Consider the following 72,089-nt stretch of genomic DNA (forward strand, 5'->3'; position numbering starts at 1 on the left):
GCACTTAGAACTTGTTCGTGAAAGCGCAGAGAGCAGTAGTAATGGAGGAGGTTTGCAGTAATGATAAAGTGCTCAAAAATAAACGCAAACCAGAGATTTAGAGTGGTTCGGTCAGCCTTGACCTACTCCACTTTTGGCTTCCTCCACCGATGAGGTTGCCGACGTCAACTAGCTGCCTTCCTTCAATGGGCGAAGGCTAACTGCCCTTTTACAGTTTCTCTCCTTTTGACAGGCTCAGGAGACAACCTTTACAGATCCTTTCTCTCCTCTCTTTACAACTCAAGACTTGAAGAACAGAAGGAGGAGAACTTTAGGACTTTACACAAATTTGAGCTCTTAGAATCACTGAAAAGATCAAGAATTCGGAGTAGATCTGTATCTTTTCAGTGCTGAATGGGTGGGGTATTTATAGGCCCCAACCCAGTTCAAATTTGGAGCTCAAAACGATCAAATCGATCAAATCCCAGAATTCTGGGATCAGGCGGTTGCACCTCTTGACTGGAGAGGTGGCACCGCCTGGCAGAGCTCGAAGACTGAGCTCAGGCGATTGCTTCTCTCTGCCAGAGCTCGAAGACTGAGCTCGGTGATTGCATCACCTGGCAGAGCTCGAAGACTGAGCTTGGTGATTGCATCACCTGGCAGAGCTCGAAACTGAGCTCGGTGGTTGCATCACCTGGCAGAGCTCCAAACTGAGCTCAGGCTGATGCACCTCTCTGCCAGAGCTCGAAGACTGAGCTCGGTGATTGCATCACCTGGCAGGGCTCGAGACTGAGCTCAGGCTGATGCACCTCTCTGCCAGAGCTCGAAGACTGAGCTCGGTGGTTGCATCGCCTGGCAGAGCTCGAAACTTGAGCTCTGGCGGTGCTACCTCTTGGCAGAGGAGGTTGCACCGCCCAGTCTAGCTCGAAGACTGAGCTCTGGGCGGTTGCACCTCTCGGCTGGGGCGGTTGCACCTCCCAGCCTCGCAGCCCTAGCGGTTGCACCTCCTGGCTGGGGCGGTTGCACCTCCCAACCCCCACAGCCCAGGCGGTTGCACCTCCTGGCTGGGGCGGTTGCACCTCCTGGTGCAATCAGGGTCCGAATGGTTCACTTCATTCGGCCCACTTTGAATCTTTTCAGGGGCCCAATTGCCCCAAGATTAAGCTAATGGGATCACCTCCCATTTTCATGCTTAATCAACATGCTAACTACGATTAACTCTAAGACAACTTCTGCAGCTTTGCTCCGATGCGTCAATCGCTTCTTCCGGCGAGTTTCCGGCCAACTTTCCGTCGATCAACCGATAACCCTCGGTGATCCTTCTGCGGACATCCGGCATACTCCTGGACTTTGCGACGATCCACTTGGCGAGTTCCGACGAGCTTCGCTTGGCAAGCTTCTGGACTTCTCGGATCTGTCCTCGCTGAACCTCCGACGACCGTCCGAACTTCCGTCGAACTCTTGAACTCCCAACGTGATCATGATCTTGACTCCGGCGCAACACCTGCTGCTTGTCTTACTCTTATCGTAGTTAATCCTGCACACTTATCTCAACACTTAGATTAGATAACAAATGACAATTGACTTCATCATCAAAATCTGAGATTCAACAAGTCTCTCCTATGCCTCATGATGCTTGAATTGGGTGGATGCTTGTTGGAGCTTTAATGAGCATTGCCTCATAAACTTCAAAAGTTTATGGTCCTTCCTCCATAAAATTTGTCCATCGACTCTTCTTTCACTTAGTTGTCACTTCCAAGTAGGTTATGTTGAATCTCGCATTTTGATAATGAAACTACTTGATATGTGTTTATGATTTAATCTGCGTTTTGAGTGACGCAGGATGCTTCGTTCAGGATGAGACAATTAAAGCAGGAAAATCATGTTGTGCCGGAGGAACATGTCAGAAAATTGGACGTCGGGCTAATGGATCGGTCGACGTATCGATAGAAGGCTTCGAGCCATGGATTCAGGCATCAGGCCAAGAAGAGTAGGTATTGCACCAACGATATCGGAGTTACAGAGTCAACTAGCCAATTGGGTAATAGGCCGCAAGAGAGGACTATCCACCGAAGAATCGGACGAAGTGTCGAGGGACCAATGACATGTCGGACAACTTGATTTATTGCTTAGGAGTAATTGTCTAGATCGAACTTTTGTTTTACATGTGCAGGATTAACTACGATAGCTTGAAGACATAAAGCAAGTCTACCGGAGTCAAGTTCGATGGGTGTTCGAGAGTCCGAAGATTCATCGGAGATGCTACTGGAACCAACCGAGAAGAAATCGAGGACTTGTCGGAGTTTTCGGAAGTCCACTGAAGAGATCGTCGGAGGTTCACGGAGATCACCGAGAAGGCTCGGCTACTCGCTGAACTCGCCACAAGATCGGGAGCCTACTGGGAGTCCGCCGGAAGAAATCTGAGGGTGTATCAGAAGTCCGCCGGAAGATCGCCGGAAAGCTCGTCAGAAGGAGACTCGACGTTTATCGGTTGAAAACTTGCTTAGGACTATGTTTTCAGTTACGTAGTTTGCATGTAATTAGGGTTAGGATTAAGGGATAATCCTATATCCTGGTTAAGGGCCAACTGGGCCCTATATTACCTAGTTTGGGCCAGATTTGAAGCCTATCTAGTGACCCGTAAGACCGGGTGGTAGAACCGTCAAACTGGGCGGTGGCACCGCCCAAAACCCGAGGATCGGGCGGCGGTACCGCCGGACTAGGCAGTGGCATCGCTCAGCACTCGAGAAGTCTGGCTGTGGCACCGTTGGATTGGGCGGTGGCACCGCTAGTACATTGTCAATGTCAGACACTGACAGGCGATGGCACCGCCATTGACAGGCGGTGGCACCGCCAGCATCGGGAACCTAAGAGAATTCAAAATTTGGAGCCCAAATTTGAATCCTCTTAGGGTCTATAAATACTCCTCAATTCTTAGTAGAGAATACAACCTTTGAAAAGCAATAGATTGAGATAAAAGTCTTAGCAAAGTCTTTAGCAAGTCTTGTTTTCAATTGTTTGAGTGTTCACCTCCTTCTTTCTTGTTGAAAATTTATAAGAGTGTGAACCACTGTAAAAGGTTGTAAGAGGGGTATTTGTCCTTCCCCTTCAAAGTAATTTGCAAGTGGAAGTTGGGAGCCTCTTCAAAGAAGGCTTTGCAAGTGGATGTAGGTCATTTTGACCAAACCACTTTAAATTGGTGTATTCCTTGAATGTGTGAGTTCTTACTTTCCTGAAATTATTATTTACACTACTACTAGCTTTCGGTTTTCATCTACTCAAGTTACTATCGAAACGAAATCTTCTCGTATTTACGAATTCGTTTTTAAACTTACAAGTTTTAATCCGCTGCATTAATTCAACCCCGCGCACCCCCCCGCCCCCCTCCTCCCTCTTAGTGCCACTCCGATCCTAACAATTGGTATCAGAGCCACGGTTTTCTATTTTGGTTTAACACCCAAATAGAAATGGCTCTTTTCGGCCTTCAAGAGGTTTGCTCTCTCATTCATCCTCCCTTTTTGAATGGGACGGACTACACTTATTGGAAAACTCGAATAAGAGTTTTCTTACTTTCTTTGGATTTGAATTTATGGCACATAGTCAAAAATGGATTTAAAATATCTTCTCTTCCAATGAACCATTGGAATGATTTGGAGAAGAAGATGTTTTCTCTAAATGCAAAGGCTATGAATGCCTTATATTATGCACTTGACAAAAATGAATTTAATCGCGTTTTGAATTGTGATTCGGCTTTTGATATTTGGAGAACTCTTGAGGTCACTCATGAAGGCACTAGCCGAGTGAAAGAGTCCAAAATCAACATTCTTGTGCATTTTTATGAACTTTTCCAAATGAAACCAAGTGAGTCCATCAGAGACATGTACACTCATTTCACGGATGTCATTAATGGACTTAAAGCTCTTGGTAAAGATTTTTTTAACTTTGAACTAGTAACTAAAATTTTAAGATCCCTTCCAAAAGTTGGGATCCAAAAGTTACGACCATTCATGAGGCCAAGGACCTTAAAACATTTTCTCTCGAAGAACTTATTGAGTCTCTAATGACCTATGAAATAACGTGCAATACACATGAAGAACTTGAAAACCACCTTCCAAAGGACAGGAAGGATTTGAGACATAGAACATTTGAAGACCACTCGAGCATAAGCTCAAGTGATGGTGAACTTAAACTATAAATGAAACAAAAATTAAAGAACAAAAAGAACGAAACTATTTGCTTTGAATGCAAGAAGAAGAACAAAAATTGGAATGAATCAAGCTCCTCCGAAGACGAGAAGAAAATCAAGAAAGACGAGGTGGCAAACTATGCCTCAACGACATTCAATGATGAGGTAATTGAAACCCCCTTAATTTATTTTAAAATTACTTGATATTTTCCATGATGTATTTTATTTTATTTTATTTTTTGAATAATTATTTTTCTTGAAAATTGCATGTTTTATGTTAATGGAATAAAATGTTAAATTTAAATCTAATGATCATATGTATGTTTTTCTTAAGAAAAAAAAATTTGTATCTTGATGATTTTCGATTTTGATTGAAACCATGCTTGATGTCTTAATGAAAATATTAAGAAATTTAACATCATGCTTAATGATGATGCATGATTTTTGTATGGAAAACTAAGCATAAAAAGATAGATTCACCTAAAAAGATAAATGCATAACTACAACAAATAACAAAATGATTTTGGTTGAAAATACCTTATGCTCAATGAAACCATGATCAATGAATATCCTTTATGTTTAATGATTTCTTTGCCTTGTATGTCCTATCATGATGAATATTTTGAAAATAAATGAAATCATGCTTATCATTCTAGTATTTTTGAAAATAATCATGAAAATTATATGTTTATGATAAACAAAATGATTTTGATTAAAAATGCCTTATGAAATATGATATCATGCCTAATAAATTTTTTTTTTTTTTTTAAACTATGCATGATGATGTTGAGTTTTGGGTAATTTATAGTTTATTGATTTTGATGATTTCCATAATGATCTTTTACGATTTATGGATTATCGATTTATACTATGATAAAAGTGGCTTTAAAAATAATACATGTTTTGATTTGATATAAATGAAATAGGCATGCTTGACGATTGATGATTATATACTTTAAAAATGACGATTGACGATTGACAATTGACGATTCACGATTCACGATAATAAGAGTGGCTATTACACATAAATGAAATAGTGTCATGCTTGACGATTGTATATGATGCATAAAGTTATAATGAAAATATTAAAATTTTGATACCATTATTTGATGATTTTATGCATGAGATTTTAAAGTTATACATGATGATCTTTATGGTTTATTGATCTTGATGGTTTTTATGAAGAAATTTATTTTCGATCCTAAACGTTGATGCATATTTTTATTTGACAAAAAGGACAAAGGCATGCTTATATGAAACAACTAAATAGATAAAAATATTTTTCTTGAAAACTCTTGGTTTGATGAATCTATTTTAACTTCTTTTTATGAATCTCTTGAAAATGATTTTGATTTGATGATTTGAATTTGAATGAGCTTTATCTTGATTTTTTGAGATTTATAACTTGAGATTTACTCTATAAAAATCAAGATCTTCTATCTTCTATGTTCCTTTTTAGCATCTACTATCCAAATGAATTATGATTGGTATCATTGCTATATTTCTTCTTGTCGTGCATTAAAGAGAAAATTTTCCTAAATGAATCATGATTTTTCGGAACCATAATTCTTTTTATGATTCATAATGAATTGAGAAATTTTATATGCTTGAATTAATATCTTGTTCTCCGACAAGATTAAATGAATTTTATCTATATCATGATCTCCTAAGATCTCTCTTTGAATATTTAAAGAGGACCATTTTCTAGATGAATCATGATTTTGATGATTGAATATTTGATATGCATGAATTGAGATCTTGCTCTCCTACTATATTTTCTATTCATAAAAAATAAGACTAGTTCTAATAAACCATGATATGCTATATGAATTTTATTGCATTCATGAAGTAATGTCTCATCACCAATTTTTGTTTATATTCCTTCATGTGATGATATGAATGTATGAAACACTTATGATATGATTTTTTATACAATTCCATGTATTCATGAAATATTTATCTCATCACCCAATTAATTCCTCTTGATACTCCTAATGTGATGAAATGAAATTATGCATGAAATACAAATAGGGAGAAGTTTTGATCATGCATGGTAGGATGTAATTTGATAAATTAATACCATCATGATTTGAAACATTTATGATTTGAAATTATGCATGTAATTGCTTTTTATTGTGATGATATATGCATATAATATGTATCATGAATGCTCTAAATGATGAATGCTTGGTATCATGATCAAAATATTGATAAATGCTATGATTTATTACCAAAATGATGTATCATGTATGATATGCCCATAGTGATTAATTTATTTGTATAATGCATAAAGTAAGGATATAAATGTAAAGTTTTGAAGTTGTGCACATTTTAATTTGAAAACATAATGATGCATAAATAAGATTGATACTTACCTTTGTCATGATTTAGAAATTGATATAAAGGGTCTTCCCTTCTTTTTGACAATGACAAAGGGGGAGATAGCTAACTTGCTAGCTAGCTTGCACAAGACAAGAGAAGCAAAAATTACAAATGTACATATCACAAAAAGGGGCAAAACTTATTAGTTTGCTCAACTCAAAAGCAAGAAATGCTATCTTGTAATCTCAAGCAAAAGTGCTATCTTGCAAATCTCAAAGAAGCAATATGTGCCAAGTTACATATTTTGAAAAGAGGCAAAATAGTCCATCTTGCATATCTTTTTGCTAACTTTTTATGTGTAAAAGTTGATAACTTGCATACTATAAATTTGTATACCAAATGTACAATCTTGCCTATCTCAAGAAGCAAAACATGCTAACTTGCACATATAGCAAACTTGCATATTTCAAGAAGCAAAGGATACTATCTTGAACATCTCAAAACTGCTAGCTTGCATGTTTTAAAAGTGTTATAAAATTTGCTAGCTTGTATGTTGTAGTAATTGCTATCATACTACCTTGCATATCGATGATAATAGCAAAATTGCATGATGATAAAACTAGGAGATTATATTAATTATGCAATGTGTTGAACTTGGATATTTCAAAAACTTGCAACTTGTACATTGCAATAGGAATCAAGAATCATAAGCTTACATAAGAAAGCTATCTTGTATTTGCTTTCAAAATTTTTTGCTAGCCTGCATGATGTAGCATTTGCTAAATTTTCAAGCTTATAAATTGCATGATGATAAAACTTGATATTATGTTTTTCATGCAATAAGTTGAATTCATCTCTCAAACACATAGAAAGTGACACTTCTCCTTTTTGTTGATGACAAAGGGGGACAAGTATGATCATGCTATGCATGATGACGTATTGTAAATATTCATGATGAATATTTGCAATGACTTGAATTAAGCTTGAATTCAAGGTTCTATCAATATGGTATATTAATAAAGGGAGTTTATTAAAACTCCGGGAGTTAAGGTTAACTCCATCATCAAGTGGTTGTCATCATCAAAAAGAGGGAGATTGTTGAATCTCGTATTTTGATGATGAAACTACTTGATATGTGTTTATGATTTAATCTGCGTTTTGAGTGACGCGGGATGCTTCATTCAGGATGAGATAATTAAAGCAGGAAAATCATGTTGTGCCAGAGGAACATGTTAGAAGAATGGACGTCGGGCCGGTGGATCGGTCGACGTATCAACAAAAGGCTTCGAGCCATGGATTCGGGCATCGAGCTAAGAAGAGCGGGTATTGCGCCAAGGATATCGGAGTTGCGGAGTCAACTGGCCGATTGGGCAATTGGCCGCAAGAGAGGACGATCCGCTGAAGAATCGGATGAAGCGTCGAGGGACCAATGACATGCCGGACAACTTGATTTATTGCTTAGGAGTAATTGTCTAGATCGAACTTTTATTTTACATGTGCAGGATTAACTACGATAGCTTGAAGACATAAAGCAAGTCTACTGGATCAAGTTCGATGGGTGTTCGAGAGTCCAAAGATTTGTCGGAGATGCTACCGGAACTAACCGAGAAGAAATCGAGGACTTGTCGGAGTTTTCGAAAGTCCGCCGAAGAGATCATCAAAGGTTCGCGAAGATCACCGAGAAGGCTCGGCTACTCGGTGAACTCGCCACAAGATCGGGAGCCTGCTGGGAGTCTGCCGGAAGAAATCCAAGGGTGTATAGGAAGTTTGCCGAAAGATCGTCGGAAAGCTCACCGGAAGAAGACTCGACATTTACCGGTTGAAAACTTGCTTAGGACTATATTTTCAGTTACATAGTTTGCATGTAATTAGGGTTAGGATTAAGAGATAATCCTATATCCTGGTTATGGGCCAACTGGGCCCTATATTACCTAGTTTGGGCTAGATTTGAAGCCTATCTAGTGACCCGTAGGACCGGGCGGTAGAACCGCCGGACTAGACGGTGGCACCGCCCAGAACCCGAGGATCGGACGGTGGTACCGTCGGACTGGGCGGTGGCACCGCCCAGTACCCGAGAGGTCCAGCAGTGGCACCGCCAGTACACTATCAGTGTTAGACACTAACAGGCGGTGGCATCGCCAGCATCGGGAACCCAAGAGAATTCAAAATTTGGAGCCCAAATTTGAATCCTCTTATGGTCTATAAATACCCCTCAATTCTTAGTAGAGAATACAACCTTTGAGAAGCAATAGATTGAGATAAAAGCCTTAGCAAAGTCTTTAGCAAGTCTTGTTTTCAATTGCTTGAGTGTTCACCTCCTTCTTTCTCGTTGAAAATTTGTAAGAGTGTAAACCACTATAAAAGGTTGTAAGAGGGGTATTTGTCCTTTCCCTTCAAAGTGATTTGCTAGTAGAAGTTGGGAGCCACTTTGAAGAAGGCTTCGCAAGTGGATGTAGGTCATTTTGACCGAACCACTTTAAATTTGTGTGTTCCTTGAATGTGTGAATTCTTACTTTCCTGAAATTGTTATTTACACTACTGTTAGCTTTCGGTTTTCATCTACTCAAGTTACTATCGAAACGAAATCTCCTCATATTTACGAATTCGTTTTTAAACTTACAAGTTTTAATCCGCTGCACTAATTCACACCCCCCCCCTCCTTAGTGCCACTCCGATCCTAACAGGTTCGCATCACTTCTGCTTTCGATTGACATTCTGTTGGGAAATAAAGCGGATAATCTACTCTTAGTAGCATTGATCACTATTAGTGAGGATTTGACAACTATTATCTGCCATTATCTTTGAAAGGTCTTTGAACCTATGTAGAGCTCCTCTATTGGATAGATAAGAGAATTGGGGCACTCAGTTTCGCCCATTCTCTTAAGAGTTGAGAAGGCAAAGGTTACTTGACTTCGCTCGCCTTCTCGAGGGTTGTACTCCATATATCAAGCTGGTTATTGGCCTTCGCTTACTCTTTGCTCATACTTCTGAAGCTCTTAGAGTGTTTGCACTACTTGCATTGAGTTAGTTACTATGATTCACCTTCTCAATACCATCGAACTTCTGGAATGCAGGAAGTTTTCATCCCAACTTGGAGTAAGTCTCTAATAGTTTTGGTCACCTTTGGGATTGTACAGTCTTCTCCATCAACCCTACCGCCAACTCCACTGAGTAGCAAAGGTATAGCACCATGTACTGCCTACTTCGTTCCTTGGTCATGCACTCTTGCATCGACCTGAAGTCCTTCACTTTCAGCTATCTCGATGAGAAGCTCATTGATACCAGTCTTACGAAGTTTCTTGGCCTCTACCCTTCAGCCTTGTCTCAGTACTTGGAGTTTGCCTCTGCATTATCCACCTCCTCGGCCCTTTTCATGACCAAGTGCTCTCCCTCCCATGAGAGTAAAGGATCGATGACTTCATGGAAGTCCCACCTTTGTGGTACCATGGCGCTGCCATGCCCATGGCCCTACAATCTATTTCCTCGTATATGCATCCCTTTCTTCATAATCAGTAGATCTGCCTCTGTGGCACTGTGACACTCCTCTGAGTCCACATCTATTCTAACCGATGCTTGGTTTTTGGGTAGCTAAGTCCCTCTAGACTCGTCGTTGCTTCCTTACCCCTTTCGACCCTTTACTTCAACACCTATGTATTGTCCAAGCAGTTCCCTTTGGTCGATGGAAAGCTAGATTGTAATTCTCATGCATGGTCTTTGCCATCATGTTGTAGGGTTCACACCGATTCTATTCTCCTTAGCTTCCTTGGTAGCAACGTTCACTTACTCGGCCTTATCCTCTGACTTGTCGGGCTCCCTTAAGCGAATATGAGCTCTGGAGTAGTCCAACTCTCTAGCCACTCCGATCATGCCTCTACATGATCAAGTCCCTCCCATGGGACTCACTGGAACTTACATTCGAACTTTTCGCTCGGTAGTACACAACACCCCATATGTTGATGACCAAGGTTTTGATCCGATGCAAAATTTGATGCATGCACGAAAGACCCGTCTCTACAGTACCATAGCCTTCACTCCTTGAATCTATAGTCCTTCTTGTCGTCGTGTTGTTCACCGAAGTTGAGCTCCCAGTAGCTCCCGATCATACCTTCGTATGATATAGTCCCTCACGGGACTATATTCATGTGTATCGCATTACCATGAACTATTCCACTATGATCCGCTACACCATGTCGCCTCCTGATGATATCGCTATTGTATTCTGATCCTTATGGGATGAACTCGGATTGTGATCCCTCCATGTGTGGCCTTTACCAACATATCGTAGAACCATTTCCACCTTCGATTGTGTTCGCTCATTTGGCAATCGACCTTCGTCCATCAACACTTGGGTCACACCTAGATGAAACACTGCTCTAGGGCAGTCCATCGCCTAGTAGCTCCCGAAGTCTACCAACTTCGTTGAAATTGGTGCACCATTATTTGGATCTTGGGCCTCTGCCCCTACTAGCACAATATCTGCTATGCACCGCTCCCTTCATAGCAACTTGAATGGTAGCACTGTGACATATTCTTCAAGATGACCCACCTCTGCGTCCTCTTACCCCATGCCAAGGTCTTTTGAACAACTTCACCTCCGCAAGTTGAGTCGCCTTAGTTCCTCCATCATATGCTTCTCTGAGGTAAAGTGCATGTGCCTCGAAGCTCCCTTCGTATTTGGCACCATACAGGATGACCCCGCTCCATCATAATGAGGGACCCATGGAATGACATGATCTTGCTCTTACCTCTACAAGAGTTCATGTTCTTGACCTCTGTCCAAGGAAAGCTCTGTGCCTCCGCTCCATATTCCATCTTCTATGTCAGCTCCCTTCATATGGCTTGGGTACTTTGTCAAGTTACACCCAAGTTGTTTTGCTCCTCGATTTACATTGAGTTGATGATAGTCCTCACGCCCATCATTCCACGGGTCAGCCCTCCATTGAGTCCGATCTCCATATCAACTCTAAGTGTGCCTTCATTTGCATTGCCTTGGATCGCTCTCCCACTTGATCTCACAATGCATCCCCCAAATGCATTATCTCAAGCAAGATCATACGACGACTCCTTATCGTTCGCTCGGTTCGTTGAGCTTTGTGAAGTTGTTTTTCTTTGAGATACTCCTCCTCAACATGTGCAGTCTGTTACACATGTTTCTCCCTTTGGAGAGCTGAGACTTATCCCTCTTGGATATCTATCCCGTTGGAGTAACTTCTCTCTTTACTTCCTTCTCTTTGAAAGTTTCGGAGACCACCATCCTCTTGGACTACTCTGCCTTACTGAACAAACTGTGCATTGTTCTGCTTCCCACAAACACACTTGCCATATTATGACAATACGTCAATATAGCCCCCGCTACACCCCTCAAGGCCTAGCAACATGCTAAACTCGCTGCACACTTCAGCCTTCTATAGACATATCCTTCTCATGCTAAAGAGAAAGTTTCAATGCTCCATGGCGTCGAGTTTCGGTCACCTTGGGATGGCCATGAACACTCCATCATTTACATACAAGCCTTTGCATAAGTACCGAATTCTTTGGGTTAGCAATTCTCCTCACCTCTGTGAGCTTTGCATAACTCTTTCGGTCGCTAAACAACTCATTCCACCTTACATGGTCTTATCCTTTACCAAGCGCCTCGCCTGCCTTGAGCACCATCAAGTATGGTTGCCACGTTGAGTGACGTAGGATGCTTCGATTAGGGAGAGACTTTTAAAGTAGGAAAAATCATGTTGGGCCGGAGAAACATGTCAAAAGATTGGACATCGCGCCGAAGGCTCGGTCGACGTATCAACAGAAGGCTTCGGCCAAGATTTCGAGCATCGGGTCAAAAAGAGCGGATATTGTGCCAAGGATATCAGATTGCGGAGGTCAACTGGCCAATTGGGCAATAGGCCGCAAGAAAGGACGATGCGCCGAAGAATCGGACGAAGCATCGATGGACCAATGACATGCTAGACAACATGATTCATGCTTAGTAATAATTATCTAGATCAAAGTGTGTTTTACGTATGCAGGATTAACTATGATAGCAAGGCATAAAGCAAAATAAAGTCCTGGAGTCGAGAACACGATTTTGTTGGGAGTTCGAGAGTTCGTCAGAAGTCCGAACGTTCGTTGGAAGTTCTGCCAGAATTGACCGAGAAGTCTAGGAGCTTGCCAAAGAAGCCTGTTGGAACTCGCCAAGAAGATCATCGTGAAGTCTAGGAGCTTGCCAGGAGTCCGTTGGAACATTGCCGAGAGATTGTTGGAAGTTCATCGGAAGAATCGTCGGAAGCTCGCTGGAAGAAATTAGACTTACGGACTTGTTTAGCTTAGTAAATATCTTAGAATTCGTAGTTAGCACATAATTGAGATTGGAATTTGGCCAACCCAATTAGGAGCCAATTTGGCCCATGTATGAACTTTGTTGGGCCCAATGAAAAGGCTCAAATAGTGACCCAAGAGGTGACACCGTCATGGCACAATCTCCGAGATTGTGTCAGGCGGTGGTACCACCCAGACAGGCTCTGAGAGGCTCTATGCGATGGTACCACCCAGTGTCAAACTAACACTAGCGGTGGTACCCCCCGTACCCAAGAAACCCGGGATGGGATATTTTTAGGCTACAAGTTTGAATCAACTTGAGGCCTATAAATACCCCTCTCATCCCTGGTTAAGATATACAAGTATTGAGAGTAAAAAATGAAAGAAACGCTACTACAATCTTGTGTGAACTCATCTCCTTCTTTTAAGTGTTAGAATAGTTTGAGAGAGGAGTAAGTGGGGGGTGTAAGGGTTATCTCCTAAACCCGGTAAAAGGAGAATCAAGTTATAAAAGGTAGTTGGTCTTCGCCTATCGAAGGAAGACCGATAGTGGATGCTGGTGGCCTCGACGGAAGAGGAATCGGTGGAGTGGATGTAGGTCACGATGACCAAACCACTATAAAATCTGGTTTGCATTTTGTCTTGAGAAATTTACTTTAACTGCAAACCACTTTACTTACTGCTTTCAATACATTTTTGAACGTATTTCAAGTTAAGATCTTTACTAAATGATTTTCGTCGGAATCAATTTTAATCAAAATGATATGATTTGAATCCATGATTTTACTGTTGCACTGATTCAACACCACCCCCACCCCCACCTCCACCCCTCTTAGTGCCGACTCATTCCTAATATCATCATCAAAATCCGAGATTCAAAAAAGGGGGGGAAGGTATGATGATGATTTGAATCATGCATGATATGATGTACTTTGATGTTTTGATATTATGATTATGTATGCAATACTCATGATTTTATTATGATAATGTATATGATGTATTGTATATGATGTGAATCATGATTAAAATTGTTTTGACCGGAATTCAATTTGAATTCAAGGTTCATTTCAATATGGCATATTGATAGGGGGAGTTTAGTTTAAACTCCATTATCAATTGGTTGTCATCATTAAAAAGGAGATTGTTGAATCTTAGATTTTGATGATAAAATCAATTGATGAAGTTATGATCTAATCAGTATTTTGAGTGATGAAGGACTAACCTCGATCAAGGAAAGACAAATTGATTAGCGCAAGAAGAATCAAATGTTGAGCTAGAGTGAACATGTCAAAAGATTTGACATCGGGCCAAAGGACTGGTCGACATGTTAGAAGGACTTTATGCCATGAGTTCGACTATTGGGTCGAATGATCGGACATTACGCCAAGGAGATCGAAAATTGCAGGAGTCAACATGTCGATTGGGCAATACGTCGAAGGAGAAGACATGCGTTGAAGGATCAGACAAAGCGCCGGATGAACAAATGACATGCTAGACAATATAGGATTCATATTTACAATCAATTATGTCTAGATCGAGTTAGTTTAAGTCTAATTGAGTTAGTATTGGGATAAAATAATGCCAACTCAATTAGGGGCCCACTGGGCCTGAGGTGGGGCTATTTTGAGCCAAGTGGAGGTCCATGTAGTAACCCTCAGTAGGCTTAGGCGGTGGCACCACTTGGGACTCGACCTCCTAGGTTGTTTGGGCAGTGGTACCACCCAAACCGATGATGGTACCACTCAATGTCAGTGTCAGACTAAGCGGTGGTACCGCCTAGTGTCATACTGACAAGTAGTGGTATCACTAATTGTCAGTTTGTCATACGGTGGTAACACACAATACTAGCAGTGATACCACTATTAGGATTGGGGTTGGCACTAAGAGGGGGTTTGAATTAGTGCAGCAGATAAAAACGTCGGTTTCGAAAAATCTTTCGTACGATAAAACCCAAACTTGAAAATGCTTAACTTGAAACATGTGTTCATAAATGTATTGAAGGTAGTAAGCTATTAAAGAGGTTTGTAGTAAAGATAAATTGCTCAAAGTAAAATATGAACTAGATTTTAGAGTGGTTCAATCATCGTGACCTATATCCACTTCGTCGATTCCTCTTCCGTTGAAGCCACTGGCATCCACTATCAGTTTTCCTTCAATAGGCAAAGACCAACCACCTTTTACACCCCTCTTCTCCTTTCCTTGGGTTTAGGAGACAATCCTTACAAGCACTCAATCCTCTCTTATAGAATTCTAAACTTAGAGTGGAGGAGGAAATTTCTAAAGAGATTGCAGCAGCATTTCTTCACTTTTAAACTCTCTATGCTTGTGTGTGTTAACTAAGGATGAGAGGGGTATTTATAGGCTTCAAGTTGATTCAATCTTGGAGCCTAAAAAGGTCTCATCCCAGGTTTCCTGGGTACTAGTGGTACCACTGTTGTTCTTGGGCGATACTATTGCTTCAGGATCTGATACTGGGCAATACCACCGCCGAACATGAGCGGTGCCACCGCTGGCAGCATTGCTACTGGTGGTACCACCACTCAGCATTCCTGGGGTGTTGTTGCCTAAGCAGTGCCACCGTCGGCCAAGGTTTCAGCACCCTAGTTGGGCCTTGAATCCGGCCCAAACCAGTCTAGCTTTTGGCCCAGTTGGCCCCTAACATAGTTGATGGGATTATCTCCCAATTCCAACTCTAATTATGTACTAACTATGATTCCTAAGACATATTCTAAGTAAGATAAGTCTGATTTCTTCCGACGAGCTTTAGGCAATCTTTCCGGCGAACTTCCGACGATCTCTCGGTAATGTTCCGGCGGACTTCCAATAAGCTCCTAGACTTCACGATGATCTTCTTGGCAGGTTTCGATGAGCTTTTTTGGCAAGCTCCTAGACTTCTCGGTTGGTTCCGATAGAACTTTCGATGAACGTCCGGACTTCCATTGAACGTCCGGACTTCCGATGAACGTCCGGACTTCCAATGAACTCTCGAACTCCCAACGAAATCGCATTCTTGACTCTAGGACTTCATTTTGCTTTATGCCTTGCTATTGTAGTTAATCCTACACATACAAAAATACACTTTGATCTAGACAATTGTTACTAAGCATGAATCACGTTGCCCGGCATGTCATTGGTCCATCGACGCTTCGTCCGATTCTTCGACGCATTGTCCTCTCTTGCAGCCTATTGCCCAATCGGCCAGTTGACCTCCATAACTCTGATATCCTTGGCGCAATATCTGCTCTTCTTGGCCTGATGCCCAAATCCATGGCCCAAAGCCTTCTGTCGATACGTCGACCGATCCTCCGGCCCGACGTCCAATCTTCTGACATGTTTTCCTCTGGCCCAACATGATTGTTCCTACTTTAATTGTCCCTCCCTGATCGAAGCATCTCGCGTCACTCAAAACGCAGATTAAATCAGAAACACTTATCAATTGGTTTCATTATTAAAATCCAAGATTCAACAATCTCTCCCTTTTTTATGATGACAACCAATTGACGATGGAGTTAACCTTAACACCCGGAGTTTAAACAAACTCCCCCTATCAATATGCCATATTGATAGAACATTGAATTCAAGCTGAATTCAAGTCATTGCAAATTTCATCATGAATATTTGCAATACATCATCATGCATAACATGATCATACTTCTCCCCCTTTATCATCAACAAAAAGGAGAAGTTCCAACTATCAAGTGTTTGAGATATAAATTCAAATCATTGCATGAAAAACATAATATCAAGTTTTATCATCATGTAATTTGAAGCTAAAAAATTTAGCAAGTGTTACATCATGCAAGCTATCAAGTTTTAGATATGCAAGGTAATAAGATAGCAAGTTTATAACATACAAGCTAGCAAATTTAAAGATGTGCAAGTTGGCATATTTGCTTTTCTTTATGATGTTCAAACTAGCAAGTTTTTGAAATATACAAGATAGCATCATTTTTGTATTTTCTTAAAATGTGTAACTTAACGCAATTCACAAGATAGCATCATTCTTTCTTCTCTTTTGAGAAGTGTAAGCTAGCAATTTTCTCTTTAGAGATATGCATACTAGCAATTCTTTCTCCATGCAATTTGCAAGCTAGCAAACTTAGTAAGTTTTACATAATTTTGGAATATGCAAGCTAGCAAATTTTATACATATGAAAATTAGTAAAATTTTTGCATCTTTTGTGATGAGTAAGCCTTTTGCTTCCTTCTTGTATTGTGCAAGCTAGCATCTTTTATCTCCCCCTTTGTCATTATCAAAAAGAAGGGAAGACCCTTTACATCAATTTTCAAATTATGACAAGGGTAAAGTATCAACCTTATTTCAATATGTTTGTGCAACATTATAGTTTCAACTTGAAATATGCACAATTTCAAAACCTTATATTTGTATCCTTACTTCATGCATGACACAAATAAATCAATCATTACTATGGGCATATCATATATGATATTCAAGCATTCATGATACATCATTTTGGCAATATGATCATAGCTTTTCAAATGATGGTATCTAAATGTCAAAATTTATTATATCCTATCATGCATGATCATTAACTTCTCATTTGTATTTCATGCATAATTTCATTTCATCACATTCAAAATATCAAGAGAATTTTGGTGATGAGATAAACATTTCATGAATACAATGAACTTTACATAATAAAATTCAAGTCATAAATTATCAAGATGTAAAGTAGCATATCATGGTTAATTTGAACATATCATTTTTAGTGAATACCAAGAAGAATCATAGCATGAAAAAATTTTGATTCATAGAAAAATTTCATGTATCGAATACCGAGAAATCAAGATGATGATTCATAAAAAATATCACAAGTTATAATCAAGAGAAAATCATCATTCGTTTTCAATTCATTCAATTTGTCAAATCAACATTTCTTGGGTATGCATGATATCAAAACATGGTTTCAAATCTCCAACATATAACATGCATAATTTCAAAAATTGAAAGCAGAGGGAAGAATTCAAAGGTACAAAGATTTCAACCATCTCATAAACAAATGAAAGATCTGTTAGGATCGGAGCGGCACTAAGAGGGGGGGGGTGAATTAGTGCAGCGGATTAAAACGTCGGTTTTGACAAAATCTTTCGTACGATAAAAAACTAAACTTGAAAAGCTTAATAACTTAGAAGCGTATGGAAGTGTAGTGACTAAGTAAAGTAGTAAGTAGTTTGCAGTATGTAAATGGCAAGAACAAAATGCAAACCAGAGAAGACGGTAGTTTATAGTGGTTCGGTCAATCGTGACCTACATCCACTCCTCCGATTCCTCTTCCGTCGAGGCCACCAGCATCCACTAATGATCTTCCTTTACTAGGCGAAGATCAAACTCCTTCTTACACCCCTCTTACAACCTCTTACAAGTGGTTCACCCTTTTACAAAGATTTCAATAAAAAGAAAGGAGGTGAACACTCAAGCTATTGAAAACAAGACTTTTCCTAAAACTTTTCTCAACTTCTAGCTTCTCAAAAGGTTGTATTCTCTGCTGAGAAATGAGGGGTATTTATAGACCTCAAGAGGATTCAAATTTGTGCTCCAAAATTTGAATTCTCTTTGGTTTCCGAGGCCGACGGTGCCACCGCCTGTTAGTGGCGGTACCACCGCTTGTCAGTGTCTGACACTGATAGTGGACTGGCGTTGCCACCGCCCAGCCAAGCGGTGCTGGGCGGTGCCACCGCCTAGGCCAATTCAGCTCACTGGTTAGGCTCCAAACTTGACCCAAACCAGTCCGAACTCGGGCCCAATTGGCCCCTACTTGGGTTATAGGATTAACACCTAATCCTAACCCTAATTAATGTGCTAACTACGAATTTAAAGACATTTTCTAAGCTATTACAAAGTCCGTAAGTCAAGACTTCTTCCGGCGAGCTTCCGGCGAACTTCCGACGGTCTTCCGATAAACTCTCGGAAACCATTCTGCGAACTCCCGGCAAGCTCCTAGACTTCACGATTTGATCTTAGCGAGTTCCGATGAACTTCTTCGGCAAGCTCCGATCTTTCTCGGCGAGCTCCGCGAACTTCCAACGAACCTTCCGGCGAGCTTCCGAAAAAACCCTTCGGCAAGCTCCCTACTCATTCTCGGCTAGTTCCAGTAGCATTCCCGACGAACCTTCGGACTTCCGTCGAACTCTCGAACTCGCAACAAATCCTTTGCGCTTGACTCCGACACTTTGTTTCGCTTTATGTCTTCATCGTTATCGTAGTTAATCCTGCACACACAAGTAAAAATTCTACTTCGATCTAGACAATTATTACAACGCGAATTGACATTCTGTTGCCCGACACGTCATTGGTTGGCGCTTCGTCCGATTCTTCAGCGCATCGTCCTCTCTTGCGGCTTGTTGCCCAATCGACGGTTGACCTCCACAACCCAGATATCCTTGGCGTAATTCCGCTCTCCTTGGCCCGATGCCCGACGTCCGAAGCCTTCTGCCGTCCAATATCCTGACGTGATCTCCTCCGGTGCAACGTCAATTCCTCCTGCGTTAACTGTCTAATCCTGATCGAGTAGACCTGCATCACTCAAAATGCAGTTTAAATTATAAACACATATCAAGTGGTTTCATCATCAAAATACGAGATTCAACAAGATCAAGTCATGAATCCAAAATTTCATGAATCAAAATAATCAAAATGATCATCATAGTTAATCTCATATTATTCCAAAAAATCAAGATCATGATTTCGATAAAACCTATTAAATTCAAATCATTTTCATAATCCATGAGATTCATAAAAGCATAATATACATGTTTTCATTAATCTCCTCTTTTTTTGGAAAAATTGATAAAGTAGGAAAAATAAATTTTTCAAGGAGAAACCTTTCATCTTTTTATTTGTTTCAATTCATGTGATTTATTTCATTCAAGCATGTCCTTTTTCATTTATGTCACATAACAACATGCATCAATTGTTTAAAAACCGAAAAAGAACTTTCATTGCAACAAAGATCAATAAGCCAAAATTCATCATGCATAATTTCGAAATAGAAACTCATTAAGCATGATTTCAAATTTTCAATCAAAATCATTTTGTTTATCTTAAACATGCAATTTTCATGATTATTTTCAAAATTACTAGAATGATAAGCACGATCCTAATTTTTTTAGCATTTTCATTATATTATAAAACATGATATTTTTTAAAAAAATAATTATACTAAATTAAAAATAACTTATTAAAAGTATCATGTATTAATAAATTAAGGGAGTTTCATTTACCTTGTCGTCAAAAGCCGTTAAGGCGTAGTTTGCTACCTTGCCTTTGTTGATTTTCTCCTCGTCTTCGGAGGAGCTTAATTCATCTTTTGGCAACTTTTCTTGCGTTCATAGTAGGTAGTTCCGTTCTTTCTGTTCTTTAATTTTTGTTTAATGAACTTTATAAATTTCTTAGTGAGTTCAAGTTCACCATCACTTGAGCTTATGCTCGAGTGGTCTTCAATTGTTCTAAGTACCAAATCTTTCCTATTCTTTGAAAGATGGTTTTGTTCATCATATTCATCATGTGCATCGTGCACCATTTCACATGTCATCAATGAACCAATAAATTCTTCAAGTGAAAAAATATTTAAATCTTTTGTTTCTTGTATTGCTGTTACTTTCGATTCCTAAGTTTTAGACAGTGATCTTAAGATCTTATTAACGAATTCAAAATCCAAAAAACTTTTACCAAGTGCTTTTAAACCATTGACGACATCCGTAAAACAAGTGTACATGTCAATAACAGTTTCGCTTGGTTTCATATGAAAAAGTTTAAAATCATACATTAAAAGGTTAATCTTAGAATCTTTAACTCTATTCGTGCCTTCATGTGTGATTCTGAGAATATACCAAATATCGAAGGTTGTTTCGCACATAGAAACCTGATTAAACTCGTTTTTGTCTAAGGCACAAAATAAGGCATTTATAACCTTTATATTTAGAGAAAAAGCCTTCTTCTTCAAATCATTCAAATGGTTTATTAGAAGAGAAGACCTTTTAAAACCGGATTCGACAATGTTCCATAAGTTCAAATCCAAAGAAAGTAAGAAAACTCTCATTCGAGTTTTCCAATAAGTATAGTTTGTCCCATTGAAAAAGGGAGGACGAATGAGAGAGTGACCCTCTTGAAAGCCATAAAGAGTCATTTCTCTTAGGTGTTAAACCAACTAAGAAATCACATGTCAGAAGATTTGACGCCAGGTTAGAGGATTGGTCGACATGTTAGAAGGACTTCGTGCCATGAGTTCGATTATTGGGTCGAAGGATCGGACATTGCGCTAAGGAGATCGAAAATTACGGGAGTCAACATGTCGATTGGGCAATACACCGAAGGAGAAGATAATGTGTCGAAGGATCAAACAAAGCACCGGATGAACCAATGACATGCTAGACAATATAGGATTCACATTTATAATTAATTATGTCTAGATCGAGTTAGTTTAGGTCTAATTGAGTTAGTATTGGGATAAAACAATGTCAACTCAATTAGGGGCCCATTGGGCCTGAGGTGGGGCTATTTTGAGCTAAGTGAAGCCCATGTAGTAACCCTCAACAGGCTTAGGCGGTGGCACCACTTGGGACTCGACCTCCTAGGTTGTTTGGGCGGTGGTACCGCCCAAACCGATGATGGTACTGCCCAGTGTCAGTGTCAGACTGAGCGGTGGTACCGCCCAGTGTCAAACTGATAAGCGGTGGTATCACTAATTGTCAGTTTGTCATCCGGTGGTAACACCCAATACTAGCAGTGATACCGTTAGTACCCCGAAAACCCGGGATGAGACAATTTTGGTTCTAAATTTGAATCCATTTAGGGCTTATAAAAACCCTACTCATCCTTGCTCGGTTAGCACATCAATTGAGAACAAAAATTGGGGAAAACGTTGTTGTAATCTTGTGATAATTCGCCTCCTATAGCTTTAAGTGTTGATTTCAGTTTAAGAGAGAGGTGAGTGGATTGTAAAGGTTGTCTCCAAAACCTATGAAAAGGAGAAAGAGTTATAAGAGGGTAGTTGGTCTTCGTCTATTGAAGAAAGACTATTAGTGGATGCCAGTGGCCTTAATAAAGGAGGAATCGGGAGTGGATGTAGGTCACGACAAACGAACCACTATAAAACTTGGTTTGTATTTCTATTTTGTTTTTCATTGTCATTGATATTGCTTTAATTACTTATTGCACTTATTCTAAGTTAGGCACACCTTTCACATTTCCAACATGATTTTTCATCGAACGAAAGTTTTCGAATCGTCGAGGTTTTTATCGAAGTACTAATTCACCCCCCAACACCCCCCCCCCCCCCCCCCCCTCCCTCTTAGTGCCGATTTCGATCCTAACAAGTCTTTCTATCATTCATTCTCCTATGTTCAATGGGACGGACTATATATATTGAAAAACTCGAATGAGAGCTTTCTTGCTTTCTATAAATTTCGATTTATAGAATATTATTGAAAGTGGTTTTCAAATGTCTTCCAAATCAATGAATGAATGAAATGATTTGGAGAAGAATACTTTTTCTTTGAATGCTGGAGCTATGAATACTCTATTTTGTGCTTTGAATAAAAATGAGTTTAATTGCATTTCTTTATGCGAAGCTACACATAAGATTTGGCATACACTAGAAGTAACTCATGAAGGCACGAATAGAGTTAAAGAGTCTAAAATAAATCTTTTGATGTATGATTTTGAACTATTTCGAATAAAGCCAAGTGAAACCATTGTTGACATGTATACATGTTTTACATATGTCATCAATGGCTTAAAAGCTTTTGGTAAATATTTTTTGAATCTTGAACTTGTTAATAAAGTTTTACGATCTCTTTCTAAAAATTGGGATTCGAAAGTAATTGCAATATAAAAGGCAAATGACTTAAACAATTTTTCACTGGAAGAACTTATCAGTTCATTAATGACATATGAAATGACTTGTATGACATATGATGAACTTAAGAACAACCTTCTAAAGAACAGGAAGGATTTGACACTTAGAACAAAAGAAGACCACTCGAGCGACAGCTCAAATAATGATGACTTTGAACTTCTCATAAGTAAATTTAAAAGGTTCATAAAATAATAATCAAAAAATAAAAATGAACTTAAAAAGGGCAAAATAACTTGCTATGAATGCAATCAGCTAGGGCACTTCAAAAGTGAATGTCCGCATGTGAAGAAGAAGCTACAAAAAAAAGAAGAAAACACTCAAGGTGATTTGGGACGATTCAAGTGCATCCGAAGAGATGAGCAAACCGACAAAGAAGAGGTGGCGAACTATGTCTTGGTGGCTTTCGATAACGAGATAAGTGACTTAACCAAAACTTCTTTACTTTACTATGAAATTACTTGATGCATTTCATGAATTATTTTTAAATTAGTATGTAAAATACAAAAAAAAAGAAGGGGGGGAGGGGGGGGGGGGGGTGGGATCATGCTTCTTTTTCTAGTGATTTTAAAAAATTAAAAAAAAATTAAGTATGACAATTAAAAAAAATTAAATGTTAACTCCTAGCACTAAGTATAAAGAGTTAGATTCACTTAAGAAAAAAAAAAGTATTCCTACAACTAACAAAATGATTTTAATTGAAAATACTTTATGTTTAATAAAATCATGCTTATGATTTAATTATGCATGATGATTTGAAGTAATTATGATTTTTGTGATTTATAGTTTATTGATCTTGATGATTTTTATGATAAAATTTGCCCTTTTGGTTTTAAACGATGATGCATATTTTTATTTGGCATAAAAGACAAAGGCATACTTGTATGAAATAAATTACATAATTGAAACATATAAAAAGAGAATGCATTTTTCTTAAAAATTTCTCTATCTTATCGATTTTTCAATAAGAGATTGATAAATCTATTTATGTCATTTTGAATCTCTTGAAAGTGATTTTGATAATTTGACAATTTGAATTTAAATAAGTTTTTATCCTAATCATGATCTTGATTTCTCGATATTTGATACTTGAGATTTTTTTGTGAATCAAAATCTCTTATTTGATATCTTATGTTTCTCTTTGTCATTTATTAAAGAGGAAAATTATCCATATAAATCATGATTTCTCTTGATTTTTAAGAATTATAACTTCAAATTTTTAATATATAAATCATGATATTGACTTAATTTTTCCTATTTACTAAAGAGAATATCTTTTTTAGAATTCGTGACTTAAGATTTTCCTTACTTTCATCTCCTAAGATTTCTTTTCATTTTTTTTTAAGGTGATCAAAATGAATCATGTTTTTTGGTATTCATATGATCTTTAATATTATATATTTTTTTATATGATTTTTATTATATATAATTCTTTTATATTTATGGTTGTATACCTTATGTAATGCTTAGAGAATTGATGTATAGAAAAAAGAAGTACAACATTGTAATATTCCCTTCTTTTTGACAATGACAAAGGGGGAGATAAAATTGCTACCTTATATATCTCAAAAAAGAAGGAAAGATTACTAACTTGCACATTACAAATAAAAGTAAAATTGCTAGCTTGTATATTCTAAAATGATGTAAAATTTACTAGCTTGCATATTCTAAAATGATATAAAACTTGCTAAATTTGCTAGCTTGCAAATTGCAAAAGGAAGAAAAAATTACTATGTTGCCTATCTCAAGAAGCAAAACTTGCAAACTTATCTCAAAAGAGAAGCAAGAATTGCTAGCTTGCAATATGAAGAGAAGCAAAAGTACTATCTTACTCATCTCAAGAAGCAAAGAATTGTTAAACTTGCATATCTCTAAAGCTTGCTAGTTTACATATTCAAAACTTGCTATCTTACTAGCTTGCATGCTTCAAAAATTTTCTAGTTGCACTTTTTCTCCTTTGTTATTGATGCCAAAGGGGGAGAAGCTATGATGATGATATGAAATTATGTATGAAATACTCATGATATTATGATGATGCATACAATAAAAATCATACATGGTAGAATGTAATATACTTTGATATTTTTTATACTATGATGATTTAAAATATTTATGATTTAGAATGATTCATGCAATAATATGATTAATTGGTTCTTTCAATATTCATTATGCATGCAATGATGAAATAATCATACTTTTCTGAATTCAAAGTTTCTATCAATATGGTATATTGATAGGGGGAGTTTAGTTTAAACTTTGTCATCAATTGGTTGTCATCATAAAAAAAAAAAAGGAGATTGTTGAATCTCGGATTTTGATGATGAAATCAATTGATGAGTTTACGATCTAATCTGTATTTTGAGTGACATGGGACTAACTTCGATCAAAAAAGGTAAATTGATTAAAGTAGAAAAAAATCAGACGTTAGGTCGGAGTGAACAGGTCAGAAGATTGGACGTTGGCCGGAGGATCGATCAACGTGCCGGCATAAGGACTTCGTGTAGTGAGTTTCGAGCATCGGGTTGAAGGATCAGACATTGCGCCAAGAAGATCGGAAGTTGCGAAAGGTCAACATACCAATTGAATAATATGCTGAAGGAGAAGACGATGTACTGAATGATCAGATGAAGCGTCGGAGGATCAAACGAAGTATCGGAGGATCAAACGAAGTACCGGATAAACCAATAACATGTCGGACAACATAGAATTCTAGTCTTGTAATCGGTTGTCTTAATTAGTCATAGTTAAGTCATAATTGAGTTGATTTCGGGTGTAACCATGTTAACTCAATTATGAGCCCATTGGGCTTGAGTTGGGACTGTTTTGGGGCTAAGTGGATGGCTTATTCAGTCACCCAAGGTTAGGTGGAACTACCTTTGAGTTGAAAAAGTCGAGCACACTTTTCTATGTTGTTAGGCAATGGTACCACCTAGACACAGTCTCCTAGATTATGTTAGGTAGTGGTACCGCCTAGTATCAACGCTGTAGGTGATGGTATTACCCAACATAGGCGGTGGTACTGTCAGGACCCGAGAAACCCGAGATGAGATATTTTTTTACTCTATTTTTAAAGTCATTTGTGGTCTATAAATATCTCAGTTATTTTTACTTGAAAAAGCATAAACTTGAGTAGAAAAGGAGGAAAGAATACTTGAGAAAAAAAAATAGAAACTCTCTTAGGATTTAGTGTCTCTTCCTCTTAGAGATAGAAGTTTTCTAAGAGAGGAATGATATCTAAAAGAAGGGTATAAAAGGATATCTCCTAGGCCTGTGAAAAAGGAGAAAGAGTTGTTCTCTCTATCTTCATAGAAATTGGGATCTTATGTCAAATACTACTTCCAATACAAACAAACTCTACCTGCTTCTACTTCTTCCAATTTTCATACAAGTTTCTCGAAAAACATTAATCTCATCAGATTTTTGTGAATTTCAAAGTTGTAACATATAATTCAATTTCTAGCCTGCTGCATAGTTTTATGAATATTCCAGAATCTGATGTAGATGCTCAAATTAAGAATAGTAGAGAAAAAAAAAACCATTTAACTATTAATCAAATCCATGAACTGAAAACATTCTATAAATTAAAGATATGATAGGAGACCTTCGAGCATTAGGGCTAGAAAGGCCATTATCTAGATAGATACTACTGCTGGAGGGAGAGGTCCGAAGCAAAGAAAAGCACCACTACCTAAAAAAAAAATCCCCTAGTTGCCTCAAGAATAGAGGTGCTGTAACACTTTTTAAGGAGTGCCAAACGATGATATGGATAAACTAGATTAGTCTACCTCCTCCATCTTGCTCTCTTCCGCGTCAGCTTCTTCAAGTGGCGGCATATCAGTGTCTTCAGCCTTCTCGTCCTCATCGATGCTGAGACCAAGCTTCAGCATCCGGTGAATCCTGTTCCCAAAGGTGTTGGGGTCATCGAGGCTGAATCCGGAGGTGAGGAGAGCAGTCTCGAACAGCAATAGTGTCAGGTCCTTGACTGACTTGTCATTCTTGTCAGCATCAGCTCGCTTCCTCAGCTCCTCCATGATAGGGTTCTCTGGATTGATCTCCATGGTCTTCTTGCTTGACATATAGCCCGCCATGCTGGAGTCCCTCAGAGCTTGCGCCTTCATGATCCTCTCCATGTTCGCAGTCCATCCATACTCACCGGTAACCAAGCAACAGGGTGAGTCGACAACCCGATCGGACACAACAACTTTCTCCACCTTGTCACCCAGCACCTCTTTTATGACCTTGCAGAGTCCTTCAAACTTCTCCTTCAGGACTTCCGTCCTCTTCTTCTCATCCTCGCTCTCATCAAGTTTCAGTCCCTCCTTTGTAGCAGAAAGCAGCTTCTTCCCCTCGAACTCCTTAAGTTGACCCACAGCATACTCATCGATCGCATCAACCATGAAAAGCACCTCATAGCCCTTTTTCTTCAGCTTCTCAAGGAATGGGGAATTTTCAACAGCCTTTTTGCTCTCACCAGTAATGTAGTAAATGTCACTCTGGCCCTCCTTCATTCTTGTCACATAGTCCTTGAGGCTAGTCATCTCATCTCCGCTCCTGGTAGAGTGGAACCTTAGCAACTCTGCAAGCTTCGACCTGTTCTGAGAATCTTCATGGATTCCAAGCTTGAGATTCTTTGAGAATGCCTCGTAGAACTTGTTGTAATCATCCTTGTTTTCCGCAATCTCAAAGAAGAGTTCCATACATTTCTTGACCAGATTCTTGCGGATGACCTTGAGGATCTTGTTCTGCTGGAGCGTCTCTCTGGAGATGTTGAGGGGAAGGTCCTCAGAGTCCACTATCCCTTTGACAAAGCTCAAGTACTCGGGAATGATTTCTTCACAATTGTCCATAATGAAGACACGACGAACGTAGAGCTTGATGTTGTTTAGCTTTTTCCTTGTGTCAAAGAGATCAAAAGGAGCCCTCTTTGGCACAAAAAGAACAGCCTTAAACTCAAGCTGGCCTTCCACAGAGAAGTGTTTCACAGCCAAATGCTCCTCCCAGTCATTAGTGAGACTCTTGTAAAAAGCTGCATACTCTTCCTTTGTAATCTCCTCGGGCTTCCTCATCCAAATGGGCTTCTGCTTGTTAACTAAAGCCCATTCATGAGAAACCTCCTTGATCTTCTTCTTTTTCTTCTCTTTCTCTTCCTTCTCATCAACATCTTCCACCTTGCCTTCCTCAGTATCTTTCTTATCCTCCTCATCCTCATCATCTGAAATTTCTTTCTCTGTTGTCTTCTCGGTCCACAGGGAGATGGGGTAGCTGATAAATTCAGAATGCTTCTTGATCAAATCTTTGAGGCGGCGTTCCTCCAGATATTCCAACTGCAATTAACATGGCCATGTTCACATATACTTGAATTAATCAACAAGATCAATCATTTCAGACTGAAATCTTCGATGGCTACAGATAAAGCAGCTATTAAGGAGGAGGGTGCTGATCAAGATCAACATCAACATCAACATCCCCAAGCAACAAGCCATCTATACATAGGAATGAAGCAATAAAACTGTAGTGTAGCTCATCAGAATAGGTTACATTAATGATGCCATATTGGTAAGAGTGTGATGTTGATCATTAGTGAATAACAACATAATGCAGAAACATAACAATGCTTCGTTAAAACTGGCAGAGTAGCTCATCAAAATAGGTTTCAATTATGCAGAACCTAACTTCAGGCATCACTAAAGATGACATATTGGTAAGAGTGCAATGTTGATTATTAGTGAAAAATGAAGAAATACTGTAAGCTAACAATGCATCACTAGAAGCAGAAAAACAAATTAAACAGCAAGTCTTTGAATACAGTCAATTTCGTGGTTACAATCACATAAACCTGAAACTAAAGGCAGAGTATATTATGACATTATAAGACATACATGATCATAGCACATTTACTATATGCCAATGAACAATTAACAACAATATCAACTGAACTTTTCTAGGAATCAACACACCACTTAAAGAGTTCACAGATATCCTCCTCTGCCGCACAAGAAAAGCAGTTATTTGTCATATAAATAAAATCTACTCATGCTGAATAATAAAATCTTGGTAGCAGGGATACTCTAAACAATTTATTTTCACCGATTTCTACCTTTGATGACGACTAACTCCATTAACTAAAGTTTGTGTACATTTACAAAATAGAATAGAGAGCGGTATGACAAAGTAGCAAACTTATAACTATTATCTTGTCCAACAAATACGTCACAATTCTTCTTAGACATTGATTAACAGCATTTACAGTATTTACCTGGTCCTCCTTGAGGAAAAGAGTAATCTTTGTTCCCCTCCCAAGGCTCTCGCCAGAGGTATCCCTGGTAACCGTGAATGAACCGCCGGCCTGCGACTCCCAGACGTACTGCTCGTCATCATTGTGCTTGGTGGTCACCACAACCCGCTCGGCCACAAGATAAGCGGAGTAGAACCCCACTCCGAACTGGCCGATCATACTGACATCGGCGCCAGCCGCAAGCGCCTCCATAAACTCCTTGGTCCCGGAGCGAGCGATGGTGCCAAGGTTGTTGACGAGATCGGATTTGGTCATGCCGATACCGCTGTCGATGATAGACAAGGTGTTGGTGGCCTTGTCAGGAACGATGTGGATGAAAAGCTCCGGCTGGGCGTCGAGCTTGCTTTTGTCCGTGAGACTCTCGAACCGGATTTTGTCCAGCGCCTGTTGAGGGCTCCAGATCAGTAGAGAAAACAGAGCAAAGCACGAAGTAAACAAGAAAAAAAAAGAAGTATATTTCCTCTAGATCGACATCTCAGGGAAACACTCACATCGGAAGAATTACTGATGAGCTCGCGTAGGAAGATCTCCTTGTTGGAGTAGAAAGTGTTGATGATCAGGCTGAGAAGCTGGTTGATCTCCGCCTGGAAAGCGAAGGTCTCCGTCTCGGTCGCCATAGCCGGCCTGTGGAGAGATCTCGAAGTCGAGAATCAAGGAGAGAACAGGGCTGCGGCGCTAGGGTTACAAGGTCGGGTAGTGATCGTTGGAAATGGGGACTAGTGGGAATATATAGAGGGAGCGCGTTTCTAGATCCTTCTGTATAGGTCGAGAAGACCAGCTCCCTTAACGAACACGAGTCAGGTTTCTAGATCCTTCTGTGGATCCAGAACGGCTCATTCATTGATACGGATTCAACTATCTCAGCACTGGGCCGGGCTTATACTGGCCGGACCGGTCCTCTGCTTTCTTTATTTCAGGGTCAATTCGTGATGAGTAACAAATTATTTTTTTTATTTTAAAAACAAATTATTTTTATTTCTGAATGAAAAAAATAAATTATTCTTCTCTTTCTTTTTTTGTCTCCTCCTCGTCATCATCATCTTACCATCTCCTTATCTTTTATTTTCCCTCGTTTCCTCCACCCTCGAAAACATGAATTTCATGTAAAGTGACATATTTCATATGGAAATAACAAATAATATATTGTTTGATGTTTATTATATCATAATTTAATGAGAATTACCTATGATAATGTGATAAGTTTTACTTATCGGATGTGTTGTAATACATTATTTGACATTTTGATATTGTAATTGATATTATATGAATATTTTGTTTCACTTATATATGGTGTGTATTTTGTGTTTACTACGATGTCGATGCATTTTTTATCCTAGTTGTGAACTATCTTGTTATGAATACTATGATGTTTATCGATGTAATAGCTATGATGTGTATAGATTTACTGTTGTGAACTATGGTATATTATTATTGTGAAAACTGTTGTATGTATATGTTTACTATTGTAAACTATTGTGTATCGTTGTTGTAAATGCTGTGATATTTACTATTGTTAGTGTCGTGAATTCTGTTTGTGTGTCATTGTTGTGAAAATTGAATGATAGGTTTTTAGTGTGTTCCTATGATGTATACTAATATGTATGCATATTTGTATCATTAATGTATGTTATTGTTATGATTTTAATACCGATATGTCTTGTGGTCATGATGTTTACTATATTGTGTGTTGTTATGAAAGTTGAATAATGTATCTTTGTTGTGCTGCTACTATGATGTGTCTTTCTTGTGAGTTTACATTGTTGATGTCTTTGTTGTGTCACAAAGATGACTAGTATGATTTTTTTTTGAAGATTTTAGGGTCGATAATTATCAAAATTAAAGAGTTTTCGGATCGATACTATATGAGTGTAACTTAATTGAAAAACGAGTGTATCTCAGCCAACTGACACAAAACTTATCTAAACTTTCACATAAGTACAAAGACATGATCGATACTTGTTGTTGTTGTTGTTTTTTTTTTTTTTAGGATTTTATGATAATAAAATATCAAAATTAGAGAAATTTTTATGATATATTATGATCGAGTATAATTTAGTTTAAAAATAAGTGTAACTTAATCAACTTCTCTAAGACATGATTGTAAAATGATTATGACTAATTTTTTTCTATTTTTGAGAATTTTAGGTTTAAAAAATCAAAATTAAGAAATTTTTAAAAACATGTTGATCGAGTATAACTTAATTTAAAAGTGAGTATAACTCAATCAAATTCTATGAAATATATTGAAACCTTCACAGAACTATTAAGACATAATTGTAAGATATTAGTACTACTTTTTTTTTAGGATTATAGAATGATAAAATATTAAATTTAAATTTTTTTGATAAGATGTTGCGATCGAGTGTAACTTAGTTAAAAAACACAAGTATAATTCAATAAAATTTTATGAAATATATCTAAAATTTCATCGGGAACTATTAGAACATGATTATAAGATTACTAATACACTATTTTTTTTATTTTTTTTTATCTTAGGATGATAAAAAATCAAAATTAAAAAAAAAATGGAAACATAATTTAATCAAGTGTAACTTAGTCGAAAAATGAGTGTAACCTAATCAAATTTTACGAAACATATCCAAAGTTCAACATAACTACTGCAACATGATTATAAGATGATTAATACTATATTTTTTGAGGATTTTGGGATGACAAAATATGAAAATTTAAAAGTTTTGGAAAGATCGAGTGTACTTAGTTAAAAAATAAGCATAACTTGATCAACTTCTACGGAATATGTCTAAACTTCCATAGAACTACTATGACATAATTTTAAGATGTCTATTATCATTGTTATATTTTTTTTAGAATTTTAGAATGATAAAGTATCAAAATTAGAAAATTTTTACAAGATGTTATGATCGAATATAACTTAGTTCAAGAACTTTCATACCAAGTCCTAGGACTTAATCGTGAGATGGTTAGCATCATTTTTATTTTTGATAATTTTATAATAATATAAATATTAAAATTAGAAAATTTTAAAAACATGCCTTAATCGAGTGTAATTTAGTTCAAAAATAAGTCTAACTTAGGTCAACTTTCATGGAATTTATTATAGAAGTATCAAAAGACTCAATTGTGAGATGATTAGATTTTTTTTTTTCACTTTTATGATAATTTTAGAATAATAAATAAAAAATAATTTTTTTTTGGAAAATATTGTGATCTAGTGTAATTTAGTTCAAAAACGAGTATAACTCGATAATTTTTATGAAACTTTTATAAAACCTTTCATGTTGAACTTTTATAAAACTCGATAATATTTAAGTTAAAAAATGAGTGATGAACTTTTATAAAACCTTTTCAAACTTCTCTGTTACTATTAAAACACATTGGTAAGATTATTAATACCACTTTTTTTAAATATTTTAAAATAATTAATAAAATTGGACATATTGTTAGGATTGTAAAATCCTATCATAATGGTACCTCAATTAAAACATGATTTTAACTCAACTAAAATTCACTATCACTACTTAACTAAAATATAATTATAGCAAGGATTACAATATCATAATGATAACTTTATATTCAAAATTAATAACAGTTCATGATGCTTCATAATGTTGTGATGCATTTGCCAAAAACTAGTATAAGTATATCATATACAAAAAAAATCACCTCGTATAATAATGCAGACAATAAAAAATTATGATCAAAATTAGATTATATAAAAAGACTAAAGATACTGCTACTTTACAATTAATAATATCGACTTATATAATTCGTGAAAATTTATATGAATGTTGATACCTCATACACACTTTCTACCTTGCCACTATATCTTGATGGACATCAAGAATTTTCAAATGTTCTTCTCTATAAAATCATTTAATTTTCAGTTAAGAAGGTAAGAAAAGGGACAGGCAAAAGGGGAGGAGATTGAGGCAACAAAGGCGAAGAATAAGGAGGATGGGGGAGAAGGAGAAGGCCAGTAAGAGGAGGAGGAATGAGATGAGATAGAGGAGAAGGAATGAGATGAGGCAAGGGAGAAGGGAGAGGAGAAAAGGGCGGAAGAGATGGATGACGAGGAGGAGGGGAAGGAGGTGGAGGAGATGGTGGAAGAGGAGAAAAGTTGGGTCAACGAGTGATAAACATTACTCTAAATCAAAACGAATCGATTAAAAAAAAAAAATCAGACTATGAATACGTCCTTATTTTTTATATCATTTATAATAAATGATGAGGTCATTTCCATCCAAATAGGAAAAAAAAAAGGGCATTCCCACTAATAATAAGTGTAATGAGATTACACTATTCCTGTATTAATTCTATATATACAGTGACAACAAGATACTAATATAATTCTGTATAAATACTATATATAATTCTGTATAATCATGTTCATGTATAATGTGACAACAAGATACTATATACAATTGTAACCACATTAATAATAAGTGTAATGAGATGAGGAGGAGGTGGAATGATGTATAATAAGTATATATCATGTTCATGTATAATGTGACAACAAGATACTATATATAATTGTAACCACATTATAATAATAAGGGAAAATAATCTATAATTTATTGTATTTGTTTGTGACAATGAACCAAATTAGGATTTAAAAAAAATAAAAAAAAAACAAGTTAGCCAGAACTATCAAAAGAAGGTAAAAAAGATTTAAGAGTTCTACAGAATTAGGATTATTATGCATTCCTCGAAGAGTTCTTTTTTTTTCTAATCATTTGTCACTATATATTCTGGATATATAAAAATAGCGCTGAATACAACAAAGTCATTATATATAAGACGCTTACCTTCAACCTGAAGAAAACCAACCAAAAGGAACCTGTCAAAATTTTGAGATCAAGAATGGCACTTCAGGATGATATCCAGGGAGAATATCATCTTTAATCCCTGTAGCAAAGTTGCCTCTGATACTTATTGACGCTTATAACGAAGCTCAAGATCATGAACTCAACACTCCCGGTGGATATTTATTTAGTGGAAACCACTCCTAGCGGTGACATATCAGAAGCTGAAGGGCTCCGGAACTGGATGACAAGAGAACTGCCTTAGACGTGTGACCGAAGGGGTGCTAATTAAAAACAGTAAGATTCAACAAATGACATCACAAACATTCCTCTATGTCCTATATAAGTGATATTAGTTGACACATAAATGAAAGGAACTGTTATCTATTGCTTGGACAATAATCAGCCAGCTGATATATACATGGTATGATAAAGTAGAGATGATAACCCTCTGAGAAATCACCAAAAAGAATCTCCTCTTAAACTTTGGCATGCTGAAAAAAGAAAAAAATTGCAGTGTTTATTGATGCACTTGGAATTCTTTTGTTCTCGAATTTTCAGGAGCCTCATCTGTTAGGCACAAAAAATTGACTTTCAGCTCAAAAGGGTGAAGCAAGAAAATGAAAATATGCAATAAAGTAAATATATAAATAATGAGGACCTAAACATGAGCTAATTTCAGAGAATGTGAGGCAAAGGATGCTCTGATGAACGACTACCATAGTTACAAGAAATTTGGGCAGGATTAGCACGATTGAGAAGCCCTTTTTGTTGTCTTTAATTTGCTCAACATAATGAATTTTCATGAACAATGTGCCAATAAAGAGCTACTTCATGTGTAGAAAGAGAAGGGAATAATATGTACTGACATCAGGCTTCTTAGAAATTGTAGAATTTATATTTGCAATATTTTCAATTTTTTTATGCTTGATGTTAGCAAATTGTATTATCAGATTGTGAGAAAAAAAGAGAGTCCAAATGTTGTGGACTATCTTAATGAAAAGCAGTGCTAAATTGGGGAAAATCAGAAACAGAAACATTTGTTTTGGTATCAAGATACTATAGAGTTTCAAATGCTCTTGGAAGGATGGACTGGAAGGTACACCATATTCCCCAGAAATGAGAAATACATTGGTTCATAGGGTGTGTGAGTTGTCTTCATATGGTCAATGTGTCTTATCTATCAAATTCAGTTACAAATATTATTGCTTTTGCATCTTGCAGAAAGAATTAACAAAAATGTCCTTACCGGGAACATCATTTTTAGATGTGAAGATAGGAGTGAGATAGTTCCTGTCCAGTGCAGTGAATGAGGCGGTGCTGCAGAGATACATAGCCAAGGCAACATTAATCTAGTAAAAAGATGAAGCAACTTAAGAATCAATAAGTATAAAAGAAAACTCATCAACACCTTTGGATTTTTTTAAGTTTCATCCTTATCTTGTTCCCAGAAGAAGTTCCCTCATCAAAAGATGGTCCGACATAGTCATGGTTGTCCCCTAGGTTCTCCTAAATGCCAGAAATTGATAAACTTGGATTCCATACAAGCCAATTGTCAAAAAACACAAAACTCAACCAAGGTAACTGTATTATGCATGAAGTTTGATATAAGCTCAAATTGCCTTTTACTCCTCCAGTAAGAAGTCAGATAGAGTTGTTCATAACAAAAAAAAAAACTCTAACCCCATAAATAATAATAATAGCTATACATATATGAAATTAGGGTAAAAGGATCATTGTTTTAGTTTCGAAGATCTCCAACTGAAGAAATAGTTATGCTACATCGATATGTCTCATACTGCCAACAGACACATAAGCAAACATATTATTTCAAAGGCCTAAGGCAGAGTTATTCTACATATGAAACTGCACAACACACAACAAATTAGCACCTTAGCTCCGAGCACTAACATAAACTTAGACATTGACTGTTAAAATAAGACAACCATACATAATATATATTATACTTCCTTAAACTTACTTCTCCATACGGACCACTGTAAGCATCACCGATAACTTCTAAAGCTTCAAGCATCTTTCCCGTTGAGCCTCCAATCAACAGCACCTGAATTATTGCTATTAAAATATTCAAGAAGTTTGCGGGGGAGGACCCCAAAAAGGAAAAAGACCCCTCTTGGCAATAATATATTCTAATGGTAAATCTTCTAGTTTCACCATACAATCATCTCATCATTTTTGGTAATCCACATCTCTAAAATGCATAAAAACTACAAAAGCTCAATACAAACTTATATGATGATGGATCCTGATCTTCAAATGTGTTCAAAGCATTGGCATTTTGAGGCAATGTAAAACACAAGTGAGAAAAACTTACTGTTATAACAACAATGGCAGTGGTAGCAGTTAAAATTATTTTGCCATGTCCATCAGGAAGATCATGCACCGACTTCAGGGCAAGAGCAAAAGCCATAGCCCCTCTAAGCCCTACTCACGTGCATAAGCACTAATCACAAAATATATATGAATAATTAAGTTCGTAATAACAGCCTGCCAACTTACCACTATACCAAAGTGCCTTCTGATGTCTCATGGGTATCTGGGAAGATGCTGGACGTACCATGTTGATCAACCAAGCACAGGAGAAGACATGTGCCGCCCTTCAACATTAACACAACTCAACATAAATAACTAAGTGAATCATCATAAGAAACAGGCCAAACCAGAACTAGGGGAATATGTAAAAAGAAGAAAGCCTTCGGTCAGTTTAAAATCTAAAGCACACTACTATAAATGAATAAATAGAACATGGATTTCTCTCTCAGGAAAAGAAATATTAAAATTAACAGACAACAAGATGCATCTGGTTATGCTAGTTATTCTTCACATTTAGAATTCAGCAGAGATCATTAAGATTAGTTACATTGGGAATAAATAGATAAAACTTTAGAGGATAAAACATGGATGATTGAGCAAAGCAAAAACACTCTACTGGCATACAAGACAATAGGTCTGGAAACTATTCAGGCAAAGCTCTATCTGGACAATCACTATGACTGCAAATTAACTTTCAGCAATAGTTATAAACTAGGAATAAGAAGGAAATTTCTGATTTTGGAAACACTTAATGAATAGAACCAATTACGTCCCCATTTATCAAAAGATCCAATACTAAGAATCCAAAGAAACTATTGGGGATTTGGCAAGGGTTCAGATGTGAGTACTTCAGAATAAATTGCCTATAAAGAATCAAGAAAAACATAAGTCCATCATGTCTCGTGTTCATCTACATTTCAGTAAAATATTTTTTAGTTATTGGGATTTTCTTTCTTGAATTTGTACAAAATGATAGCTCATGCTGCTAACCCCAAATAATTAGCACTTGCAGCTGCTTCTATGTGCTGTCTGCAAAATTTATGAAATGACGAGGCAAACAGATTTTTAACATCTTCTTGTAGAACAATACAGATAAACATATACTTTTGCTACGAAATGTTGCAGCATCTTGACAACAACCAAGATGCAACCATTCAGGTGCAGAACAATGAACATGGCTAGAAATAATGCTTGAAAATATAACAAAAACTGAAGACAATTGCTTGCTTGGTATCCCAAAACCATGAACATGTCAAACCAACATGATCTTCTAAAATCTTCACATATAAAATAATTTAAAGACAACAAAGCCTGATCCCATCGGGGATTTCCAACTGTAAGAGAAGCTATATTGAACTTTTGTTGGGAGGATGGAGGACAAGGAGTTGAATCCAAAAAGAAATTCATTTCTATCTTCTAAATATGCTGATTAAAATCAACTATTAAAATGTTGTTTAATGCTCTTGATTGCAAGTAAATTTCAGGAATGATCAATGTAATTAATAAAACAGTTGGGACTTAATACTCATTGTATTGCATATAATTTATGTTAAGCATATCCATCAAGGAGTAAAAGAATGAAGTCATAGCACAAGTGGTCATTTTAATAGAAGATTAGAACATAGATTATTACAATAGAAGTTAGTCCATACCTTGCAACTCCTATAAAGAGCTGGTTCATGCAACAAAGTGAGAAGTTAAGGAGTGCCCAAAAAAATGTTACTTAAAATTCAGCAAGAAAACAGATGGATGAATGAAATGGAAAGGATACAATTGAAAAGAAGATGAAACCAATATGTGACCAGCTATGTTGTTCCATTGCAATATCAAAGCCCATATATATGAATCTGCAGGTTAGGTTAACCATGTTTGCAACTATGTTATATAACTGAAACCTCAAAAATAGTCAAATTAAGCACTAATTTGCTTATTATCTTACACAAAAGTTTCTGCTAGTGAAGAAAGCAAATGGAAGAAAGCAGGAGCAAAGTGTTGAGAATTTTTAGACAAGTTTGAGAATGTGTATTGCTTCATGACCTATCATGCAAAGCAAAAGGTTAGATGTCACAGAAAACTTCTGCAAAGATCAAGAAGGGTAAAGGTTACTTACAATTCCAGTGAACAATATTGAAACTATGCCAGAGAGGCCAAGACCTTCAGCTAACATGTACCTATAAAAATTATGATAGCAGTGTGGCATTAGTTAAAATCTTCTTTCATATAACAAAGCAAAAGAAGAATTTAGAGGACTATGCAGGGGGCAGTGCAGAACTGTCTTACGAAAAGTAAGGAAAAAGAACAAAAAGACAGCTTTCCAGATTGTGAAGACTGAGAAAAGAAGACATAGATGTCAGTTCCTAAAACAGTTTCTGGCATAAAAACCAACAGTATTTGTTGAAGTTCAAATTTTAGACTTACTTATCAACATCTAACCCTGCATACTTGAAGAGGTGCTGACTGGTTAAGGTTTCTCAATAGTCTAGTTGTAATCAAGTTTACCAACAAAGATGAGGCATTTAAGATGCATATAAAAACCTTCCATTCCACTCATAATTTTTGTACAAGAATCTTGTAGTCCACAAAAGAATACTGTTACAAATTCCAAATTTAATTAAAATTCAGTATTAGTCACCTCAATCTGAACCAATGATTTTTTTAAGTGTAAAAAAAAAAAATTAAGTAGCTACTTGTAGGCATTGCAGAATGTTCATACATAAATTGCTTCCACATGATATCTCATAAATTCATGCTTCAAAATCAACTTGGAGGATTTTCCATGATTTGCTTAGGTATTTAAACATCTTACTAAGAAAATTGAGTGTATGAGCTGACTTTTGAGATAGGCCTACCTAAACACCCTAAGTTAGAAATCATAGCTTAGAATGCAAGCTTGCACCCTCTCTTGCATTCAAGTCATCTTTATATTAGTTATGAAATTGCTGCATCAGTGTCACCATTTGGAAAATCTCAAACCAGTTTTATTTTAAACTTAGCAAAACTCAATCCAAGATCTAAGATGTCTTGATCTAGACACAATCAAAAAATTTTCGAACTAATTTAAAAAATAATTGCTAAGTCAGGAGAACAATAGATGCTTCCAAACTTCTTGAGGTATGATGCAGTTAGTCCTTCATACAAGATGATATTTAATGGTTACTTAGCAAATTCAAATAAAGCTCTTGAATCTTTTAGTTAGAAATCACAATTTATTGGAACAAAAATATCCAATCTATTATTTTAAACTAAGGAGTGACCACAAAAGCCAGTGCTGAAGTATGAAATTGTAACATTATGGAAGAGAACCAATGACAGAATAAAATCTTTAACTATAGCAGATGAGAGCTTGATCATAAAGGATATAAGAGCAGAAATGAATCCAACTCCAACTCCTGCAAAAATATGTTAAATTGGTCAGAAGAAAATGCATCAATAAAACATGTCACGAGCTAAACATGAAGAAATGCATAGGAGGTCTTGAGTACCGAAATAAGTTCAAATAAACAACAGACTCAGAAAAGCACAGAAGAGAAGGAAAAACATTTTGAAGAAAAAAATAATTATATTCCTTATATTGTAAAGTAGAGAGAAGCATATAAATATGGGTGTGTATGCATGTGTTTCGAATTGAATACAACAATTTCTACATGAACAATTTTGGAGACCAAACAAGCCAATAACACCCTTGGTGTAGGCTGATATTTGGCTAAAGTTTGACATCATGCAATGCAGGTCACATATCCTCTGCCCATAAATCAACTCAATCAACTTACAATATGAAGCAACATTGGAAGATCATTTTAGTTGGTTCACAGAGTCATTAGAGAAACAAAGAAAAAAGGAGGTTTTGACAAAGGCTATCCTATGGCGGCAGATAACGACTTTGCGAAAATGAAACAAAGAATGTGTGAAAGAGAGAGAAAGGGGGAGAGAGAGTGAGTGAGCCAAAAGATAAAAGTCATTCTGGCCATCCTTGTCTAAGCATTGGTTACACCATCAGAACCATTATTGCATTCATTCTTAACACCACAGCTTCATCATCGAACCAAGACAACCTTTTAAAGAGCCTCTAATGGGCATTTTCATGCAAGATAACCTCAGAAACTAAAAGTATTAGAACTGTAGCATTAAATAGAACAGGGAATTGATGGTAGAGGCAGAGGAAGCCATAAAAGAGAGAGTTATGAAAGAGTTACAAACTTGTATAAAGTACTTCTACACTATTCCAATCAAACTAAGAGCAATACATAGTGTAGTGTCTACAAAATGCCGGTTTTCTCATGTAAGGAAAGTAGCACTTCAAACACTATTAGCAAACTAAAAGTGAGACTAGTTATGGAATGATAGGGATGTCTGGTGGTAATATCTGCAGACTGACCTGAAGACATTGACCCAAAAAATGTCTCAAGAAACTTCAGAACGGCCAACGCTAAACTTTGTCCTGAGGACTTGCTGTGTCTTACAGATGACATGGTTCTGCAGTTAAAGATATTACATAGAACCCTCTACAATTGCCAATGATAATAGAACAGGGTGGAAAAGAAATTTCAACCTTCAACACAAACCTGTATAAGGAAATTGCCATCTTCATCATTTCAAAAGACGAGAAAACAGAGTCAAATATGCATACACAAATATCAGTTAGCATACACAAATATGCAAAAATCAACTGGTGTTTTGATTCGGAAACATATACATACTGCATCATTTAGGACAGATTCACCGAAAACCAAGGCATATATGTTGACATCAGTGCCAAGTTCCTATGCAGGTGAAAAGAGAAAAGTTAGACAAATGCCTAAGAATGCAAGAAATACAGCAAAAAGATTCCCCTGAAAGCTTGATGTACTTTCTTTTGTTTGATTATTTTCTTGTTTCAACAATGGTTCTGTTGGAGCATTCAAATAAGAATATTTTACAATCTTCAAGCTGATATCAACATAACATTGCTTGATGAAGGAATTTATCACAAAAATATCAGATAGCCAATTAAGATTATCACAAAAACAAAGCTCAGCCAAAACAAAGTATGATCATCCACATAAGTCATAAAAAAAAAAATTCTGACAAGAACAGTAAAATCTCTGTGAAAACAAAAAAGATCTTCCTGAAGGAAAGTGAGTGATGATTTCTGTCCAAATACAGTGATAAGCAAAAAAGTGCTAATGAAGAAATAAAAATTTGCCAAGAAAATCAGATCGAAAGGGTCTGACATCTTAAGTCAACAGTATATTTTACAAATGTCTCAATGGAATTGCTTGATTTTTTCCAATTCATGGGTTCATTAAGAATACTCATAGCTGTGAACTGAATGCAAATATGTAGGAATACAAATTCTCATGGGAAAAAATTACCAAGAAATGACCATGAGAAAGCTTCTGAAAATGTAAAATACCTGAAATATGGATAGTACAGTCACAGGATCTGTCGCAGATACTAGAGCACCAAACATCAGGCATTCAACCAGGGGAAGTTTGTACATTAGATATGCCAAGCCACCAAGATAACTGCAAGAAATAGAGGGAGCAGTAGTTAACATAGAGGACTCCTGAGAAGAAATTTTACCCACAATGAATGAAGTGATGGTTAAGAAGACATTCTTACACCAGAATTCCTGTCACAACTGAGGCAATAAATGTTCCAAGAATAGCCAATGTAATGATAGCTCCAAAATTTGAGAAAAATGGTTTCTATTGACAGATAGGTCAATTACATCAGACAGGGAAATTTAAAAGCTATACATATTATCAGCATCTGAAAACAGAGGATTTTGAGACATTACCGGTGCTAAGCTGAAACCTGACTGAGTAGAGTGCAGTCAAGTCAAACATAATAAGTCTAGAGACTAACATGTATTTAACCAAAAGAATAAGAGAAACTATTTTATTGTGAAATTTGTTTTGGAAATTAAACATAGGATATAATATAATTGGAGGTAGCAGGAACAAGAAGAAGAATTCCTCATGGAAATTGAACCATCCCCTGAGAAAAGGAAAAACTCAGAATAGGGAAATCAAATTACTCATCAAATCCATATTTTTAATAAAGGCAATTAATAAAAAAGAATAGATAAGTACCTAATATTGGCCTCTGTATGTGAAATGTTAGCAATTCCTCCAACAACTAAACCTGCCATAGATGAAAACGTAAAATATTCTGAAGCTCTCTTGTGAAACAACTCAGGATAAGTAAACAGAGTACATGTAAGGTGCCTGCGAGATTCCTGTGTGAGGATCATTTTTCATACTGGCTATGCTGCCTTGTGCTAGCCAACATGTACCTTGATGGTTGTTTGCCAGCAATTAGCATGTGCATATGATAATGTTTACATGTGGACAGAAAACATGTGACAAGCAACCTCAATTCCAACTCCACCACGTGTCATAGATATCATACAATCCTAACAATTAGGTTGAGAAACTGTCCAGGTCTAGTTTGACTCATTTTGAATATAAAGGCCAGTTCTTATTTTTTTTAAGGAATATCATTCATACCATTCCTATTTACAAGCCAAAGAAGGTGCACATTGTACTTTTAGGATTACTCTGCATCAGAGCAGAACATTGGTTGATATTTAAATCAGTCCCAAAGAGTTTTCCAAGTTTATATGTGTATTCTAATTACAAAACAAATAAAATATAGTAGCCTATAAAGTAATGATCATTGCTGGACTACTATGACACCATATATGTTTTTTTGTGAAAAACATTGTCTATTGACCCACTGGACTATTCATGATCCTCTTGTATGTTCTCTACTTTAATCTTCTATTTCTTCCTCATTTCTCCAGAAATTCCTCTCAAGAAACAAGAATAGTTGTTTTACACCCTGATCAACCGGGGAATCCATCTCTAGCCTCAATAACTTAGATGAGCAGTGGCATGTATTGCTAACCATAAAACTGCAATTTAAGCGAAGCAGGTAGCATGTATTGTTTGATGAAATCAAGATCCATGTTGTTCTTTGGCTAGTCTACATGTAAACCTTTCAAACAGCTTGATGCTACCTCCCAGAGATCATTTACTTGGAGATTGTATTTGTCATGATCCAACCCAATGGTATAACCGACTAATTAATCTATTGAGTCGAAACCACTTGCCCAGAATACTTAAGCTCAAGATAGTGACAATACAACCATTAAGCCTTATAGATTAACTCAAGCCTAACTCAAGCCTATATCCATTTTCGATGTGGGCCTAAACTGGGGGTGTTATAATCTCCTACACTTGTGAGTTTGACATACTCCTCATGGTCTAAATACAACAAGGAATCAAACCCTAAAATAATGCATGTGAGACTCAATCTAGTGATGCCTCCACGCCATAGCATGTCCCATTCATTTACAAGTAGGGCTTCCCTACTTTAAGCCTCTCACCATATCCAATATTAGGTTAGTTCTGATCCATTTGTTACAAGGCGATCAAATGGGATACTTGACCCAATGAGTTTGAATCATTGATCCAAATAGATGTTTTAATTATGCCTACAGATACCTTTATCCATATGAACCAACTCCTAATGAGACGGGGATGGAGGGAATAAATGACGATGAGGGTGAGAATAAAAGACATTTTCTATCACCTATGTAGTTATGAGGCACTCCCCACCCATCCTCATATTTGTCCCGGCCAAGTTTATAATATTATATTATATATAATATATTTATTAATAAATTAATATAAATAAAAATATGCATATTTGAGAATTAAATCATATAAATATCATTATTTATAAATTTTGGTATTATTAATTAGTTTTGATAATAGTTTTATTTTTTTGAAACAAAATGGATTATTAAGAGAATATAGAGAACCTACGAGTTCTCTACCCCCAATAGGGATTCCCCATCCCCACCCTTGTCACATTTAAATGAGGACTGAGGTGAGGATGTGGGATGGGGGATGAAATGGGGATGGGAGAAGCATTCCATTCCTTTGTCCCGTCAACATCCTAGATCCAAGTCTATATAGTAGACTTAAGTTAATAGTAGTATACTCAATTAAATCCTTATAGACTAACTCAAGTCTATATTCATTTTGGAATAAACTTGGGGGTGTACTAGAATTTGTCACTTGTTTTTCTTTTGCTTGGTTTGACATGTTAGATTGGATAGACATCATTTATGACATTTTTTCAGGTCTAAAATCGCAACACGTTATACCATGATCAATTGGTGAAAACTTCCAACATCAAGTTCAAGTATGCATCCTCAACATTAATAACCTCACGAGTGTCATTGGCAGGTCTTGAATGAACCCAGTCTGTTTCGCCTAACAAAAAGCTCAAACCCTATTATAAAAGTTACCAAAGTTGCCTCGCATCAACAATTAGAATGGAGCATCATCATTCTGATCTATAGGAAAAGGCCGGCGGGGAAGGTGGGACGACAAGCGCTCACCTTCCGATCTTACGAAACGATATCAAAATCAAACAAAGGAAAAATGAGGAGCCAATGAATCCCATAAAAGAAATAGGGAAAAAGACAGAAACTATCATGAGGATTCTTCCTTCTTGAGACAGAAAAGGGAGAAGACAGCGGATGCAATCACCGATAAGGAGGGAGACGCTGGCCTCGGGGAGGTAGTAGAACTTGTGGCGGCGAAGGACGTGACCGACGACGAAAGAAAGCACCAGCATCGAGATCTGCAACAGGATACCCACCCCAGCCGCCTGCTGATCCTCCCCGGGCTCCTCCGACGGGGTGCTCCCGGGAGGGGAGGCCGTCGCGTTCAGCTTCAACATCGCCAGCGATGGCCTCTCCTCTCTCGTCTCTTTCTCTCTCTCTCTCTCTCTCTCTCTCTCTCTATGTGTATATATATATTTATTTTTATGTATAATATATATATTGGGATTCCTTCTTCGGGGTGTTCAATTTCTTCCTCTCCCCACGCTCTGCTCTGCCCGGCAAAGAAACCCTCGGCGAAGGAGGCGGTTTAAATATGGCGCTGACGGAGAGGATTCGCGGCCGCGGGTCTACTCCGTGAACACGCATGGGAGCCCCGCACGCTCGGTGGGATCATCCACCGTTCGGTTTTGTTTCCAGAACGATCTGGTCCGTCCCAATGTTTGCGTTTCGGTGGCCTTTCCCGATCCCACGTGGACGAAGCGTTGGAGTTATTCACGAGAAAGGTGGTTGCATAATATTACGTTTACACCCCTCCAAATTTATTGGGTTACATTAAAAAAACCTAAAATATAAATACATTATTTTCCAGAATAGGAATGCAAAATCACTTTTCCCTTTTTTCTTTGTGGCTTGGCGGATTCGTTGGTAGCATGTGAGACCCACCATCAAGTATCGCCTTTGATTGGATCATGTTCTCTCTATTTTCTCCGGTTCGAAGTGTCCCTTTGGCATGTGTTCAGTTTGTTCATGCCACTATCTCAATATCGAGCGGGCTCTTTAACTGGCCTAACAGTTACCGAGATTATGGCCTGGTCTGCAACATCTGCCTCCATTTCAGAAACATGATCCTGGATCTACGAAAACCTCTGGGTCATATGGAATGGAAAGAAGAAAATATTTCGTGGATTATGTATGGCCTGTAATATTGTTATTTAGTTTATAAGGTTAAAATTCAATGTTGATTGTGGTAGCGAACCTTAATGGGATCATCCAATTGGATCACCTGATCGAGGTTGCACTTCGTGCACTATCTATCAAGGCGCGTCGATTCAGCACGTGTTTATGACGTCAAAAAATGTATTTATTGACGGTTTCGGTTTTGGTTTCGCGTCGAGATGTGTGCCCTTTGATATTTTGGCCCGCCTCTCTTGTCGTGATTTCTGTCAAAGGTGAAGTTTCGTCTAAATCCGAATCTTAAAGCGGCGATGCGGTATACACCCCACGCCTTCCGTTATCTTTTCTTCTCCTTCCCATCGCTCCTTGTTTCTTGCTGATGGAGGCCGTACTCCTAAACTCCGCACTCCGCCTCCTCTTGCCCACTCTCTCTCGCCCCTCGCTCTACCCCGTCTCCATCCCCCAAACCCTCTCCTTCTCCTCGAGCCTTTCCCCCCCGCGCTTCCCTATACGCATTTCTTCCCGGTCCCATTCGCTACCGGGTTTTTTCTCGCATCCCTCGCGGAATTGGAGGCCGTTCCATGTCTCGGCTAGCGCGGTTGCTGTGCAGAAAACGGGGAAAGATCGGTCTCCAGCCGATGTTCTTGTCACCGAGACGAAGGAGCCTAACTCCAGTGTTAGTTCTTTTCTTTTATTTTCCTATAGGGCATTATTTCCTCGTTACCAAGAAGTTAGCTTCTTGCTCTTTTAATCAAAGTGGAAGCTTTATTGCTTTTCATGTCTCTTGCTCGAGTTCATTCAGCATGTTGGCTCTAGAATTTTACAGATTATCTCAATTCTGTCTACTGGTACTTAAGACCCTTGAAACTTTAGTTTCTGTAGTTAAGGTAGACGAATTACATGTTTATACTTCACACCTGACTGTACGTGAAGGGATTGTCAAAAGTTAGGCTCTTCTCGGGAAACCCTGTAAAGCATTTAGAATTATTAGCTTTCTTGGGAAACCATTCTGTCAGCCTGTCACATGTTACTAATAGGGTCTGGTGATGAAGCTCTCCTGTTGCTTATTTTAATAATCATCCAATATTATTAGACTGTGGTTAGGGCATAGGTATATTTACAATCACTAAATATAAAAAAGTACACGATTGTAGTTGACTCACGGTTCCTATCACTTCAGTTGATTCCCAGATATATGTGCCTATGACCCAATGACATTGGAATTTTGAATTTTGTTTCTAGCGCCATTTGGAACTATTATGATAACGAGCTTAAGGACTTTGTGAAGGAAAAAAAATGGTTGGCAAGGTTGATTTTCAAATAAATATCTGAAGAAATAGTTGGTTATGGCAATTTAATGTTTGCTTTATAAGTGAACAGTTAAATAATAAAATGTAAGAGTATTGATAGGTCTTACTTATTTTGCACCCAGCTTTTGTGAAATTTCTGGTTAATTACTCATCATCTTGTGCTTTCTGGTGATGTGCCCCTATTCTCTAATTGCTAATGTCTTTAGCAGGTTAGATTAAGTGTAGAAGTTCCTCCAGCAGTATGCCAACAATGCTACAGAAAAGTCTTAGATGAATTTGCTAAGCAAGCAAAGGTACTCAGTGCTCATTTCTGTGAAACTTGTTCCTTAAAAACCAGAGATGCTTGTCATCTCCAAGGACCACTTTTTTGCTTCCTTATTCTCTACCAAGCAGTAGATGTTGGATATACTGCCCATTTTGAATATCTTGCTTTCATATCAATATCTGGGGGAATCTCACCAAGGCATCAGCATATGGTTTTCTCATGTTTCTTCCTATTACTAAAAATTAAATGATTTGCTATTGCTGTTATCCTCCTTCCAGCCATGGCATCCACACCCAAATATTCTGATTCATTGGACAATCCTGTAGCCATTATTTCTACTTGGCAAAGCATTCAAATCGGTTATTAGGGCAATGACTTGTGGTTTCTGCTTGCTTTACTGAAAGAATGCATTTTCAATCTTAAAGAAATAATATTTTAGTTATAATTTGTAGCTGCTTGTATAATCTACCTGTGTCTCTCTTGGAATAGCCCCAAATGTGGCAATTACCAGTGTGATGCAAAGGTAAGAATGTAAAATAACTAACCATGTCTGATCAAAGTCATTCTATCTAGATTCCTGGATTTCGTCCTGGAAAGAAGGTTCCAGAAAATATACTTGTGAACTACATTGGTGGAAACAATGTGCAGCAGGCTGCTATTGAAGCAACTTTGAAGAAAACACTTCCACAGGCCATGGCTTCGGTATGTAAAGTTTGCTTAGCTTGTTAGATATACACTGTATCAAAATAAAGAAACAGTTTCTGAATGAAATATTTTAACATCATTTTGCTGAAATAGGGCTTGTGATGGTTGTTATTTAATATATGATAATTCTCATAAAGCTTTATAATTCACATGTCAAACTTGTGTTTTGACATTGATAACTCTGTCACTTGTGAGGTGCCAAACCTTGAACATAGAAGATGGATAGTGAGAATGGGCTTCAAGTGGAATGTACTTTGAGAAAAAAAGTGGAGAGTCTTCATCAATATATTATCTACATTCTGTTCTGCAGATTATTTGATAATATAACAGTCTTGCTTATAAAATCTTGGACTGATACTGTCTTCATATCTCAATTTCTGATTTTCTTGTCTTGCTTACAAAATCTTGGACTGATACTGTCTTCATATCTCAATTTCTGAGTTTTTTTGTCATTTCTCATACGCATATTCCTGAAGTACCAACTTATATACTTGGTACAAGATGAGGAGGTACCTCAAATTATTTCGAAGACAATGCAGCATGATATGTTCTCTGTTAATAACCTATTATATTGATAAATTTCCCTTGTGTTGACTATAGTTAATTCACCTAACCATGACTCCATGCTTGAATAACTAATTATATTCTAGCTACATTTTATGTTTCAAATAAGCATATGTTGCTGTTGCTTATTGAAAACTTTCTAGGTGGAGGGAAGGGCTCTGAAGGATTCCGTGCGGATCGTAACTAAGTTCTCTGAGATGTATGATGTCTTCTCTCTCCAAGATGCCTTCAGGTTGGTCAACCTAATTGTTAAATCTTTTTCCATTGCATCTCTCTGATTCCTGTTTCTTTCAATTGTTCCACCATAACAATTTATGGATCTTCCTATCAAGGAGTGTCTTGTACTAACACATCAAAAGCTAGTTGAAGGCTAGCACTATTGTCAGCATGTGTTCTGCTAATTGCATGCTTACACAATATCATAATTATATTCGGATTACCATGGATAATTATATTAATCTTTATATATGGTTATATATATATATATATATATATATATATTCAAAGTTGAGCATCACCGAGCATCCTTAGAACAGGGGAACATGAACACTTTTACTAATAATTTTTCTCATGCATAAAGAAAATTTGATGGTTGACAATTTTTATTTTCTAGCTTTGTTTTCTGTCTCTCTGATAGATCTTTTACAAGTATTATAAATAAATTACGTTCAATCTCTCAGATATGAAGTTGTGGCTGATGTGGCTCCTGAAGTCAAATGGCTGTCAGAGAATAAATACAAAAAATTGAAGATTGTTGTCGAGATAGACAATATCATTGAAGCTCAAAGTGCCTCTGAAAGAGAGCTACAACGGCGTCACAAGGCTCTAGGTTTGCTGAGAATTGTAACTGATAGGGGTTTGCAGGTATCATCATCGATGAACTTTTACTTTGGATTCCTTTTTTTTTCTTGCCTACAATACCAACTTTTATACTTGTACAATTTCTTATTTTGAACTATTGGTCATGCAATTTTCTTTTAATTAAGTATATACATAATCTTTGAGCCTTTAAGCTGAATTTGGTTATTGTGGTTATAACACTTCAAAAGTTTCTCCATTTGGTGGTGAGCTGAAGGGCCATAGTTTCCACTGTAACTTTGTCTAGAAGATAAATTATCATGCTTTACTTAGTATATGGATCACATTTTTGTGTGTCCTATGATTTGACATTTACTTGTTTGCAATTAAAAAAACCTCCATTCTTGGAAATAGACACAATTATGGAACTTTAGTCTCAATCTAATCATCACAGGCTTTAAATATTGTAAGAACACGATGCTCTTTCTCATTTATATCTTCTGTCACTTATGCAGTTCCTTTTCTTTCTCATGTTAGAAGGTGAGTTGTATTGTCAAGTTTCATCATTGTAATTTTATTGCTCCTCATTATTTTATTTTTCTATATTAAAAAGTGTTTCGAGGGCTTTTCTCATTAATAAGTCAGTCCATTTCCCGTCTATGTTTTTTTGAATCTGCATATACATGACATTATCTTGTAACACCTGTGTGTACTTAGCTATAGCTACTTTGTAGAAGTTATCTATTTAAGGTACCTATTCACACAAGAAGCTTTCAGTGGACAAATAATTATAGTGGTAGTTGGTTCCTGCATTATTTTGGTCTCTCAAAAATCAATGTACAAAGACAAATAAGTTTGAGCAAAGCCAACTTTTGTGATATTCCTTTAATTGGTTTCACTAATTTTATTGGCTTTTCCAGACAATCCCAGTGTATTTCTCCTTTAATTTATGTTTTTAGTTCTATTTCAGGCTTTATCAAAATGTTTTTCCTTTACTAATCCTGAGTCCCATAGTGAATGATGACCCTGCTATCACGAACGGTCGTCGGGCACCCGCAACAACTCTGTTCAACGAATCGTTCGTCGTTTGTGTTTACATGTACAGCTGCGTGGCAGCATGTTTTGGCTTTGTTTTATGTCCTTTTGCTTGTAAAAATGTAAGTTCGAACAAGTTGCAGCGCTACAGTACAACCGCTCGCCGAACCGAGCAAAACAGCCCAAAACAGCTCCGTTTTCGTTTGCCACGGGATGTTTTCTGCAGCCCGTTGCTGCACGCGAAACGTCAGCCATCTCAGCACTCTGGAACCACCCCGGTGGCACCATGGGGGATGGGGCTTCGGTATAGTGTCGAGCGTTGAACAATCTTCCACAAGTTCGCACGTTACCTTGACGGGAACTTGTGTTCGCGCCCGGCACCCGGTGAGCATCTGTTTGTGAACTTGCAGCTGTTCGTTCAACCTTCTAAAGTCCTTGTTTCCTCCTCTCCCTTTTTTCTCTTATGCACGCAAGGTGCTCGCTGAATTGCTTGTAAAGCTTCCTCATTTCGCGAGACGTTAGGACTTGTCCGTCGCTCGTTCTTCAAACTAATCAACTTTCTCTTTTACAGGTCCTTCGGGACCTACGAGAGGTTGCAAGTGGGCTGATCTTTGCAGACATATATCGCAAGGGCGAGGCGCGACTTAGGCAACGCAAGCTAAGTTTGCGTCATTGCCGCAAGGGTGCCTCACGACTTTGGCAATTCCAACTAAGTCCGTGACACTGCTTTCTTGGTAGCTTGGCCTTCAGCATGGCTGTGAATGATTGCTTGTCTATAGAACATTCTCCCCTTTTTAATTCCAATCTTGTGTAGATTTACTGCACATTTACTACACTGTTAGCAGAATAGCAGCAGAGTGTCTCCACTTCATGCCAAAGTGAATCCACGATGGTGGAAATGTTAAAAGGATAATATATCTTTGGATAATTCTTTACCTTCAATTTTTTGGGCATGCTTTGATTTTGATCTCTATTCATGCTAAATTTGCTATGCGTAAAATTTTCAATTATTGTCATAGCTCTGATAAGCTTTTGTCTGATAGGTCCACTTTCCTCTCAAATATCTCAGTAATATAAGTTCATGATGTGTTTGATTATTCTTAGTTTATACCCCCATTTTGATTTTATATATTTTTTGTTTGCAATACCTTTCTTATGTAAATCTTAAAAACCTTCCCTATCTTTTACTGAGTCTGAATATATAAGATATATTTGGTGGAAATTGAAAATAGATAATGTAAAAATGTGGATGTTGCTTTTCGACCATTCCTTAAATGTAACTGTCTGTCTCAATTATTGAGCTTACTACTGACATATGTTTGGAACTTCTTAGATTGGCGATCTTGTGGTCCTTGATATATTTGCAAAAACCATTGGACAAGATGAGTCTGAAGGTGAAAAAATCCCATCTGCTGAGACAAAAGGTCTGCTTGCTTGCTTGCAATTTCAGGCTTTTATCTTCTTGTTACATTTATATTATTGTTTGTAAAACCCCATCCACTGACTTACGAACTAACTCTATTTTGAATCGGTCTAGGATTCCATTTGGATACCGAAGAGAGTGATAACCTCCTGCCTGGGTTTCTTGATTCAATTATTGGGATTCGACAAGGTGAAACAAAATCATTTCCCCTTCAGTTTCCAGAATCATGGGAACAGGAAAATCTTCGAGGCGTCCGTGCTCAATTTACTGTGAGTTAATTTTTCTGGAAGTAACAAATTACTATGACCTTAGACATCACATCTGCTGATTCCCTTTCAGCCTTGGACTGTATAGGGATTTCTAAGCCTAGTAGATAGAGGTGCCGAATACTCTTTTAGTTCAGTTACTATGCCCCATCTCTATGAGGCAAATGTTATACTCAAATTTTAGGACAACCCATATTTAGGACAAAAACTCTCTCTATCTTGACTTTAAGAAAACTCTCTCTATCTTGTCATATCTAAAGTATTACTCAAGACATATATTAAATTGCCTAGTTTTGCTTTTAGGTTAAAGGATCAAAATCAAGTGGCTAACCCCACTTTCCTGATCTTGCTTCCTTCTACTGGCATAATCTTTATTTTGATCTGTTGGTTTATTACAACCTAGTAACTGCAAACATGCCAACGGCATACAAATCAAATAACAAAAATGGCAGTACACAACAGAAAGTTCCAATGTTAATTTGCAGTTAACCATTTTTCTGCATAATTTTCTTTTCTTTTATGTATAAGCTATTTTTAGTAGAAGCTTTTGAATGAGTATCTTGTTACAATTTTGCTGCAGATATTGTTTGATTAACTAATAAATATATGATTTTCTTTTTGTCCACAAAATTTTAGGTTGAGTGCAAAGAGCTTTTCTACAGAGATTTACCACAACTGGATGACTCTCTTGCTGAAAATGTCCTTCCTGGATGCAATTCTTTGGATCAGGTTGCTTTATTTATTCATTGTAGGTCACATTAGTACTCAAAGAAGATTTATTTTTGTCTAAAGGCTAAATTATAAAATATGAGGTTATTTTTTGCTTGAGGATACAGTACTGCTAATTAACTACTGAGTATGGCCCTAATACAAATGGTTGCAGATTTTTTCTCATGACGATGATATCATGCTTCAAGTACATAATATTTTTGTATAATATTTCTTTATCTTTGATTCTTTTGCAATGCGTTTCACAGGTTCGAGAAGCAATACTGCAGAGATGTAAAGAAGTTGAGCAAACTGTGATAGAACAAGCAACGGATAATGCAATTCTGGATCAACTGAGCAAGGTTTCTTGCTTGTTACAGATGCAATTTAGTCTTCATTTTCTCTTATTTTTTTACTCACTGGAAGTTCCACATGTTGTTGTTCAAAAAGCAAAGATGGGTGTTATTGTTTCATCTTGTCTAGACAGACAATCTATCCTACTCTAGCCTGTTTCTCTTCCTAATTTTGATGATTATTTGGGGTAATAAAGTGATCCATTGCCCCAATATTTTCAGATTGTTGAAGTTGATATTCCTAAATCCTTGTTGGAAGAACAAGGAAGACAGCTATACGGAGCCAAACTCTTGCAGCTACAGGTCAAAGAATGAATTGAATTTTCCTTTCTTTGACCTTTACCCCAAATTCTTACAACTGCTCAATAGGTGGAGAAGAAAATAAATGAAAGCCAACTAGCATCTCTTTCAAGTGAAAGGGCAGTAGGTCAGTTCATCAACAACGAGAAGGAGAATATTTCAAAGATAATAAAACAAATGCTAGCTGTCGGTGAGATATTCAAGTGTGAAAATTTGCAGGTATGTTCTCAACCTTCCGTTTTATATACTCTTTATTTTGGATTCTTTGGTCAGTTGTGACTTGCCTGTTGGATTCTTTCGAATAAAATGCTCCTGTTTTTGCACCTTGAACTGGCTTAGTGAGCATCTTGAGCATTCTATTGGATTCTGGTAAACTTCAGATTAACTAACTCTCTCTTTTGATAAAAGGAATTTGTATATATCTTGCCATACCACTGTCCTATATAGGATGCTTTATAAAGCATGTGCTATTGATAATTGTGGAGCTAATCATGATATGAACTTGCTGGTGTCCTAGCTGAATAGTGTTGAAAAATTTTCTGACATTTTCAATTAAATTATAACTTGCTGTAGTGTTTGTATGCTTCCAGAATGTTTTTATACTTTATTTGGGGCAAATTATCATGGAGAATTCTACAGATATCTCAAGCACTTTAAAATAAGACAATATTTTTTTAATATAACTAAAAGCCACGGATTTAAGACAAACTTCATAACCTCCCACAGCACATGGAACATTTTTTGTTTTTTTTATTTGACTTCAGACCCATTGAGGTCAGATTTGGTTTAATTGTTGGGGGTATTTATAGATCCCTTGAATGGATAGCCAGACTTAGGTTTTGAGTACATTCAACTTTTGTATTATTGTTGGCAATGCTGAATTGTTGGAAAATAATTTCTTCCTTCTTTCTTAAATTAATCTCATAAAATTGGATTAACGATTATTTGCTCAGGCCTTTTTGGTGCTTGTCTCTTGCTTATTTGCAACTGGTTTTTTTTATATAATGTGTGCTGTTATGATGTGTGCCTTATGTAGCTTGTGGATGCTTGCCATGTGAATAGATAAGTACATAAGCATTCTTGAGTCTACAGTAACAGTTTCTCCATAGTGGAAGTAAGCGAACAAAATTACTTCAACTGTGTGCAGGAATGCTGAATAATTATTACTTATGATTATGTTAGGTTATAACTCCAAACTTGTGTGTAAAATATTTTGCAGTTTTCGACTGAGGAGCTTGTTAAAGAGGTTGAGAATTCTATCTCAGAGTTCAAAGGCCATAATCAAGAGTATGATGAGGAGCGTGTGCGAGAGCAGGTTTTTGTTTTTCCTCTTGTTTATCACAATCTTTTCTATTTCAGTTAATGGTAGAAACTTGATGCAATTTTCTGGATTACATACATAATTAGCAAATTTGTAGTTAATTCTATGAATGCAATAAGTGCATGTGCCTAAGTTTGTGATTTTTTTGAGAAATGATTGTGAGATTACCCACCTGAGGAGGATTACCTATTGCAAATACCTTTCGGTAAACTGGCCCAAGACTAATATGAGAGATTTTTGTGAATATAGCATGATTATTATTTTGGGCATATATTATTATCAGACCGAAGTCCTGTGACTTGTGGTTATAGATTTTGTTCATAGTCCTGAGCCAGCAGCTAGCTTTTCTGGCCAATGCAAATAGATAAAATCTAAAGAAAATCACAAAAATTATGATTTTTGTTTTATTTATTTATTTATTTTTGACATTTTCAGGTCCAGGATGTCCTGGAGGGAGCAAAGGTGCTTGAATGGTTGAGAGAGAATGCTGAGATCCAGTATGTGAAGCAGTGAGTTCCCAGGGTCCAGGCATTGCAGATAATTTCTTTTACAAGGGCATGGATTCAGATTTGTAGAGAAACATAAGAGGCATTGTAGTTGATCACAACTTAATGCCCTCTTCTCCTACCAGTAGTTGATTGGCCCCTTTGTTGTCACTGGCTTGGTGACCTTTTTAGCAACGAAGGTAGTCCGCATTATCTCTTATCAGCAACTTTTATTTAGCATCGGCATGGTATAGAAATGCTGCAAGAGTTTGTATATGCAACATTAGGGCCCTTCTAACCTACTATGAAATTATTACTTTGTAACCATAAGCTACTACTGAATGTGACAAATCATTCTCTTCTCATGACCTTTTCTGCAGTTGTTTTAACTGCACACAAGATTAAAGCTCCAAATGTCTTCAGGATTCACATGCCCAGAGTTATTATTATTACTATTATTGTCTTTATTATTATTATTATTATTATCATTATTATTAGGAGGTAGATTTGTCCTACCCTGTTGGAAACATTTATTCTTTCTGTCATCACAGTGTGAAATTTGATGAAAATAAGGTTAGCTGCAACTTGCCCTTCTCTGGAATAAAGTGGAAAACTGTCTAATGTCATCATTCCACCTTCCTTCATATTGCCTCTTTGAGAGCCAGATCTTGAACACCTACCTCCACCTCTGATCACTGGTAGGAGACAGTAGCGAAGAAGAGAGAGAGAGAGAGAGAGAGAGAGAGAGAGAGAGGGAACAACGAAGTAGACAAACAAGAGAGAGACGAACACGGTCATGGCCGACGGGTTTCTTTCAGCTGATGTGAGAGTGGACCAAGGAGGGTGAGCTTTCGGTTGCCTGACGGCGACGATGAGTAAGTGTAAGCAAATGACTTATTCTGTAGATGGTTATGGCGTTAGTAAATAGAAGTAAATAGACATATTCCGTAGATGGTGTTAGTAAATACTGACGTTGTAAAGAGAGATTTGAAAAATGACTAAGAGAATTAGAAAAATCCGGTGAGATTTGTTGGATTGGCTCATACTTTAATAAGTTTGAGTGAGTCTTGTGTGTTAAATTGATGTCAAATTTAGTGTGTATATATATATATTAATCCTAACTAGTTTGATTAAATTTCACATAAATGTGAGATATATTAGTAAATATTTGTGTGTAGATTAAAAAGATGACTAAGAGAATAGTTGTTCTGATTTGTCTAATCTAATCTCATGTTTGGAAGATCCTATTTCTTATATATGATGATGTTAGGATCAATTATCGATCGATATCATTCTGATGTATTGAACGACTATCAAGACTTTATTAAGAGAGGACATGATGCTTTCACCGCTAATCTAATCATACAAAGTATCATCAATATCCTAATAGTTAAATTAATCATACTATTTTATATTCCTTTGATAAAGAAAGATAAGAGATGAAGGTGGTGGGATTTCATCATTTTATTTTATTTTGTTTTTGGACAAGAGTAAGTATTGAAAAGTGAGATTGCTTCTTCATATATTACTTTTAATCTCAGAAGAAGAAGATGATGATGATGATATACATCATCATTCTTTCTCTCCAACAGACATCCTCAATTCCTGATTTCTTCTCTATTCTACATGTTTCCAACAGTCGCCGAAGGGATAAATTCTGCGTGCAACTGAGACTACTATTATTAGTAAGATAGATGGAATGTTTCAAAACTATAGTAGATCATGTAAAAAATAGAATTTATATATTCAATTAAGTTACTTGCTAAGCAATATTTCTAAATATTTAATCTCTTATTGTGGTGAAAACTTTTTCTTCACGGACAAGGTTACTGATTCTGCTATGCTATGCTGCAATTTGGCAACTGTCACTAGTTTTGGGACTTGCACTCGATGGTATCAGGCTAAATTGATTAGGACACCACTGCTGGAATCAATACCCATAAGTGATAAGATAACAACAACAGTATGTGTCATTAACCGGATAAGTTCCATATTTTACCCTGAAAATTTAGTCTAAAGATAACCTTTTAACTAAGATCAGAGTACAAACATGTAAGTTTGTTCATGCACCATTGTGATCCTGCAGTAAAGCTTTTCCCCGATGACTAGTGCTCCGCACGCCTGTTTGGCAACAACAACAACAACAACAACAACTAAAGAGAGAAACCTGCTGCTTGTTGAAGGAGATGACTCGGTGGCTACAGCAACGACAATAGCAACATCCTATGAAAACTTAAAAAGGAACAAAGAGGTAATAACATAAGATGAGAGATGAAAAGAACCAAGTCAAAGATTGAACTAGCATACCTGGACATGCAAAGTTAAGGAAGATTCAAGCTACCAAATCATATGTTTGGGTTTACCCATGTTTTCCCACAGCTTTCTTGAGCTTAGCTTAAGCTTTCGTTTCAATCTCAAGTTCAAGAAAGCTGTGGAAAAATATGAGGCAACCCATCTTTTTTTATCTTCAAGGAGAGGTCCGTGAAACCGTATACATCTTGTCCCCGAATGCCGCGATGTTGATCGTGTTACAGCAAGCTTAGTTGTGATGCGGTGAAAACATGTAGCATAAAGAGGAAGATGAAGACATCTATCTCTACGTGGGTTTAAGGCCACTAAAACCCTTCGAGTGCTCTAAGCTAACTACGAAAACTAGTATTAGTCTTTGAACCAAACTATGTGCACTGAATTCTCAAAAAACCCTAACCCTAAACATGCATGGGAATGGAAAAAGGCGGTCTCCACAAACCCCAAGAACGTCCGCAAAAAACCTAAGATCCACATGAGACTTTCAGATCGAAAGCCCAACGTGAAATTACATGAAGCCCTATCCTTAACCACGCACTCACAGTGGACATAGATCCATGAAGAGAACTGTCCATTGACATGTAAAAGCCACCACCATTCTTGCATCAGTTGGATCATCCTCACCATCTATGACCTCCGTTACGCTAAGAACATTTACCTGATAAACAATGCCCATCAACACCCGAAGGGGAGAGAGAGAGAGAGAGAGAGAAGGAAAAGGAAACCTTTGTGTGATTGGTGGATTGGGAAGGATCCAGAATGGAACCCTAGAAATAGACAAGAGGAGTGAAAGGAAAGGAGGAGTACTCTGGGAACAGTGAGATGGAGGGGATATAACAAAAAGAAAAAGGCTGACAAGCACCATGTTGTTGGATCAAGCATGGTATGGGTGTCCATATGGTCAAGGTCACTGTGCGGTGGCACGAAGGCTACGGCTGTGGTCACTGTTGGTGTCTCAGACCTAACCCTGTGGGGTTCTTCCGGGAGGAGACATGGAGATCTCTTTGGGGCAGGCAGATAGATTTGGCCCTGAGAGCTACAACTTTGGACGCTGGCTGCTGTTTACTGGTTCGAAGCTCGACGTACCTCAACAACTTCAATTTCTTGGAGGATCACTAATTCATCAGATCAGGAAATTAAACGTACACAAAAATAAAATTGCACACATAATTTGTACATATTTCCATACAAATCAACTAAACATGTTTAGAGAAATTGGCTATTCAATTTTTTTTTATTCTAGTTTATTTTTTTTTATTTATTATGATTCAAAGGACAAATCAAATGGCGTTTAAAATAACAGGTTAATTTACTTGGATATAAGCTGAGGTTTGGTTATATAAGTCGAAGTTATTTAGTTGCCATTTATAAAATAAACTTTACTTTATTATGTTAGGAAATATATAAGGTTGTGTTGAATATGGTCAATGCGAAAATGTGCATTAGCCTTTGAATGGGTTGTCCTTTAGAATGTGACATTGAGAATGTATCCTATGATCCCAATAAATATATAGGAATTTATGGCATTGAGTTTATGAGAAATTATAATTGTGAAGATAAAATGAGGATAATATTTTCACCATCTCTCCGTCATCACTCCTCTCTTATTTTTAATCAGTTACAAAGGGTTAGAGGGTTATTTAGTTATTTTGCAACTAAGAAAGCATTGATGAGTTATGGAAGAAAAAAAGAGAGGTAAATATATATTAATGGTGCACTATTTACCTCATGATAAATATTACGTGAATATATAGGAGTTTGAATAAGTTAGATTTAATCGAATGAATGATGTTAGAACATAAGATATTTTTCGAAGGTGTTAACTAGCTTGGTCGATAAGGATTTTATCGGATGATAGTAAGATCCCATGATCAAAATTCACCTTCATCGTTTATCCTTTAAAAAAAAATTAAATATATAAAAATTAAAAGAATAATAGCTAAAAAGAATCATTTAACATGGAACGTTTTGATCTAAAAAAAAAATAAAAGAATACTCTTATAATAATAATAATAATAATTATTATTATTATTAACCAATATTAACCACTTTAATAATACAATATTGTTTATAAATTTAATTGATGCTTTTAAAAACTGTAATCAAAGTTAATTTTGAAAAAAAAAGATTAATATTTTTGGAAATATAAGAAAATAAGGAGACCACAGGGTAAAAGCACAAAGCGAAGGACGGTGTGATAAATCCCCAAAAGTCGGGTGTGCTTCGAGATAAATCGTTCAAATGAGAATCAATTCATCACAGGTTCTACAGTGAAAAGCTTCAACTTTGATGTGGTAGTACGGGTCGCTGCATGTTACCATGTACCGTGACTGTTGACTGAACGCATCGACAAGTAAGTTGTAAACATATATTTTTTTTTCTGCCAAATATCTTTAAATTAATTTTCTCGCAGCAAAAGATTTCTTCAAAGAGACATTTGTAGGATATTCTAATGTATTGATAGATTAGTATAAACTATCTGTACCTCGCTTTGTCTCGAAATTAGCATGGAAGAGTTGCAAATGAGCACCTTAATCCTAATTAAGATACGGACTCTATGGCTTTGCTTGTTGTGCTCCACTGGAGCTATCCTTGGAGGGGGATTTGTATGGAATTCATGATATTCCATTAATGTTTCATAACTAAGAGGTTTTTGATATAGTTACGTGGAGGTTTAAAATTTGAAGTATGAAAAGAGTCATATATGTGAAGTAGAATTTATTTCTTTAGAAATACCATGTGTATCTCAAAATCTTAGGATTTTCTCTAGTATATTTAAAGATGGTTGCAAGAAATTTTGGTTTGAATTAATTCAAGAGAGAGAGAGAGAGAGAGAGAGAGAGAGAGAGAGAGAGTTTTATTTCGATTATTGTTATATAATAAAAAGAAAAATATTTTTCTCAATGGACACGAGTAAAGGCTATGCAATCATTAGCCTTTCTAGTTTATGCTTTGATTATTAATCTATGAAATTCTCCATTAGTACCCAAGTCTTTTGCCAATATTATATATACTTTCATATAAATTTTGAAAAGTTTTTTTTACCCCCTCTATAGATATATTAGGAAAAAATATCATAAAAATACTCAAAATATTTTATCACATCATATCATAAAAATACTCAAAATATTTTCCTCTTTGTGTATCAAAATGAGTTCAACTTGATATCAAAATATAAATATCAACCAAAACAGCATAAATAATAGAGCAATAAATTAATCACACAGTGAGACCAATTCTTTTAACATGGAAAACACAATGTGAGAAAAACCACGAGACCGTAATCCACCTCAAACTTCCATTATCAATAATAATGATAATAGATTTATAGTAAATCTTCTCTAGAATAATCAGATGATCATAATAACATCAAGAACATAGATTTTGGCTCAAGAATAGCATATCATCATCACATAGGATGGATCTCATCAAAAGAGAATTCTAGGTCTCACAAAATGGATATAGCAGGAAAGTACCTCAGAGAGGGTAAACCGCAGATCAACACCGTTAGGATTGTAGAGCTTACTGCAAGGATTTTCTGTATAAAATTTGAGCCAAAATTGACAATGTTTAACCATTGATCGTCAAGCAGAATACTTAAGATTCCAATCTTTCTCTCTCGCGTTCACTGCGCACGCTCATTGCTCACTACTCTCTCTCACCTTTGTTGCCTTATATCTCTTTTACCTTTTAATTAATGATTTGGGCTTCAAAGGTCCAATTGTCCAAGCCCACATATGAGCTGGATCAAACAATTCTCCCCCTCCAACTCATATGATGAGCTGTACCAAGCCGGCTCTTCGTCTACATATTTCAAGCTTCTCCTTAGACAAAGACTTTGTTAACATATCTGATCCATTCTCATTGGTATGTATTTTTTCCAACTGTAATTCTTTTAACTCAAGCATATCACAAATTCAGTGATATCTCACATCAATATGCTTGGATCTGGAATGATATATTGAATTCTTAGAGAGTTGAATGACACTCTGACTGTTACAGTAAATAGTCCTTCCTATTTCAGGCCCAATTCCTGTAAAAATCTTTTTATCCATAAAGTTTCCTTGCAGGCTTCAGTAATTACTATGTATTCTGCTTATGTGATTAATAAAGCAACACAATTCTGTAACTTTGATTGCCAAGAGACTGCTCCCCTTACAAATGTCATCAAGAACCCCAAAGTGAACTTTCTGGAATCAGTATCACCTACTATGTCTGCATCTGTATAGCCTTCTAACACAAGTTCATTATTGCCAAAACATAAACAAAACCTGGAAGTACTTCTTATATATCTTAATATCTATTTCACTACTGTCCAATGTTCCTTTCCAAGAGAGAAATCGACTGACAACTCCAATTGCATAAGCTATATCTGGCCTAGTACAAATTATAGCATACATCAAACTACCTACTATAGATGAGTAAGGCACTTTGGATATTTCTTTTTTTTCTTTCTCACTTATAGGACATTGTTTCGAGCTAAGGTTGAAATGACCTACAAGTGGAGAACCAATTACTTTGGCTTTACTCATATTGAATCTTTCAAGAACCTTTTCAATGTAAGTCTTCTGAGATAGCTAAATCTTCATTTTCTTCCTATCACGAAGAATCTTCATGTCAAGTATTTGTTTCACCGATCCCAAGTCTTTCATGGCAAAAGACTTACTTAGCTCTCTTTTAAGCTTTTTAATTTTACTAGCATCATGACCAACAATTAGTATATCATCCACATATAGCAGGAGAATAATAAAATCATCATTTGAAAATTTCTTCATAAACACACAATGATTAGATGTGGTTCTGTTATACCCTTAGCGCATCATAAATGAATTAAATTTCTTGTACCACTGTCTTGATGCCTGTTTGAGTCCATATAAGCTTTTCCTAAGTTTACACACTAGATTTTCTTTTCCATTGACTTTGAAACCTTTTGGTTGCTCCATATAGATTTCTTCTTCTAAGTCACCATGAAGAAATGTTATTTTCACATCAAGTTGCTCAACTTCTAAATTCAAGCGGGTAGCCAAACCAAGAACAACTCGGATAGAGGACATTTTCACCATAGGAGAAAAAATTTCTTCAAAGTCAATATCTTTCTTCTGACTGAATCCTTTCACAACTAGTCGTGTCTTATATATTTGTTATGAGCTATTATTTTTAGACTTCAATTTGTAAACTCATTTATTCTTGAGAGCTTTCTTCTCTTTAGGCAACTTTACAAAGTTATAGGTGTGATTCTCAAGTAAAAATCTCATCTCTTCTTGTATGGTTTTAACCCACTCATTCTTATGCTCATGTAGAATAGCTTATTGGTAAGTTTCTGACTCTCCCCCATCAGTAAGCATAACATACTCGTGTAGAGGATATCTAGTAGATGGTTATCGCTCTCTAATGGATCTTCTCAATGGAATCTCAATTGGTGGTGGAGGTGCTTGTTCAGTTGGTTCAGCATCATCAACTGTAGGAGTATCATCACTTATATTCTCACCATGATCTTCTTGTTCATCTCCCCCATGATTATCATGAACTACAGGTGAAGGAACTAGACCCAAACTCCAAGGAATATAAACAAAGGTTTTTGGTTTCTCAACATTATCAACATAATTAAACAATTGGTCTTCAAGAAATACAACATTTCTGCTTCTAATAATCTTCTTATTCATTGGATCCCATAATCTGTATCCAAACTCTTCATGACCATATCCCAAGAAGATACATGCTTTTACCTTACTATCAAGCTTGAACTTTTCATCTTTGGAAATTGAACAAATGCTTTACACCCAAAGACTCTCAAATAATTATAAGATATATCTTTTCCTTTTCATACTCTCTTTGGAACATCACCTTTCAGAGGAACTAATGGAGAAATATTTATTAGGTCAACTGTAGTTCTCATAGCCTCCCCCTAAAATGACTTAGGTAACTTGACATGGGAAAGCATACACCTAATCCTTTCTTTAATGGTTCTGTTCATTCTTTCTGCCATGCCGTTCTACTAAGGAGTTTTAGGAGCTGTTTTCTCAAGCCTAATACCATGGAACCTGTAATAATTCTCAAAAGGACCCTTGTACTTACCACCATTATCTGATCGAACACACTTTAACTTTCTATCAGTTTCTCTTTCAACATTGACATGAAACTCTTTGAAAATATCGAGTACTTGGTCTTTAGATTTCAAAGCAAAAGCCCATACTTTTCTAAAATGGTCATCAATAAAAGTAACAAAATAAAGAGACATCAGTATGAACTAAATCAATAACATATGATCTTCTAGATGATGGATATATATGAAATGCAACTCTATGTATTTTTCTAGCTAAGCAATAATCATAAGATTTAAGAGATGTATCTTGCAACTCTAGTGAGAACTATTTTCTAGCAAGAGTTTGAAGTCCCTTCTTGCTGATATGACCAATACTTTCACCTTTTTAAATTGTATTAATCTCTTCTTAGTGTAGCTTAGCTTCCATGATATAAAAAAAGTTAAGTTTCTTTCATCTTGCCATAATTAGAGAACCTTTAGTGAGTTTTCATTTGCTTTCACCAAAATAATATGCAAATCCCTCATCATCAAGTCTACATATAGATATCAAGTTAAGACAAATATCTGAAACATGCCTTACATATTTGAGTATCTCTCAATACTGGTCTCCAAGCAAATACCTCCAATACCCACAATCTTAAATGTACCACTATTTTCCATTCTGACATTACTAAAATCACCAGCAGTGTAAGACCTGAAGAAATCATCATGAGAAGTCACATGAAATGAAGCACCAGAGTCAATTATCCAATTACTATCCTGAGCTACAAGAGTGATGCAACCATCATCACAAACAATAGTGATATGACTTTCAGTAATAACTGTATTGGTCTCTTTCTCATTTTTCTTCCTTTCATTCTGTTCTCGCTTCCAAAACCTATACTCTTTCTTCATGTGACCTGGTCTATTACAGTGGAAACATTTGATATCTCTTCTAGACTTGGATCTTTCTCTATAACTATGTAGATTTCTACTATGATTTCTTCCACGTCTTTCTTATTTTTCAGTAACAAATGCCCCAGAAGAAGATTCACCCAGTTCTTTCCTTCTGACATCTTTATTTAGGAAACTATCTTTAACCATATCTATAGTTACAGTCCCCTCTGGCGTGGAATTATAAATAGTCACAATATATGTTTCCCAACTTTCTAGTAAAGAGTTGAGAAATAGTAATCCTTACATCTCATTATCTATATTCATTTTCATAGCAACAAGCTTATTTGTAAGACTCTGAAATAAACTTATGTGCTCAATAATATTACTACCATCTTTATACCTCAAATTTAAAGTCTTCTGATGAGAGAAATTCTATTTCCCACTATCTTTTTTGTAAAGAGGTTTTCTAACCTTTGCCAAACAATATCGGCTCTGGTTTCATCTGAAATATGCTCAAGCAAGTTTATATCCATCCATCTTCTAATATAGGCAATAGCTTTTCTATGTTGAACTTCTCATTCTTCATCGTTCATAGTAGAAGATTTATCTTTAACTTTGATGGGCTTATACAAATCTTTGCAATAAGGTAAATTTTTCATCATACGTCTCCAAGTGGAATAATTTGATGAGTTCAATTTAATCATACCATCTGACTGCTCCATTTCATTCACACAAGAAAGAACTAACACTAAATAACAACCTATTGCTTTGATACCACTTGTTGGGAAAAACCTGTTAAAGCGGAATAATTCTTTTCCCTCTTTGTGTATCAAAATGAGTTCCTCATCAAAAAACCAACTTAATATCAAAAATGCAAATATCAACCAGAACAACATAAACAATATAACAATAAATCAATCATATAGTAAGATCAATTCTTTTAACTTGGAAAACTCAATGTGGGAAAAACCATGGGACCGTAGTCCACCTCAAACTTCCACTATCAATAATAATGATAACAGGTTTACAGTAAATCTTCTCTAGAATAACCAGATGATCATAATAACATCAAGAACATAGATCTTGACTCAAGAATAACATATCATCATCACATAGGATGAATCTCATCAAAAGAGAATTCTAGATCTCACAAAGTGGATATAGCAGGAAAGTATCTCAAAGAGGGTAAACCGTAAATCAACACCGTTAGAATTATAGAACTTATTACAAAGATTCTTCGTATAAAATTTGGACCAAAACTAATAACGTTTGACCACTAATTGTTAAGTTGAAAACTCAAGATTCTATTTTTTTTTCCTTTTTTCTCTCGTCGTTGCTGTTGACGTTCACTGCACACTCATTGCTCACTGCTCTCTCTCTCTCACTTTTACTATCTTATATTTTTTTATCTTTTAATTAATAATTTAAATTTTAAAGATCCAATTGTCCAAGCCCACGTATGGGCCGAACCCGACACATCCCTCACCAAAGGTCCAACACATCCCAACGAAAGATAGACACGAAAGACAGACGTAAAGAAATCTAATGTACTTTCTTAATCAAGTGTTAATTGTCAAGGTTTATTTCTTTTACATAAAAGTATTTCTACACCCAAGTTTCTTTTCCAAGAAGAATATTGGCTTTACGAATCCAAAAAAAGGTGTCGACTGCATATAAGGTATTCATCTGATGGATCAGAGACATGTTATGGTTATAATCTACCGAAAGATAACAGTGTTGTGTGCAATGAACAACGAGAGATGTAGGTTGCACTTGGTCAGACACAATCGCAGCACAAATCATCATTCAATGTGGTACTCTTTTCCCAAGAGAATCCATCTCTCAAAAGCAAATGACACATTGCACATTTGCTACCTTCGGTTCCTTCCACTAGCAACTCGAACTATTGTACTCATGCAACATGCAGCCTAATATCTGCTTTGTTTGTACCTAGTCTTTAAAATTGCAAGGCCAACTCTCGGCTCGTACACACTCTCTTGAGACTTTTTGGGTCTGCAAAATCACTGTTCACTTAGACCAATGGTCAACCCATGGCATGCCCACTTTTCTGTTCCCCAGCTTCTCAGCTCATGTTTTGTGCTGCTGCCCCTTCAGACTTGTCTCCTTTCCTTTCATTGCCTGGTACTTCGTACCAACGCCATCAGGTACTTGTTTTAATGATTCTGGTTATCTTCCTCGGTTTTCTTCTAAATATTTGCTTGCAGTACTCCGTATCACATTCATGATATATCACCACAACAAATTATGCTTTTATACTGCAGTATGTTACAGTTTTTTCTAACTTTGGCTAAAAATATACGATTGCTATAGTTTTGATACCTGTCATACTAATTTTAGTCTTTTTACTATAGTTTTTAAAAAAATTATAGTTATAGATATCTTGTAGATCATGGTTACGAAGGAATCATCACTAGAAAAGATATATCTTAGAATATTTTTATAGTGTACACTTCTCTTTTTGTTTGTTCAACTTCTTCTACTCCCTACAAGATGACACATCCTTCGTATAATCTTTTCCACTTTAATATTTACTTTTCTTTTTCTTTAACAAAATAAAAGATACAAGGTTGTTATGAATTCGTTGCCATTGGAGGATTGATAAGCATCCTTCATTAAACCCTATTCTTGCCACCCTTGGGATGCTGCCCACCTCCCCTTGCCACTAACGATTGTGATATTGTTCCCTCATGCCCTTGATAGGTTTTTCACTATCATTTCCTCACTCCGTTCCTCTCCACCATTTCCTTGGAGGACTTTAAATATGTTAGAATCTTAAATTTTAATGATGAAATTAATTAATAAATTATTTGATTTAATCCTTGTATTGAGATAAGTGTGTAGGATTAACTATGATAGCAGTAAGGCGTAAAGCAGATGATGGGCTAGAGTCGAAGACTCAGACGATATACCGGGAGCTCGTCGAGAGTTCATCGTGAGATCACCGGAAGTACGTTGGAAGACTCGCCGAAAGCTCATCGGGAGATCGCTGGAAGCACGCCAGAAGACTAGCCAAGAGTTGGTCAGGAGTTCCCCGGAAGCTCGTCGAAAGACTTGTCGAAAAGTTCACCGGAGGATCGCTAAGTGAAAAATCAACATACCGGACCATGCTTGCCTTAATCAATAGTTAGAACGATAATTAAAGTTGATTTGGGAGGTAATCCCATTAACTCTATTAGGGGCCAACTGGGCTCGGAGTTGGGCTGTATTCAAGGCCCAACCAGGATGCTGAATTCTTGGTCAGCGGTGGCATTGCTTGGAAAGCAGCACCCTAGGTGGTCTGGGCGGTGGTACCGTCGAAAGTAAATGCTGTCAGCGGTGGTATCACTCCTGTCAAGCGATGGTACTGCTAGAGCTCGGTTTCTGAGCTTTGTCAAACAGTGGTACCTCCTAGACTAGATGGTGGTACCACCTAGTGTCAGGTGACAAGCGGTGGTACCGCCCAGTAATGGCAGTGGTACCGCCAATACCCCGAAAATCTGGGATGAGACACTTTTTGGCTCCATTTTTGAAAGCCATTGGGGCCTATAAATATCCTACTCTTTTCTGCATGAAAGGGTACCGAAGTGTGATTATAATATTGAGTTATTGGAGTGTAAAAGTGTTGTAAAGAAGTGCTAGAGTCCTCCTCCTTTTCTAAGTTTTGAGATCATTCAAGAGAGGTGTGAGACTTATAAGGGTTCTTTCCTAAACCCGATAAAAGGAGAAAGAACTGTAAAAGGTGATTGGTCTTCACCTATTGAAATAAAGCCTTTAGTGGATGCCGGTGACCTCGATGGAGGAGGAATCCGAAAGTGGATGTAGGTCACATTGATCGAACCATTATAAATTCTGGTTTGCATTTTGTTTTGAGCAATTTACTTTAACTACAAATCATTTCATAACAAACTGCTTCTCCTCCTTATCTTGCTTTCACTACGCTTACTCTCTCATACATTTTAAGTTGCTATCTTTTCGAATCGATTTCCATCGAATGTATGAAATATTTTATGAAATCAAAGAATTTTCCGCTGCACTAATTCACCCCCGCTCTTAGTGCCGCTCTTGATCCTAGCAATTGGTATCAGAGCAAGGTTCACTTTCGTTTGGTTTAAAACCCAAGAGAGATGACATTTGCTGGCAACCAAGAGGGTTATTCAATTACACGTCTACCCATATTCAATGGGACGAATTACACATATTAGAAGACTAAAATGAAGATCTTCCTAATTTTAATGGATTTTGAGCTATGGAACATTGTTGAAAATGATTTTCAAAAGTTTTCTCTTCCAATGAATGATTGGAATGAGTTGGAGAAGAAGACTTTTACTTTAAATGTCAAGGCTATGAATGTCTTATTTTATGCATTAGATAAAAACGAGTTTAATCAAGTGTCAAATTATGAAACGACTTTTGATATTTGGCATACACTCGAAGTGACTCATGAAGGCACTAGTAGAGTAGAGGAGTCAAAAATTAATCTTATAGTACACACTTATGAGTTGTTTCGGATAAAACTGAGTGAGACCATTGGAGACATGTACACTCGATTTATGGATGTCATCAATGGTCTAAAAGGACTTGGTAAAAGTTTCTCAGATTTTGAACTTGTTAATAAAATTTTAAGATCCCTTCCAAAATGTTGGGACCCTAAAGTAACAGTCATTCAAGAGGCCAAAGATCTAAATAATTTTCCTCTCAAAGAACTAATTGGGTCACTAATGACCCATGAAATGACTTGTAAAGCTCATGAAGAGCTTGATGATACCCTTCCAAAGAACATGAAGGATATGACACTAAGAACCCAAGAAGACCACTTGATAGAAAACTTAAGTGATGAGGACCTTGATGAAGATTTGGCACTCTTAACATGAAAATTTAAAAAATTCATAAAAAATAAATAAATTTAAAAATGACACTAAAAATAAATTTGAACCCAAGAAAGATCAAGTAATATGCTATGAATGCAAAAAGTCAGAACATTACAAGAGTGAATGTCCCCTAGCTAAGAAGAGGCAACCAAAGAAGAAGGCTCTCAAAGCAATATGGGACGACTCAAGTGCATCCGAAGAAGAGGAGTCTACCATCACCGAGCAAGTTGCTTACTATGCACTAATGACCATTGGAGATGAGGTAACAAGTTCATTTGATGCAAATTTATCCTTTGATGAACTATTAAATATTTTTTATGATTTATTTGATAAATATAAATCAATTAGTAAAAAATATAAATTGTTAAAAAAGGAGCATACTTCTCTTGTTAGTGATTTTGATAGATTAAAAGTTGAGCATAATGATCGTTTAGCTCCATGTACGAAATGTGATGAACTAGAAACACTTAGAAAGGAAAACTTGCTACTTAAAGAAACCTTAGAGAAATTTGAGGTTGGTAGCAAGTCCTTGAACATGATCCTTGCTAACAAGGGTCACGTTCAAAGAAAAGGCAGAATCAGATTTGTGAGTAGCTCTCACCAAAATCCAACCACCTTTGTTAAAGGCCTTACATTATATGTTTCACCCCGAAACAAATGCAACTTTTGTTGCAAATTTGAGCATGTAGCTTATCATTGTCCATTCAAGAAATATAGTCCACATAAATTGATTTGGATTCTTAAAAGAACCTCAAATGACTCAATGTAACATGATAAGCTATGTAGATCGATTTTTGAGGCACCCAAGGTTAAATGGGTACCTAAAAATCATCCTTTTTTTTTGTAGAAAAATATACCATCACAAGCTAGGAATAATAGATGGTACCTTGATAGTCGATGCTTAAGGCATACGACTAGAGATCCATCTCAATTCTCTAAGCTCACTAGCATAGACGAAGGATACGCCACTTTCGGAGACAACAACAAGGGTAAAATCATTGATAAATGAACCATAGGTAACAAATCCAACTTCTTTATTGAAGATGTGTTATTGGTTGATGGCTTAAAGCAAAATCTCTTAAGCATTAGCCAATTGTGTGATAAAGGATACATCATTAAATTTGAATCTAATGCTTGCATTATTAAAAACCATACAAAAACACATCTATGATTGTCTTAAAATAAAAAAAATGTATACACTATTGACAGTAATGATCTATGTAATGAAATGTGCTTTTCGGTTTTGAATGACGATGCTTGGCTTTGGCATAGGAGATTAGGTAATACTAGCATAAAACTAATCTATCAAATTTCATCTAAAGAACTTGTAAGAGGAATTCCTCATATCAAGTTCCTTAAAGATAATATGTGTGATGCATGTCAACTAGGAAAACAAATAAAAGGTAGCTTCAAACCTAAGAACTAAATAAGCACCTCTAGACCTTTGCAATTGATCCATATAGACTTGTTCGGATCAATTGCTACATCAAAACTAAGAGGTAGCAAATATGCATTTATCATTGTGGATGATTATAGTACATATACATGGACTTATTTTTTTGCACACAAAAGTGAATGCTTTAGGTATTTCTCTAAGTTTTGTAAACTTGTTCAAAATGTAAAGAGTTTTATGATTTCGTCAATTCGAAGTGATCATAGTGGTAAATTTTTAAACCGTGATTTCCAAGAATTTTATGAATCTAATGGATATAACCACAACTTCTCTACTCCAAGAAATCCTAAATAAAATATAGTAGAAAGAAATAATAGAAACTTACAAGAAATGATAAGAATCATGTTAAACGAACATAGCCTACCCAAATATTTTTGGGCTGAAGCCATAAATATGGCATGCTATGTTATGAATAGGGTTCTAGTAAGACCACTACTTTTCAAAACTCCTTATGAGTTGTAGAACAACAAAAAACCCAACATTTCATACTTTAAAATTTTTGGATATAAATGTTTTATTTTGAATGAAAAAGATGCCTTAGGTAAATTTAATGCAAAATTCGATGAAGGAATTTTTCTTAACTATTCTTTTGTTTCTAAAGCATTTCGTATCTTTAACAAAAAGAACTTTGATTATAGAAGAATCTATTCATGTTGTTTTTAATGAAGTTTTCAAAGTTAAGAAAAATGATTTTGATGATGATGTTAATTTTGATGCTTTGAATTTAAAAGAAACCCTTTCTCTGTCTAGCAACTTGGATGCATCTTCTTCCAAAACATCCTTACCCAAGGATTGGAAGTATATAGATGCTCATCCTAAGGAGCTAATCATAGGAGACACATCTAAAGGGGTTCAAACTCGTTCCTCTCTAAAGAATTTTTGTGCAAACGCTGCTTTTCTGTCCCAAATTGAACCTAAATACATTGATGAGGCCTTGAAAGATGATTCATGAGTCATCGTAATGCAAGATGAGTTAAATCAATTTAAGAGAAATGAGGTGTGGAAGCTTATTCCGAGGCCAAACGACCATTTAGTTATTGGTACTAAATGGGTATTTAGAGATAAGCAAGATGAACTTGGTATCATGGTTAGAAACAAGGCTATATTAGTGGCCAAAAGTTTCAACCAAGAAGAAGGGATCGATTATGAAGAGACCTTCGCTCCTGTGACACGATTAGAAGCCATAAGGATGCTCCTTGCCTATGTTAGTAGTAATAATTTTAAATTATTTCAAATGGATGTTAAAAATACTTTTCTTAATGGCTTTATTTCTGAAGAAGTTTATATTAAATAACCTCCCGGATTTAAGAATGATAATCTTTCTAATCATGTGTTTAAATTGACTAAAGCTCTCTATGGTTTAAAACAAGCCCCAAGGGCTTGGTATGAGAGACTTAGCTCTTTTCTTATTCTA

General features: G+C 36.6%; 3 protein-coding genes across 7 annotated transcripts; 1 reads left to right on the top strand and 2 right to left on the bottom strand.

Moving 5' to 3' along the window:
• Positions 1–26,189: 26,189 nt before the first annotated feature.
• LOC135651945 (heat shock protein 81-1-like) lies at positions 26,190–29,664 on the bottom strand. Its single transcript, XM_065172607.1, has 3 exons — positions 29,452–29,664; positions 28,922–29,344; positions 26,190–27,989 (listed from the first exon to the last, which is right to left on the bottom strand). Exons 1-3 carry the CDS (start codon positions 29,575–29,577, stop codon positions 26,442–26,444), a joined length of 2,097 nt encoding a protein of 698 aa, XP_065028679.1. The 5' UTR covers positions 29,578–29,664; the 3' UTR covers positions 26,190–26,441.
• Positions 29,665–34,014: 4,350 nt separating this feature from the next.
• On the bottom strand, positions 34,015–44,956 carry LOC135581424 (sodium/hydrogen exchanger 6-like). 3 transcript variants are annotated; one of them, XM_065172299.1, is made up of 22 exons: positions 44,625–44,956; positions 42,153–42,204; positions 41,998–42,057; positions 41,858–41,882; positions 41,680–41,765; positions 41,471–41,582; positions 40,776–40,838; positions 40,641–40,660; positions 40,454–40,551; positions 39,439–39,467; positions 38,497–38,528; positions 38,359–38,406; positions 38,189–38,249; positions 38,018–38,115; positions 37,850–37,925; positions 37,731–37,750; positions 36,265–36,362; positions 36,080–36,189; positions 35,726–35,809; positions 35,156–35,253; positions 34,994–35,064; positions 34,015–34,314 (listed from the first exon to the last, which is right to left on the bottom strand). In XM_065172299.1, the coding sequence occupies exons 1-22, from the start codon at positions 44,815–44,817 to the stop codon at positions 34,265–34,267; spliced, it is 1,584 nt and encodes a 527-aa protein (XP_065028371.1). In that variant the 5' UTR covers positions 44,818–44,956; the 3' UTR covers positions 34,015–34,264. The 3 variants fall into 3 exon arrangements, 2 of the variants coding, with proteins under 2 accessions (XP_065028371.1, XP_065028372.1); XM_065172300.1 differs by lacking the exon at positions 35,726–35,809; XR_010501945.1 differs by lacking the exons at positions 34,015–34,314; positions 34,994–35,064 and having other exon boundaries at positions 35,220–35,253; positions 35,726–35,820.
• A 972-nt stretch (positions 44,957–45,928) lies between these two features.
• LOC135651822 (trigger factor-like protein TIG, Chloroplastic) lies at positions 45,929–55,557 on the top strand. 3 transcript variants are annotated; one of them, XM_065172296.1, is made up of 13 exons: positions 45,929–46,271; positions 47,112–47,198; positions 47,744–47,872; positions 48,583–48,671; positions 49,120–49,303; positions 51,606–51,696; positions 51,810–51,964; positions 52,598–52,690; positions 52,939–53,031; positions 53,245–53,325; positions 53,392–53,541; positions 54,542–54,637; positions 55,079–55,557. In XM_065172296.1, exons 1-13 carry the CDS (start codon positions 45,975–45,977, stop codon positions 55,154–55,156), a joined length of 1,623 nt encoding a protein of 540 aa, XP_065028368.1. In that variant the 5' UTR covers positions 45,929–45,974; the 3' UTR covers positions 55,157–55,557. The 3 variants fall into 3 exon arrangements, with proteins under 3 accessions (XP_065028368.1, XP_065028370.1, XP_065028369.1); XM_065172297.1 differs by having other exon boundaries at positions 45,930–46,271; positions 47,115–47,198; XM_065172298.1 differs by lacking the exon at positions 47,112–47,198.
• The last annotated feature ends 16,532 nt before the right edge of the window (positions 55,558–72,089 follow it).

Source organism: Musa acuminata, chromosome BXJ3-10, assembly GCF_036884655.1.
Source record: "Musa acuminata AAA Group cultivar baxijiao chromosome BXJ3-10, Cavendish_Baxijiao_AAA, whole genome shotgun sequence".
Lineage (NCBI taxonomy): Eukaryota > Viridiplantae > Streptophyta > Magnoliopsida > Zingiberales > Musaceae > Musa > Musa acuminata.

Coding starts and splice junctions, on each gene's coding strand:
- LOC135651945 (XM_065172607.1), bottom strand. CDS start 29,577: ATGGCGACCGAGACGGAGACCTTCGCTTTCCAGGCGGAGATCAACCAG. Junction 29,345..29,451: donor TCATCAGTAATTCTTCCGAT/GTGAGTGTTTCC, acceptor AGCCCTCAACAG/GCGCTGGACAAAATCCGGTT. Junction 27,990..28,921: donor TTTTCCTCAAGGAGGACCAG/GTAAATACTGTA, acceptor TGTTAATTGCAG/TTGGAATATCTGGAGGAACG.
- LOC135581424 (XM_065172299.1), bottom strand. CDS start 44,817: ATGTTGAAGCTGAACGCGACGGCCTCCCCTCCCGGGAGCACCCCGTCG. Junction 40,661..40,775: donor AATCTGTCCTAAATGATGCA/GTATGTATATGT, acceptor GAAATGATGAAG/ATGGCAATTTCCTTATACAG. Junction 38,529..39,438: donor TTGGATTCATTTCTGCTCTT/ATATCCTTTATG, acceptor ACCAGTCAGCAC/CTCTTCAAGTATGCAGGGTT.
- LOC135651822 (XM_065172296.1), top strand. CDS start 45,975: ATGGAGGCCGTACTCCTAAACTCCGCACTCCGCCTCCTCTTGCCCACT. Junction 47,199..47,743: donor AATTTGCTAAGCAAGCAAAG/GTACTCAGTGCT, acceptor CATTCTATCTAG/ATTCCTGGATTTCGTCCTGG. Junction 48,672..49,119: donor TCTCTCCAAGATGCCTTCAG/GTTGGTCAACCT, acceptor TCAATCTCTCAG/ATATGAAGTTGTGGCTGATG.